Here is a 72,089-nt window from a genome sequence, read left to right as displayed (position 1 = left end):
GGTGGCAAGAAGCTAAAACAAATTAAAAAAATAAAGCTCAAAATAAATTAAATAATGTATTTGTAGGGTCGGGAAGAAAAAGAGTAGTTCATTTTGCATCAACGGGTTCTGGTGTGAAGCGGTTGAAAAAATCCAATACATATTGTCACGGACGCTCATCGATATCATCGTTAAACTTTGTCCGTGATTGTAATTTTAGTTCAATGTTCTTCAAAGGACATTCAACGAACAGCGAAAGGAAATTATAGATATTTCAAAATCAAATTCTGTTTAATTAATGAATTCTTTATCTGTAAAACTGCTATGTAATTCCGTCTTTGAAATCATTGCCAAGCACTGAAGTCAGCTAGCTTTCACAATTCAACACGTAAGATCCATGCATTGACAAATATGATGACAGAAGTGAATTTCAGAGGTTTACGTCTTTACGTATTCCACCACGAGTACAGGAAGTTCCATAACCTCGTCTCGAGTCGAGTAACAAAACTACTGGGCTCTTCCAAAGTCAGGGTAGTAGCTTCGAAAATCCATCAGGAGGAACACCTAGTCACTAGTGTGGATCATATTGCTTATCTAGACTACATCAATAAGAAAAGGTATGTACCTGTTAATATTTGTCAATGCCTAGTCATGAGTCAGTGCTTGGGAAGTTTCAAATAGACACTACTGATCAAAATTACACACATTAAAAACATTCCCCACAGATCCTATTCTTTTATTTCAACCCGAAATGAACAATGACGAATTTAATGGTGTACAACTTATCGATGTCTAGATTATTAAGAAAGTTTTGGTTATTGCTATGACACCTCTTGCGTACGTCCCGTTCTATGTAGATCATAGATAACTCATAGCATAACCGCATGGTGGAGGCGTTAAAAAATTTCTAATGAAAACTTAGCGATTTTAGTTTTCTTTTATTTAATTGTCTTAGTCAAGCATCGATCCCAACACCATTAGAATTAAAATAATGCATCTTCGTTTTTTTGTTTTCGATTCAAACAAAATTTATTAATGGCATGTCTTTTAGGAAAGTAATTCAAAAGCAATCACGTATAACTGATGAATTAGATTCGACGTTAGACCAGATACTTCAATGTGTAACACCGCCTAGGCAAAGGAAAGAAAGAAAAGCAGACGCACAGAAATTCACAGTCACTCAGGTCTCTGACACGAGAGTATGATTAATATCAGCTGGTAGTTCTCGAAGCGAAGGTGAGCAAAGTTCAACAAACATGCAGGCAAATCCAGTTAGTGTTAATGTCCAGACAGAACTATGTAAATTGCCGCGTTTTGATATTAAATCCGGAAAGGATATAGTTTCATTTTTTCAGGACTTTGATGATTGCTGTGAGATAAACAGATACGATGACAACAGAAAAAAAGCGTTGTTGCCAGTTGTATTTAAAGGTCAGAGTAGGCAGTGGATTAAGATTTTTCTTGACAGGAAAAATGTAGGGGAAACAACATACAATGAATTGAAAAAGGAACTGATAGATGAGTTTCGAAATTCCAGTTTCGTTTTAGACATAGAAGAAAGAATTAGAGATAGGTTACAAAAAGAGGGTGAACCTATAATAAATTTTGTTTATGACATGCTAGCATTAATAGAGAAGTTTGACAAGGACATGACAGACACTAAAAAGATAGGATTAATCGCGTCAGGTCTTTTGCCTTATTACATAGACAAGGTAGGGGCAAAATCCTATGATGATCTAGGTGGTTTTATAGAAGATTTATTAAAGGTGGAGAAGAATAAATGTAAAATAGAACGTAGACAACAACGTGCTAAAGGTAGAGAGAATTCAGAATCAACTTCAGTACAGGAATTGATAAGTAGAATAAGAAAACCAGTAAAAGTAGGTGATTCGTCAGATAGTGATTCAGACGATGGTGTAGTGGTAGCAAAGGAACCAAAGAAAAAATCACATGTTAATCAAAAACCCGAAGATAAAGAAATTAAAGTAGAACCGTCGACTAGTTCATACATGGCTAGGATAGAGAAAACTCTTGAGGAATTAAAACTTTCAATGACAACTCAAATGCAAGTCAATGACAAGTCAAGCAGCAATAATACTAATAGCCAAGAACAACAACAATCACAACCGCAACAAAATAGTGATCGTGGGGAAAAACGTAAGAATTTTCGAAATCAAAATGGCAAGAACGGACAATATTGGAATCAGGGTAGGAATTCCCATAACAAAGGTCAAAGTAGAGGAAATCATAATCCGAACAGAGGTAGAGGTAGGAAATATTATAATAATAATGGACGACAAGGTTGGAATAATTGGAATCCACAGGCTGTCCCAATGTATTACCAACAGAATCACGCGCAACCGCAACCTCAACCAAATTTAAATTACAATGCAGCGCCTTTTGTTCCGTATAATCAAGGTTCTTTTCCATGCCCAAATTGTCAAAACTGCCAAGGACAAGGCCAATCCCAGAATTTAAACTAGAAACGTCTGTAAATGAACGGGGCACATTTACAGCGTATAGGGCACAGAAACAAAAACAAATATTAGCCTCTATCCAGTGTGAAAATGACATGGTGTTTTTAACTGTAAATATAGAAAATAAACCAGTTAGAGCTATAATTGATTCTGCGAGTCAGTTATCGATTATTAACAAGAATTTAATTCGGCCAGGAGCTCTAGTCAGAAATATCGAAACGAGAATTAAAGGTATTACTCAGAATTCCATTTCAATAAATAAAATAGCTGTAATTAGGTTTTCTATAGCGGGGAAAACATTCCATCATACTTTTAGAGTTATTCCTGAGTTTTCACATGATTTATTGATTGGAAATGATTTCTTATTTCCACACGGAGTTAAATTAGATTACGAAGGTAAAACAATAGCCTTACATAGATTTGGAAAACCACCATCCAAGCTATCACAAGTGGATAATATCACATATCTGTATCAGAAACAGTGCATAATATATTAAAAGCGTGTTTAGTGCCTAAGTTTGTACTTAGTAGGAACGTCTATTTCCCACCTAGGACAAAAGTGTATGTACCAGTAAAATTAGAACATTCTTGGTCGGGAAATGAATACTTGTTGGAACCAAACAAGAAATTAGATCAGTATAAAATTTTAATTCCTAGATCATTACTCTCAAAAGATCAGAATTTGTTAGAAATAACAAACCCATTAGACAAGAAAGTAGTGCTAAAGCGAACACAGTTGTAGGCTATGGTGAGGATTATATCACTCAGAAACAATGTAATATAGCAGATATGTCAGAGTCGGAAGAAGAAGAATTAGCAAGAGAAAAATTAAAATTTGATGCAAACAAATTGATAATAGGAGAAAAGGCGGATCCCGAAGTTAGAAAGAAATTGATAGATCTTTGCTATGAATATAGTAATGTTTTTGCTTGGGAGTCTAAAACGATAGGAAGAGTGAAAAATTACGAACATCACATAGAATTAAGAACTAAAGTTCTCTTCCATCGTAGCCAGTATCCAATCCCCATAGCTCTGAAGCCGTTGGTTCGAGAACAGCTCAATATTCTGCTAGAACAAAAAATCATCGAGAGGGCCGCGTCGCCATACAATAGTCCTATGTTATTCATAAAGAAACCAGATAATTCTATTCGTGCAGTATTGGATATGCGCATTTTAAACAAGCACGCAGTTTTCCATAGCACGTCATTACCACCAATACATAATATTCTATCAACAATGGGAGGACATTTGTGGTACAGCATTTGCGATATAAAATCTGCGTACTATACAATCCCTCTTAGTGAAGAATCTAGGGATTATACTGGATTTAATATGCCAGGTGAGGGTAGTTTTAGACTTCGAGTTTTACCACAGGGATATCTATCAGCGCCCGCTGTTTACACAAGAATAATGTCTATTACTTTAGCGAATGTAGCACCAGCAAACGTTTCGTTCTACATGGATGATGTATTTATTTTTGGGAACGATCAACACCAAATGGTAGACATTCTGGGCATTGTATTTGAAAGATTGAGAAGTGCAGGTTTGAAACTGTCAGTAGAAAAGTGCAAATTTTTACAAGAACAAATACTTGCGATAGGACACATAGTTAGTTCCGTCGGTTACCAAGTAAGTGATAAAACAATAAATGCAATTAAGGCTTTTAAATCGCCTAAATCGCCTAAACATCTCAAATCTTTCCTTGGTCTCACAAATTACGTCCGGAGATTCTGCAAGGACTACGCTATTTTAGTCCAGCCGCTACAATTGATGACCCGGAAAGGCAAAAAGTTTCAGTGTACAGAAGAACATGAAGCTGCTTTTCAGAAGCTTAAGGACGCTTTGATGAAGGCACCCCTTTTATCACCCTACGTACCACATAGACCTCTAAGATTAGCGACAGACGCTTCGAGTCTTTCGATAGGCAGTTGTTTGTTACAAAAACAGGAAAATGGAGAATGGACGCCGTTAGGTTATTACAGTCGTTTGTTAAGACCGTCCGAAAGTTCGCGCTATATTGTAGAACTAGAATTATTATCAATTTTATCGGCGTGTAAAGCATTTAATTTCTATTTATATGGAAATGAATTCGAACTTTATACTGACTGTAAGGCTCTTACATATTTAAAGACAGCACCCAAACTATCGCTCAAATTACTACGTATGCGTTGGAATTACAGGAATACAATTACATTCCAATTCACGTAAAAGGAGAAAATAATCCCAGTGACATTCTTAGTAGAGACACGGATATTCAGCCAACAAAGGAAGACTACGACATGGAAGACCTAAGAGCGTTGCTTTCCTTTGAAGAGGGAGTAGATGTAGCCGAACTGCAGAGACGTGACGCCCATTTCGGTCCAATTATTAATGCATTAGAACATCCAGAAGAATGCAACGGGAAAATGGAGAGACAAGCTTCAGCCTTTGAAATAAAAGAGGGTAGGTTATATCGTAAACACCGGTTCGCAAATAAGACTAAATATTTACTTTGTATTCCATATTCGCTTCGTGAATATGTGTTTCAACAATTACATACTGAACAATATGGAGGTGGTCATTTTTCGTTTTCTAAGTGTTACAGCAATGCACTAAAGAAAATATACATGCCCAATATGAAGAAATTTTTACATGAGAAATGCAGCACATGTGTCACGTGTCAGGTCAATAAAAGACGTGTGGGGAAAACACCTTTACATCCGCAGACCTACCCACAATACGCACCCATGGAGTCGCTCGTTTTAGATCAATTTGGTCCTTTGCCTTTGTCTAGCACCTATAGACATAAATATGTATGCATTATTGTTGATATGTGTACTAGGTATGTAATAGCGAAATCTATACCGGACCTCAGTGCCGATTCAATAAGTCAAGTACTTTATGAAGAGGTGATTTTAAAGTACGGTGTGCCAAAGCAGATAGTGTCAGACCGCTTGGCATCGCATAAGGGAAAATTAATGGAGGAGATGGCAGAGAGGTTCGGCATTCATTTAAATTTTGCAAATACTGGAGCGCACTACACTCCGGGACTCGCTGAGAAAGTTAACGATATAGTTCAGAATTGTCTGAAACACTATGTAGACAATAAAATGACGAATTGGGATTCGATTCTTCAATCGATAGTATTTACGATTAACGCAAATATATATGAGGGGACAGGATACAGTTCTTTTTATTTGCTCCACGGATTCAACCCCAGGACAAATCTAGACGCATCGCTAGACTTACCTTGTGACTACGAAGAAAACGAATCACGTTTACAGCAGTTAAGAGAAGCACGTGATATAGCGTATAAAAATCTTCAGCGAAAATACAAATCTCAGAAGAAATATATGGAAAAGAAATTTAGGTCACAAACGTTTGAACCCGGTCAGCAAGTTTTGATACAAGATATAGCTCAAAAACCAGGAATTCCAGCTTGTTTTAGTCAAAAATTCAAAACGAAAGGAGAAATTTTGGAAAAAGTAAATGAGAATTCGTATCGCATTAAGTATGTCACGCACAAAAATGAAGAAAAGGTAGATACGTTTGACATCCGGAGGTTGAAACCCTTTAAAACAGTACAAAGTTTAAATTAGATTTAAAAAAAAGTCTAGGAACATTCTAAGTGAGTCTTTTTTCTTTCATTGCAGGATGCATTTCTATACAGCTTTGATTTTTCTGACAACTTTGGTAACGTACATTTATTCTATTTCTCAACAACTAACAATGGAGAAATTAGGAATAGCTATTTCTGAGAATTCGTTCGCCGTACATACGACTGCAGACATTTACACGACATTGAAAATCCACATTAATTTTCATGAGGCGATTCCTATAATTTCGGAATGTCCAGGACTTCGAAATATTCAGGAAGGAATCCGACGAAACGAATTATTGTTTAGGGAACGGATAGTGAATACCTTTCCTTGTGCTTTTCAATTTCAAAATGACAAGGCATTTTGCATCTCAGCAAATCGAAATAAACGTTTATTTTCTCTTGGATTTTAGGATTAGGTTCTATAGGTTTGTCAACTTATAGCTTAATTCAACAACAAAAACTTTCACATTCAATCAGAGCATTAGAGGAACATGATCAACTTTTGACTGCAGAACTGGAAAAACTCAAATCCCGTTTCAACCAGGAAATAAAAATAATAAACAATGTCGTTGTTACAGTAAAACATGTATTGGCTAACTTTCGAAGTCAATTAGATTACATATTTTGTAGAATAAGTTCAGTTGAACAACAACTTTTGTCTAATTTCTTGTTGCATTCAGCGCAACAACATATCTTAGAAATGCTTTCAAACATCATGGCAAACGAATTCACTTTTCATATACTGAATAATGATCAGGAAAGGAAATTTATCGAAGAACACGATATTTTGAAAACGACACTTTACGTTAATGATTTGGGACTTTTCTATAAATTATCAAATATTTATCTAATAAGGTTTGATTTAGAATCCAATAATGTCGACTTATTATTGCGAACACCGATAATTTATTCTCATAGTGTATCTAAAATGTATGAGGTCAAATCTCTAGGATTCTTGATTGGAGACAGGAAATATCGCTATGATTTACCGACAACAGTTTACATGGCAGATGGCAAATTTCATAATTTAGATAGAAATTCCTGTGAATGGAAATCATTTTTGTATTTTTGCCACACTACCACGATTACCATAACATCTCAGTCGGAATGTTTAAATAACATTGCCTTTAATAACACCTGAAAAGGTTGTACGCTACTTTCGGAAAAATATAAGGCGAGCTTAATCTTTGAATACACAAATGCAGGTATTCTGTATTCTTCGCATGTTCCAGGTGTTAGAACTATAACATCTCCAACTAACCTATTAATATCTAAACATTTAGAATTCGGAAACAATAGGTCATACTTTGTCGAGTATGTTAATTTTGATAGTCTGATTTTTGATACTACAGTATTGCCAACTCGTAAATTGGTAAAAGTGCAACATGACAAAATAGATTTAGTGGGAAACTGGACACTTTTTCACTTGAATTTGACGAATTCTACTTATTTATTGGATAACTTAGCTGATGATTTGTTAAATCTTCAGATTAACTCCACACTCACGGCATTACAAACCTCAAATTCGAATATTACGTTTACTATTGTTGCCATTCTAATCTTACTAATACTTATTATAGTGGGTTCTATTCTTACGTATGTCAAGGTAGTAAAATTATTGAATAAATACAAGTGTTCGACACGAAAACTAGGACGGAAATGCTTTTTAGTGGAGAATGACAAAAAAAACTGTTTTATCCGAGCGAATTCGATAGATTTTTTTCTTCATTCTGGTATTATATTTTGAACTGCGAGCAAGTCCGCAGGATAACAACCAAAGACTTCTAAGGAAGGAGGAAATGCCTTTCTTTTAGGTACCCTGAAAAATATAATGCCACAATGACCGCGATTTCGGTAGCATATATTGATCGCTTCAGTACATTGTCACTCTTGATTTAAAAAAAAATCCTCCACAATGATACCACGTCCTTTTCATCTAACACTGAATTTAATAATTTTTAAGTCGTCTGTATCATTATCTTTCTGTTCGAACTTCTATATTCAACCAACATCAATGTACGTTTATCGGTTTGTGTAAGAAATCGTCGCGATACGATTTATTTCTTTTATAGTGCACTATTCACTTTCATACAAGTAATAATGATATAAATAGGGAGAGTGGCGAGTATTTATATAAATTCGTTACCTTTAACTCGCTTCTCGATTCCTTCTTTCGATCTACATTCGAGACCAGTTCACATTTCATGTGGTACGAACACCGTGATTCAAAGAATCAGCATATGGATTGCCACATACAGTTGGAAATTTCAAGCAGATATGGATAAATGAATCGATTCAAATAATTGAAATGGTTACCCTTATCAAATTTGGTTCATAAGGCTATTTTCTTTGCATAAAGTCACTTCAAAAGCGACTATAGGTAGGCCTAATTTTGCTGATAAACTAGTGTTCCTTTATGTTATTCTACATGCTTATACGTTTTTCTCCATTTCTTTTCAGAATGGAGTTGGGTCCGTCTTTGGTTATTATTTCACTTACTCTCCTCAGCATTCTTATATTCTCACTCCTCATTTATTTTTATTGTATTTGCCACAAATACCGCTTCGCCGATACTGTTACAAAGGAGAGTATTTCATTAAATGAATTACGGAAAGAAGACAGATGATAAACCTTCGGATCTGTCAACCGACGCAATTAATTCGAGCATTTCCGCCCTCTCTGATATTCGAACCCTTGACCCACCAACAACCCCTGTATACGCCACTGTTACACGCACACTCCCACGTAACCCAAGTACTGACCTCCAGACTATTGGTCGTTGTTCAAATGGTAACAGGTATGTCCCATCCGCCGATGTTTTCCCACAACAACCACGTTGTGCTCTTCAGTATCCATCTTTTGAGGATTTGTCACAGCACGACCTTTCTAAGTTACAAGGACCTTTGACGGACAGTTTCAACTATAAGCAACATAGTTCTCAGGATGAGAATGTTTCCGAACACCATCCATTGGAACGTTCGTCTTCTCCTCTGCGCCCTGCTGAGCACCGCAGAAATTTGATTTGTGTAGCCGAGTTACCTTGCTACAGATGATATTTTCAGTGCTTCCATTATTTTTAAATTTACAAGTGGTGTCAGTGATTTTATTTTGGTGATGTGTTTTTTTATTTTAGTGCTTTAGTGCGGCATATATGTTATTTATTTATATATATAATATTTCGTTATCTTTTGACGTATGGTGATGGTGAATTATGGATTTTGTGCTTTATTTTGTGTTATTGTGTAGTGGTCATTATTCTTATCCTAACATTCTTCAGAATGGCAGATGGAAACGCTGTGATACATGAATGTATGTTGCGTAACCGCTCTCTTCAAGTCAACTACGAACTCAGCATCAGTCTGTTTGCGTTCTGTGGACTTTGCTCGGTTGCGACCAGACACTGCCTTCTGTTTTCATCTCGTCGATTACCAGAATTGATGAGCGAGCATTGCAAATAATTTTATATTTATTTCACTATATAATGGGACTTTATTTCGATTTTTCATATTTACTCATTTTATAATTTATTTCATTCTATATGTTATTCATTTTAATTATGTATCTTTGTATTTCAATTTTTTTTTCTGTCGCACGAGTGACGCCAGATTTCTGGCGGGGGGTGTCATGGACGCTCATCGATATCATCGTTAAACTTTGTCCGTGATTGTAATTTTAGTTCAATGTTCTTCAAAGGACATTCAACGAACAGCGAAAGGAAATTATAGATATTTCAAAATCAAATTCTGTTTAATTAATGAATTCTTTATCTGTAAAACTGCTATGTAATTTTGTCTTTGAAATCATTGCCAAGCACTGAAGTCAGCTAGCTTTCACAATTCAACACGTAAGATCCATGCATTGACAAATATGATGACAGAAGTGAATTTCAGAGGTTTACGTCTTTACGTATTCCACCACGAGTACAGGAAGTTCCATAACCTCGTCTCGAGTCGAGTAACAAAACTACTGGGCTCTTCCAAAGTCAGGGTAGTAGCTTCGAAAATCCATCAGGAGGAACACCTAGTCACTAGTGTGGATCATATTGCTTATCTAGACTACATCAATAAGAAAAGGTACGTACCTGTTAATATTTGTCAATGCCTAGTCATGAGTCAGTGCTTGGGAAGTTTCAAATAGACACTACTGATCAAAATTACACACATTAAAAACATTCCCCACAGATCCTATTCTTTTATTTCAACCCGAAATGAATAATGGCGAATTTAATGATGTACAACTTATCGATACCTAGATTATTAAGAAAGTTTTGGTTATTGCTATGACACCTCTTGCGTACGTCCCGTTCTATGTAGATCATAGATAACTCATAGCATAACCGCAATATTTTAGATATATTAGATTAAATATGGAAAAAAGTGATACTTTTTATCTCAAACTTCCTAGCAACAGTTTTATGGTATATTTTACTCAAAATATCCTTGCTTGCTATACTACTAAATTATACCATCCTATTGTACTGGAAAACGGAGTGTGGGAAACAGCTGTTGTTGAAGTACATTATACAAGTTCATTTCAGAATGTTTCCAAATATAATAATAGTATTTATTACCGTATCGTGTATGCAGAAAGCTGGAAAATAACTAAAATCTTACCAGAAAGCTATTATCATGTTGACGACATTCTATCTCAAATTAATCATAAAAGCGATACAATTAGTTTACAATTAAAAGTTAATGCATCAGTAAAAGGATTTTAGGTTGGTAGAATAAAAAAGATCAGGAGAGGCATATAGAAATATGTCTATCTCCCGAACTAGTCAGAATGCAAGGCTGTGGTCATATACAGCAAGAAGATATTGCAGTTGTGCATCATGCTTGTTATTCACCAGATTTACAAAAATCGCTATCCACACCTATGTATGTTTATAGTGATATTGTAGAACCACAACTGGTAGGTGATACTATAGCTCCATTGTTACGTATAATAAATACAAATATTACAGAGTATGGTATTAATAATGTACATATTTTTGAAAATCCTCATTATGTCCCCGTGCGAAGTAAAGAGTTTGATCAAATTATTATTGATTTAAGAGATAGTACAGGTAATCCACTTCCTTTCCAATATGGCAGTGTATGTGTAAAATTACATTTTCGCAAATGTAATACGGTATTGTAAATTTAACTTGTTTGAATATTAATAGTAAGAAAACAAAATGCAGTACGAGTGTATGAAATCAGAATTAGATTTATTTGCGGGTTTACCCACTCAAACAAGTATTATCTGCAATAAAATAGTTCCATATGCCTCTACCTTCAATATCTGGTAATGCACCAATAGTATTTGTAGTCCCTGGTCATGTGGACGACTATATTGGTTTACTTCATACAATGTTACATATTAAAGGTAAATTACTTAAACAGATGGTTCTAATTTTACTTCTGCCGATAAGAAAATTGGCCCTGTAAATGATTTTCTCAATGCAATGTTCTGCGAGGTGCAAATATATTTCAATAATCATCTTATTTTCTACTCCTCACATACATATCCATATCGACCATATATTGAGAAACTATTAAATTATAAAGGTAATGCTAAATCAACGCATCTTCCATCGTCATTGTGGTTTAAAGATACTGCAGGTAATATGGACAGTGTGGCCGATTGTAATTTAGGATTAAAACAACGTTTTCTTCTCACTACTTTAAGTCAGTCATTTGAATTATTGGGTTATATTCATGCTGATATTTTAATCAGGAGAAATTTCTACTGAGTTGTGTACAAATACGTATTAAACTAATTCCAGCTAAACCTGCATTTTGTCTAATGGGTGAAGCCGATGCAGATGGAAAAGTTGTAATTACAGATGCAACACTGCTTGTGAAAAAAGTTGATGTATCAGCCTCGGTTAATATAGCACAAAATAAAGTAATACAAAATTCTAAATTTAGAATAAAATTTTCTATAACAAATGTCCAGGTAAAGACAGAAACTTTACCACAAGAAATTATGAATTGTACACTTCCCGATCTGTTTTCTGGCGTAGTGCCTAAACCTATTATTATTGCGTTTGTTGCTAACACTGCTTTCAATGGTACTTATCAGACAAAACCGTTTTATTTTAAGCATTTTAGTATATTATTATTTACATTGTATGTTGATTGAACACCTCTAACATCCAAAACGCTACAACCTGATTTTGATAATAAGCTATATATACAAGCATATTCTACGCTATTTACAGGTTCAGGTATTTATTATTCTAATAAAGGTAATGATATTTCATTGTCGAATATCCTAATGGTTATACTCAACTGATGTTTAAGTCCAGATTCTAGTGCTAATGCTGCATTTCATACTAGTACACAACTTCAAGGAAGTGTACTTTGCATAAATAGCATTTTATAGTTGTATATGCTGCAGTTGGGCTATCTCTGATTATTCATACATTTCCGGCAGCCATAATTATAAATACACATTCTAGTGATAAGTCTGGTGAACATTGAGTTGCAGTATATATATATATAATATGCGTGTGGGTGAGTAGTTCGATAGCTATGGTATACCACCCTATATAAAATATCATAAAAGGTTTTTGAAACGGAACTGTTTGTATTATACATGGAATAGACCTATTCAATGTGATTTATCTCAATTTTTTGGACATTGTTGTTTCCAATATCTAGCATGTCGTGCATCTGGTTATTTACTACGCGATTTCTTAAACAAATTCTCACTCACCACTACATATGCTAATGATATTATGCTTTATTTGTTTATGAGAATGTGATGGTCACTGGCGCGAGATTAAGTTCTCCGTAGGCCATATGTGTGATGGTCACTGGCGAGAGATGAAGTTCTCCGTAAACCATGTGTGTATGGGGGGTATTTTTAAATGTATGCGATAGTCTGTGTTTTTAACTCAGCCATTGCCGGTCCCAAGCCCAGGATGCGAAAGGAGGAGGTTTGGGGTTCCCACCGCCGGAAAAGAAAAAAATAGCTCTGCTATGTTAACATAGGTGTTGAAAAAGCGAACGAGTACACCCCTATTATGTTAGTAGCCTTTCTGCTATGTTACATAGTTGTGTATTCGTAGTCTTATGTAAATTTCTGATATGTTAAAATAAGCCATACTCTTTTATTAGCTCTGCTATGTTACATAGTCTTATGTTAAATAGGCGTTTGGAAAATGTGTTCATTGTCTTTCATCAGCTCTGTTATGTTAAAATAGGGGTTAAAAAAGTGGCCGTAAAAGGGAACGAGTACACCCTCATAAAAGAGAACGAGTTTTCTAGGTCTTCGATTTTCCATGGATGGACCGCACATGAATCACGGCGTATCGTGCGACACTGGACTATCGAATACTTCGGCTCAGGCCTTCTGATATCTTTTCAGCATGCCAGACAGGGACAATATCATATTTACAGTCAAGTTTGCAAAAACAACATTGTCAAGCAAAACAACTTTAAGTTTTCAGAGTGTAGTAAGTGTTATAAAAATAATATAAACAGTGTTATAAAAATTCGCGAACAAATCTTTTTACATGAATACAGACGTAAAATGAAGCAAACAAATTCTAATTAACACAGGTCGGGAAACACCGGTACTAATGAAACATCCTGAGAAGCATCTCTAATATTGATATGTAAACCTTACATTTTAAAAGTATATGTATTTACGACTACAGAGATTTCTTCATTGAATATCTGATTCTTTCTCAGAGAGCGAAATTCGAGTCAGAGACAGCAGACAGACCGAGATTTATTACTGACGGTGGTTCGGGGTGTGTTGATAGTACTTCACCTCTGTATCTATTGATTTTCTAGATTACTTTACAAACTTCTTTCTTTCGGTCATTCATAAATTAGTACATTGCTACTTTCTAGTACGAATGGAAATGGAACTTTTAAAAAAATATTATTAATTAGTTATATAAAGTGCAGTCAACGAATTTCAATTTTTTTTAACCTCCAAATTATTCAAAACGTAGAAATAAAGGGAAATAAATGAAAATAAAGTAATTAGTCATATGGTTCTTATAATTTGGAAAATAAAATAAAGAAATGGAAATAAATTCCTTCCTGGGAATTTATATGCCAGGGTAAAGACCCGGGAATATTCCCACTTTTTATTTTCCTTCCCACCGGGAACATTCCCACTGCCCATCACTAGTTAGGACCCTTGAGTCGTTGGCTTGTCGCCTCAACAAACACGAACATGAGGTCGGCAATAAGACGAAGATTACAAATGTATAATAAAAATAATAATAATCCTATACCACTGGTTCTTAACCTAATTTTTACAATCACGACACCCATATTATCACATCCTCATGCCGGTGACACTTTATAATTCCTGGCTTGTATAAGCTTGTGTGGGACTTTTAATATACCTATTGCGGAGATCTCTCTATATGCTTCTATTTCTATAATAGTAGAATCCATTTCTTGTATATAGTGGACACAGTAAATTCCCTAAAAGCGAATGTTAAAATACCGAATTTGGTCCGTTCATTCGTATTTCAAATATCGAATCTCATCCGTCATACTACTTCAAAATGGAGACTGATTGAAGATTTTAAAACTTCGTAACTCTCAATTTTAAGCCATAGATTTTTTTTAATAAAGTGCATTAGCATTCTTCTAGTATTTCAATATTCAGTTTTCATTAGTTTCATATCGTACCTCTTTCATTTAAATTGATTTTTAACCAACTCTGCACCTGTTGAAAATGTTTAGTAGGACAATTTCTTGTTCTTGACAGTATGTATACAAATAAACATTGTCTATCAGAACAAAATTCAAAATAATAATTATTTAAAAATATCTTCAGATATAAGACTCTAATTATATTTAACACTTTTGCTTATCTTCGCGACCCCAAGGTTGAGAAGCTCTGGTCTATGCTATTTCATCTTCTTGCAGACGTCCTGTTCGTGAGGGTTGGGGCGTCAAGCAGCGACTCAAGGGTCCCGACTTCGAGTCCCTGTTCGGGTATGGTTGTGGATTCTAAAACTTCATAGCAGTGCTAGAGGACACTCAAGATGGCCCGAGGTCCTTTGTTACTGAACGGGGTAAACAATACATTTGTTAACTTCTTCCCATTATTATTATTTTTACTGACCATACTGCTCGTACTACTACTACTACTACTACTACTACTAATAATAATAATAATAATAATAATAATAATAATAATAACAATAATCATAGAAAGCCATTTTGAGTAGTGGTTTCAGCGTGTCGCCTTTCTCCACCGGGGAGAATATAATACAATATATACCATGGCGAATGGAAATACGAGTCTGGCGTCTAGCTAATTTAAGGATAACATATGTAGGCGTATGTATCAAATCCTAGGACAGAAGAAAAATTTCGAGCATCTGTCTAATATTCGTCAAAATAAAATGAGAAAAAATGGGTCTGGTTTGGGTATATTGAGATGAATCTTCATTCATCTTATATAGTTTAGTGTTAACTGCATCTGAGGTAGAAGTTCAACCCATTCTTAAACACACCCACTCACACCCACTCACACACACACACACACACACACACACACACATATATATATATATATATATATATATATATATATATATGAACATAATAGTTTGTCTTACCTATATTTCATTTGTCCCTCTCCCTGATGTTCAGCTGATGATGTGTATCAGTATCTTGACTCCTATTTCTGCATTTTTTTTAATTTTTAAGATCGAAATCCGCTATCTTTTAGTTTAGTTAACTCCCTGAACTTACTCCGTGCTGCTTGAACACTGAACACTTCTTTCCTTGAGAATCGAAACCGAAACAAAATGCACTTTGAGATCAGACTATCCGGTGACTACCTATCATCCTCGCAAGGCCCACATAACCGACTATTAGACTTTCATGGTTTATATACCAGGATGTAATTTGTAGGGATCTCCTCCTCTGCCTCGACTCATCCATTCTTAATCAGAGATAATATAATACTTTCATTATACGCAGATAGTTCATTGGTAAAGTAGCTCCACTAAAATAATCCTCTTTTGAAGAAATCACAAATAACACGAAGATTAGGCCTATATTGCAAATAAAGTCCAGGTATAAGAAAAATCAGCTTGTACAATCAGCTGCTAAACAATATTCCAAGAATTTGTCATTTAAACAATCTTTGATATTATGAAGTTAATGAATCACTGTATTTTCCTCCACGTCTCAAAAAAAAAAAAAAAAAAAACTGTATATTCAGTTCATTTTAATGTTATCGAGAAGTACATATTTTCAGCCAGTATATTGATTTGCAGCCAAGTGTATGCTGATACGTCAGATACTGGTAGCAATTACGCATGTCTATTCATGAAATAAAGAATGGGAAATGAGTGACTCATTACCTGAAGATCTGCTGTATAATCGAGTTAGGCTGTGCATTCTTCCTGTACAGTTCAGCTGCAGAAGGTGTAAATTACACAAGAAGAAATAGATTTATTCGTGTTAACAATGTCACTGTACACCACATTTGACTATTCCAGTATCGAATCAAATCACTCTGTAGAGTAGAGTTATTAAGAGAAAATTCCGGAAGTAATAATATAGGTAATATGTGCACAAAGTAATAAAAAAGTCCATTCCTACAATAAGTTGTTTCGCAGGGCTTTCAAGGCAGGCAGGCAAACATGTCCAATATTAAAAATGATAACCAACAGGTAGTTGTTGCAAAATTAAATTGTACGTTATACAAACGGTTGATTGACGTTCTCGAGTTATGTGCATGTCGGTTAGCAAGGAATGTCCTGATGTATTTTGTAATGAATTTAGAGGAAAAAATGAGATCTTGATGCATTTTGGTACTTTCTAATTTCCGTTAGACATTGAGTGTTTCGCAGGTACTACACCGACTAATAGGTTAGCATGCATCCCGCCTGTATTGCTTCTATATATATTTTTAAACATAATGTTGTTCAATTAGGTAGTAGTAAAGCAGTCAAATTAGCTGTGAGATAGTAGTCAGGCATGGACAAGTAACGTGTACTGAGCAGAAAGCTTTCTCTATACTCATTTGCACAGTTAATTCTAAATTTAGAAAGGAGCAAAATGGTTTTGAATTAGGTGATGATCTCTGTAACCACAGAAGAGCATTATAACTTGAAAAAAAAATAAAAGCTAGTAAAAAACCTTCAGTAAGATAAAGTACGTTTGCAGTAAAGTTGTGAATAAACTACTATCATTTACAAGCTCATAGCAAAAAAAAGGTAAGAAAAAGAAGCAAAAGTTACAAAAAGTTCGTACAAAGCTAAAGAAAATGTATCGCTTGTGGCGTTTCTTCCTAAATATTCGAAAAGCGTCCAGAAAATGTATTCAAAAGGTAAATTTGACGATCAACGTCGCAAAGTGATAGGGAAGCGTAAACGTAAATTATTTCGATAAATGTCAATGGTCATTTTGTTGAATGTTGCAAGAATGATGATAATAATTTTGAATCTGCAGTGCAATAGTACTGCACTGAGTAGAGAGTTAGTCAGTGAATCAGATGCTGAGCACGTATTATTAGTAAATAGTAAATATAAGTCTTTTCAGATAACGCTTAGTTGTTCGGTAAGCAAACTACACACACTTGTAAAATTCAAAAGCAAAAATGTTCGCAAAACTAATTGTATATCACGAATGCTTGTTAGTGTTAAACCATCTGGTAACCATATTGCTGTAAGAAAATTAATCCATACAGGTTTGTCGAAAACAGTTTATAGAAAGCTAATATAATAGACTATTTAAGTGTAAAAAAATAGCGAGCAGAGTAAACATTCACAAAGACAGAAAAAAAAGAATCGTAAAGACTGTGGTTTAAATCAATTTTCCAATTCGAAATTTTGTAAGCAGTTTAATTTTCGGTGAAATGTTTCCGTAGTCAATATAAAAAATCAAATTTTGCAAAATTCAAGTGTTATTCAGTTATATTGAATGAAAATAGGAAAAGGAGAATAACTTACAAAGTGTTACCAACTGCAGTACTAAGAAGCCAAGTGGATTTGTTGATACATTATTTTCTAAAACAAATACAATGAGTACGAAGCTCTTACTCACTTGTGAATTCACCTCTATCATGTTTTGTCAAATAAAACCATTCAAAATATAGAATAATCTGGTTGCTAAAATGCTTCCTTTCCGATTAGAGGCTGCCGAAATCATGAAAGAGGAAGAACTTTAAAGGTCTATAGTTCGAATCCTAATACGTGGACCTACCCTAGTCGCGCCGAGACTTCCCTTAGGAACTAGAACGTGCCCTATTCAAATATCCAGGAATATTAAGTACTTCAAATTATATGCCAGTTGCCAAACTCCCTCTATAAAATTTGTTGCATGAGTACCTTAAGATTGTGAAACATGTATTAGTTCCTAAGTGAAGTCTTGACGCGACTTCAGTAGATTTACAACTTTGAAAGTAATCGGCCTTCAGGACTCATTTTTTCATGTTTTCGACAACCTATAACTTCGAGAGAAAGCATTTGTGCACCGAGGTTGATCTATACTTTTTGTCTTATCTTGGTGTCAGGAATTACCTCCCAAACGTTGTCCATTTTGCTTTGAAGCACCCTGTATATTATTACTGGAAACGAATGATCGTAAAATAAATTCATATTATTAGAATATGGGAGGAAATGAGAGAATCCGGAGGAAAGAGACACCGGGTGAAGCATTTAAAACCGTTTTTAGAAATATCAGGAAAATTACAAATCGGATTTTTTAAAAAAGAAAAAGTAAGAGAAGTTGTTTAGGAGCAGTCAACGATACCACACTCGACCCCCTGCCCTATTCCCTGGGGTCTGGAGAGGGTGGACTTTGAAACCGTAAATAGGAATCCCCATTTTTCATTGCAAATTCGGATTCTGCGGAAAAACTACGTATCTTTTATGTTAGACACCTTCGTTGCCTGACAGAAGGCGCTGTTACTGAAAAAAAAAAATCAAAATGAGCTAGTCACGATTGTAAAATGAGGGATTGGAAGTTATTTTCGGGATTATCTGGAAAACTACAAATAAGATTTTAAATAGTTCTAACAAAAGTGGTATGTCTCGAAGAGGATCATCCAGCGGTATCACACTCGAAAACTTCCCCGTGGGAAGGAAATGGTCAATTAGGAAATCCTGAATAGCAACCCCATTTTTTTTATTACTGATTCGGATTCTCTGGGAAAAATACCTGACTTTTGTATTGAACATTTTTTTTTTTTTTGCCTGATAGATTTCTCTGCAGGGTGTCGAGTATGGTATCGTTGGATGTCCTCTTTTAAGACAAATAACTTTCGTTTCAACTTTTTTAAAATCTGATTTTTTTAGTTTTGCTTTTATTTCCCAAAAACAATTTTAAATGCCTCACTCCGTATATATACATACATACATATATATATATATAACTCAGTGCGTCATTGCTGCTTGGCCTACAATTGTTCAAAGGCCATTTTTTCAGTGTAACGAGACCTTCCAAACGGTAACTCTCTCATGTCCTTATCATACCTTTGGAAATTCCGGAAGAATCGGCCATTTAAAAAAAATCACTCCCTTGGAACTTTTGCGCCCCTCGGATCCGAGTTTATCTGGGAATCTCAAGAAGAAAGGGAAATACTCAAAGTTGCCGACAATCCGTGTGCAAAATTTCAATCTGATATCTTGCAAAGTAAGGTCGTGAAAATATTTTGAAATTTGCTTTAAGAATTCATGACCATCTGCCTCCAAATTGACCAATCTGTTCCAATATGTATCTCAGGTGTTTTTTTGTCCATGCTTGATTTGAGCAATAAAAGAAACCAGGCTTAAATACATGTTAAAAAATCTAAATAAGCGATCAAAAATAACACTACTCCATGGTAACAAAAGGTACCATAAATCCTTAGGATGTTAACTGAAGAACCTTGTGGTGTGCACTCCGTCAATCGTGTTTCAGTTTGGAGTCCTATTCCGAAACCCGGTAACTTATGATTAGAAATTGCTAGAAGATATATTGATGAAAAATAGATGATTCGTAAAACAAAGCAATGCTGTAGATTGGAGTAAACCTGATACTTCAGTTAGTCTTAAATTTCTAACGTAAATGGAGTAGGTCTGTGAACCTTCGAATATTCATTTGTTGTTATAAGAATTTTTGAAATGTAAAGCGTACTAGCTATATTTGAAAGACAAATTAAGCTCTGAGAGACGTGGTTTGTTATTACTTTGCATCTTTTGGTAAACCCAAAATTGAGAAGAGCTGACATGTGGACAAAGAAGATTCATATGTATTTATCTTTCAGGTATACGACCCTGCGTTATGAAACATGTATTTATTATTGAATTACCATGTATTACATAAATAAAAGTATAAGCCGAAAATGTTCAATTATTTAAGTAGCCTTCTCTCACCAGCACATATGCGACAGACTATCACAGCCAGCATTTAGACCTTGAACCAAACTCTGTACGAGGCGTGTTGCCAAGTGTTCTATGTAATAATATTGTTGAATATCATACGACGTTGTATTTAAATGTGACATTAAGTTTTCTGTGTGTTACTGGAAAACCGTTAAGTTCACGTACAGTTAAGAATGGTAAGCCACTCCGTCTTAATTTATAACCTTGGGATCAAATTTCCGTTTTTTTTTCTTTTTCACATCCTGCCTTACTGAAGTTCTAGTTCTCATCGGGAAGGAGTGGGATTAAACTGTATATGTAAGACGTAAGGATGACTTAAAACTTAAAGATACAGACACTTCGCTATAATAGTGTGGCAAAATGTCTACTTTCTGGTCCACCCTTTCTTTAACAGTACAGTAGTGATAGAAATCTAGGTTCATCCTAATACTAATGCATTTTTAATTCTTAGAATAAGAAAGTGAAAATAACTGTATAAAGTGCATCTTATCTAAGAAGTAGGATAATGGTAATCAATCAGTTTTATTCTTATACAATTTTAATGGTTATTAGTTTATGATGACGTAATTTGGAATGTCAGACCCAGTGAATACCTACGGAGGTGCTTCTAGTTGTGCCACAATTTTCTCGCAGTTTTGCGTAGTTAGAAGTCTTCGAATGACAATATGAGTCAAACCTTTTAATGGAGAAGACAAAGCATTTAAAGCAACTGATAAGAACACTCAAAACTGTATATAAGAACTGAAGAGTGATGGGCACCTCAAAAGTGGAAGTGAAAAACACGAATTACAACATTTTCCGCAATAACTGCTCGCGCTACAATGGAATTGCAGGGCGATTGGGGATATTCAAGGATTTTCGAAATTTATTGTTGCATTTAAAATTCTCGAGACGATTTGAGTATCAACACAGGTATATTACAGCTTTCTATTCAAAAGATATCGTTAAGGAAGAAATGTGTTTAATTTGAAACGTTTTATAAGAAATACCTTTCAGACTAGATTTGCAATATTAGTTGTAGTGTAAGCAGTGGTGCTATTTATCTGGTTCGCCCCTTTTTGCTAGAATCGGTTGTTAAATTGTTTCCAGTTCTCAGAAACATTTATTATGCCCAGACATAACAGTAAATTTTACCGACTTATACCCAGAAACAGTAACTTTTAGTGTATCATGGTCTTAAAAATTCTTATAGCTACTTGGTTAAATATGTGATCCGCTTTCGCCACGATTTTTCGCTGTCATTTCCTTTCTACACTTTTTGCAATTTGTTATTAGGTTCACAAATTCGTGCTCTTCCCAAAGTTTTAAAAGATTTTGATCGTTATCAACCTATTCCTTCACAAATATTAAAACTGTTAGTTCATTGCCCTTGCACATTCGCCATGTTTATAACATAAACGCTCCTGTCTTTCCCACAATGCAACTATTTGGTTACCTTGCGCAAGTAGTTCCCTCCGCTTGCCGTATAGTCCCATCTTTATAACCGCTTATATATAAACAAATAAACAGATTTTTCAATACTCTTATATATATTATCAAGCGCACATACGATCAAATCATCCATATCTTTCCTGTAAATTTTAAAAATTTTTCTGGAAACGCACGCCCAAATTTGGAATTTAACCCGTTATTTCCTGTGAACAAATTCCTTACAGATTCATGTCGTTTCTCCCATAATTATTTTCTGGCTCCGTCCTGGTTACTGCTGCTCAGCTTTGACAATAATCAAATTTGTGACTGCATCAATTCCTTGTTTTTATGGCGTGGACTTATATTACTTTAAATAATATTCTTTGCTTTTACATACGTTCAATAACTCCATGAAGATTTCACGTTGAAACAATTGCATTAATCATAATTTATATTTACATTACCAATTCGACAATACTTTGAACGATGGTCAAGAAATTTTAAGATTTTCTTAACAAACGCTGCATTTCTTGGTTTGTCTATGCAGCCATCGTCACGAAGCACACCTTCGCGCGTTCAGCATTCAGCGTCTGTATTTTTACGCCTGATACTAACTACGCCAAGGTGACCAGACGTCCCGTTTAAGCCGGGACAGTCCCTTATTTTCAACTGTTGTCCCGTTTTTTTCTGATTCTCAAACGGGACTCCTAAATTTTCCGTTTTTAAGCAAACAGGACCCAGGTGTCCCGTAATTATTATTCAAAATATAAATGGTCAATGCTAATTCTACACTCTTCCGTACCAACACTCATTGGGAAGGTTCAACCGTTCCTAGAACTTCTGAATATTCAAATGAGAATTGAGCGTTCTGTGGTTCAAGTGGGAAATCTAAGCTTTGAAGTAGTTAAAAGTATTTTTTGGTAGTACTTATTTTAGAAACGCTGTGTTATCATTCTTACTTGTGTATTTTGTAAATTGAAAACCCTGCTGAGACTCGAAATGCAATGTGGAAGCACCCCCCCCCCTGGTCGCCGATTCGTATCCGTCCCATTTTTTAAAATAAAAATTCTGGTCATCTTGAACTACGCTTATTATTGAAAAGCACCTTTTCATTGACAATATACATATTGTCGAATTTCATTGTTATTCACTATTAAAGTTACATAATCAAAGTACTAAAAGTGATAAGGATAAGCATCGATGATGCTGGAGATTATTGAACTATTTTATTTATGAAGTTACTGCCACTTTACGTTCCTTTGTGCCTTGAACAGGAAATGCAAGTCACCACTGCACAGCGTTGCCAACACGTTGAAAAAGATAAAACCATAACATAAAGTTTGCGTCAACGTTTCGTGCATGGAACCTTATTCCACTTCAGACAAGAGTAACTGGGAATTTAAAAGGGAACGGGAGTGAGGGAGAACACACGCTCACATATGGCGCGCGGGAGGGACGATAATCTTTTTTGAAGATTATTAGAATCCTGGAATCTTGAAATTTTCCTCTTCTTAAAAGTTTATTTTTCCGGTTATCACTCCTCTTCTTTCTTACACTATCAATATTAGACATATTATGGTTTACTAACACTTTACACAAACTTAGATGGGCTATTTGTTTTTATGGGCTATTCACTTTAAATGGACTTTGCTTTTTTATACGAGTACAAACTTATATCTTTGTTCATAACACGTTTTAATACAAATTGAGTAACATATTGATTATTTATTATATTTTCATTTTATATTACCTATATATATTTTTCATATTATATTTATTCATATTATATTTATTCATATTAAATAACCTTTATAGTTCGTACACCATTACATGGATCATAAGATTTCAACTCCCCCTTTTTTTCTTTTTTTTAAGTGTCTGACTCGTGTTATTACACTAAACATATGAAATTTTCAACATTTTAAAGAGAATTAAATACAAAATGCAAATGTAAATATTTTTATACGCATTTGTACTTACTTATAACTAATTTTTAAAATAACCTTTAATAATGTATTGTTGTCATTATTTAAACATTTAAAATACAACATTTAAACGATATTATATTAGCCTACTAGTTAACATACAATATAATGCAATAATATAGCAACATAAGAATATGAAATAAACTTTCTTATTCGTAGATAATTTCTCAAAACATACTACATATTAAAAACTTTATTTTCAACATAATGTTGAATAATATACATTTGTCGAGATTTAATAAAATTTATCGGCGCGTTTAAGATCCACAGCTAAATTTTTACAATGTAATAATTCAGTTATGATTCTCTCTGACCACTCGACAGGGTCTGCCTCGCTAAATTTCGAAGATACTTACCCACAATGAATTATTTGTTTCCCATCCCGAGACGAGGCCGGAATATAGAACACAAGGTTAAAATACAAAATAATAAAGAATGGGATTTACCAAAATTGCTTACTCAGAGCTTTAAAGAAATATTACATTACCCAACATATATGGGGGTAACCTCGTCTCCATGACTTGGCATACATCTTTGCTATTTTTTCCATTATTTTCGAAAAGAAAATATCAACGGACATCTGGAAGTCGCATCGCTGATCACAGATGCCTGCTTACATCATATCAAATAACTTTTTTTACATTCTTTGAACTCGCTCATTGAATAACACAAGGAATTTGTAGATTTACCAACGCAAATACTAGTACATCGGATGAACACAGATTTCTACAGTACAGAAAATTCAAATATTTATCAACATTTAATATTTTTTCTAAAATTTCGTGTATTCGTTTATTATTACTTCTTGACTGAACTCTTTGAGACAAACATACCGGTACTGTTGTTAGTGTGTTGCATGGAACAGTTTCTATACTACTTTCTAAATCTGAATTTTTAAACTCACTTGAGATTACATCGTGATATTTTTCAGAACTGTGTTTTACAGCTAAATCTAACCAAATCTTGCGAGTTTGTTTCGTAGGTTTCCACACCTTAAGTCGATCTACAGAATGCGAACCAATTGATTTACCAGTTAAAGCTGTTGCCTAGCAACGCGAGGAGACGGAGAGAAAAGTGGATTAGTCTGACAAGTGTTTTGGGTGCAACAACTGTTAACAACTACGATGGAAGAAATTACGAACAAGTGAATACGCAATATTACAAATAGTATATTTCTAATACGATGTAAGTGCGATACCATAGTACATTTTAAAAGGTGATCAGATAACAATAAAAATGTAATTGCAAGAAGAAGATTTAAAGTCCCAAATAATCTGTTCATAATTATAAATTCAAGGATCGTCCCAGCGACTAGGATCAGCAAAGCAGTAAAATACGTGCTATTCATTGCGAAGATGAAAGGAAAGCAACCCGCAATCCACAGGACATCCTCCCTGGACTCACCAAATGATTAACCTCTGCCCCTAAGTGAGTGAACAGTGCTAGTGAAATTGTGGAAATCAATAATGTAACCTAATACGACCAATAATTCGTGACGACCGCGTCATCCGTGTTCTTAATAATAAATGGGCCGAAAATTAAAATATCATCATAATCAGTTATCCAAATTAAAGTGCCTAAAATGATGTAATATATGTTCGTAAAGGTTTAGTGTTGCTAATTAAAGTGTAAAGCGAAATAGTGAGTATCCTTTACCAAAATAATTATCATGATTTAAATTTGCATTTATTAGTCTAAGAAATAACCTGAATATCTTTCCATTTCAGTTTGAATAACCAGTGCCTGTGCAACGTAATAATTTCTACATTATTAAATTGCATCAGCACTGAGAGTACAGTTAGAATCTGCTTTTGTGTCGGTTTACCAGAACGTCCTGACCAAACTCTGAACCGTGTTGTCCAGCGGCTATATGATCAGCTTAGGTGGTCGATCCGACCCGTTATTAAAATCTAAAGAAGACATACGAACGGTGAAGAATCGAATCCCAGACCATAGTAAAAGCTTGAGCCCACCTTGGGACCACAGGACACGAACCACATACACTAATATATGGCTTTCCCGCACAGGGACGTTTAAGGTTCGAACCTGGATACACTAATAGTCTGTTTCAAAAAACTAAATCATTCACCTGTATTCTGTGTTTACTGTTCCCCTGTTGTGAGTTGTACCTCTCATTTCGCTTTCGGATCACATCTTTTCTTTTAAAATCTGCCATTACCAATTTATTGTCTCAACTTTCATTATCATTTTCACTTATATCGTTCGTAAAAATACCAAAATGTTCGAAGATAGGTTTTTCAGCCGGAATGTTCAAATGTAAACTTCCTGGACTCGTGCCAAGACTACTTGATATCGAATAATTCAATAACACAGCAACTTGTGGTTTGAATTTCTCCCAGAAACCATGATCATCTTTACAATATAATCTGAATAACCTGTTCGTCTCCTGATGGATTCTCTCGACCGCGTTCGAAGCTGGGTGGTACGGCGTTGAATAAAATATTTTAACACAATATTCTTCCATTTTCTGCTTGAAGTTTTTAGAAATAAAACAACTGCCATTGTCCGCTAATATAGCCGAAGGTATTCCTAAGTGCACAAAGTACAATGATTCCAAGTATTTAACTACACACTTCGTAGTAGCGTTCCGGAGCGGATAAAGAACAAGGTAGCGAGTAAGAACGTCCAAAACAAAAAGTATAAATTTATATTTTGAAGGAGATGGCACGAAAGGTCCAATGATATCAATTGAAATCGATCTCCTAGGGCGTTTCACCTGTATGGTTTCTAAAGGTCTAGCTGGGGGTCGAGTATCAACTTTAGTTCGTTTACACTCGAGGCAGTCATTAATATAGTTCATCACATCTTGCCGCATAGATTTCCAACAACAAATTTCACTGATAAAACTTACTGTTCTTTCACATCCGAAGTGTCCACGGTTGTTAGGCATGTCTTCAATTACCAAATTTACTAAAGATGGTGGGATGCAGATCCTCCAACTGTTAGGGAAATGAAAGTTCTTATACAACAAAATCCCATTTTCCAATTTGTAGAATTTTTCTACATATCTATTTTGAATCTTACTGTAAGCATCGTTTGGTTTCTCCAAAATTTAATAATTGTATTGTATTCAGGATGTTCCTTTTGTTTTTCGGTTAACTCTCCTGGTGTGATATTTCTGAAAAATGATGGGAGGACTTCTAAATTGTTTATATCCAAAATTTCACTAGGAGGGGCCAAAACTATTCTTGACAATGCATCATTGGCAACATTTTCACTCCCCGAAATGTGCTTTATTTCTAAATTAAATTCCTGTAGTTGAAGACTCCACCAAGCCAAACGGGAGTTCCAATGGCGAATTTTATTTAAAAACACTAATGAATTATGGTATGTGTAAACTTTAACGTGGTGGCCATATAATAAATGTCCCCATTTACGTATTGCTGTAACAGTTGCATACGCCTCTAATTCCGTGATAGTGAAATTTCGCTGTGCGCTATTCAGAGTCTTACTGTAAAAACCAAGTATGTGTTTCTCACCATTGACTTCTTGAAATAATATACTTCCAACTGCTACCAGCGAATTGTCTGTCACTAAACAAAAATCGTGATCTAACACCGGATGATTTAACAACACCTCTTCAGATAATGATTCTTTCAACTTAACAAAACTTTGCTCACATTCGTCAGTCCAAATCCACTTTTTATTCTTTTTCAAAAGTTCAAACAACGGATTGGCTAGATGAGCGAAATGATATACGAATTTAGAACACCACTCAAACAAACCTAACACTCGCTTTAGTTCCTTTACATTTTTGGGACGAGGCAATGTTCGAATTGTTCCGACGTATGATGGATCCTTTTTCACGCCTTCAGGTGTGACTACGAAACCAAGAAATTGAAAACTCATATTGCAAAATGAAGATTTCTTTAATTTTGCAGTCATGTTAGCTTCTTCTAATTTCGTAAACAACAAATTCAAAATTTCTAACTGTTCATCAAAAGAAAAAGTTGGTACTGAAATATCATCAATATACGTAACTAATTTATCAAATAATGCATGACCTAACACAACCAAAAGACAAGCCATCAATCCTACGCCTCCATTTGCGTATCCGAAAGGTTTGGATGTAAATATATACATCTTCCCATTCCATGAGAACGCTATGTAATCTCTACAATTTTCAGAAACTGGGACTTGTGTATAGCTTACTACTAATTCAATATTTGATACATACTTTGCACCCTGAAACTTTAACAAGTGATCTATCTTATTCACTTTCAATTGTTTTATTTTTACATGGGCACTTAAAACCGTCAAATGTACTACTACACGCATCTTACTTGTATTTTTGTTTGGCACACAGAAAATTGGGTGTGAATGAATTGATACAAAAGGTTCTATTACACCACATCGTAACCATTAATCAATTTGTGATTCAATATTTTCTTTAAATTCATATGGTAATGTATATTGCCTTTTTACTAACGGTTGATAAGTATCTACCTCAATTTCATACTCAAACTTATTACAATGTCCGGGAATATTTTTAAAAATTTTCCTATGTTTCAACAACAATTTAAACAATCTTTCCTTCTCAAAATCAGACAACTGTGCTTCCTTAACCTTTTCCCGTATTTTTGAAATTGAAACAAATACACTTTCTTTTTGACTATCCATTGTATTACATACTGCAACTCTATTTAACGATTTATAATGCGATTTTTCGATCTCACAATCAATCTCTGAAATCTGTTGTGAATAGTAATCAAACAAAACTTTATCCTCATTGGCAATTTCTAAATTTAGCACCTGTTTCTTTTTCTTACCTGAAAAATCCACAAACAAAATATGTGGGGCTGGTCAGAAGTGTGGCTGAGAGATTATTGACGCTACTCGTTTCCATGTCTCTAAAGACAAAAGGCTAACTGATGCTCCAGAGTCACACAAGGCTACTACTGGTTGATTTGAAATCTGTACCTTTATCTCAGCTGACCTACATTGACTATTAAACCTTTGTTCTTCATCGCTACTCTCAGATGAATCGATGTCCCAGCTTACAACATTCACTATATTCTTTCCAATCACAACAAGCTCGCATTGCAAATCATTTTTGAGTGCATTTCGATTTTCAGTGCCTAAATTACCATTTACATTACCAACTCTGCCAACCGCACTCGCGTTGGAGAGTAACGTTAGTTTAAATTCTGATCTTTATTTTCTGGGAACATAACTCTTGGGCTATAATATGGAAATCGTTGTGCAGGTTGACTATATGTAGGCATTGACTGTGCTCGGTTTATACCTTCATCGTAATTACTGTTTACAAAATTAACTCTTTCGTTTTGATTCGAAGTTTCATAATCACGATCGTCTTCATAGTTATTACGATTATTACCTTGGCTCTCATTACGATCATTATTTCCAGCATGCCTATTCTTACCATTGTTCCAATGAAACCTTTTCTTGTTCGGATTTCCCTTCTTTTTCGATCCTTTAAATTTCCATTTAGTTGAATTTTCACGATTTTCATTACCATAATTTTCCCTTTTATTGGACTTCTCATAATTGCCCTGCACTTCATCTACCTGATTAACACGTACAGTTTTACCATGAAAATTGTTCCTATCATTAACATTTCTGCTACCATAATACAGCGCTTCGAGATTTTGTAGGCCAGTTAAAAATGAATTGAAATCTAAATTTGGGAACAATGCTAACTGTCGTCGGTAAGAAATAGGTATCAGCTGTTTAATCGTGTTCACAATAAAAGTTTCCGGTACACCAGATGACAAACCATGCATCTTGTTGAATCTTTTGCAAACAAAGTCAGTAACGGTACCGTCAGTTTTCGGATTGAACGCTTCAGATTGCAACACCGATAATTTACTTGCAATAACTTGTTCGGAAGCAAACTGAGCTTTAAATTCTTTAGTGAAATCTTCAAATGAACAAAATATACCTAATTTTGATTTGTACCACTCACGAGCATTACCGGTAAAAACAAATCCTAGTACATCTAAATATTGAGATTTAGGTAAATCTACAGCGTGCGCCGCGAGGTTAAACTGCTTTAAGAACAAAGTTGGTGACTCATAGTGATGTGAGGTGGAAAATTTTCCGCGGAAAATTTTTCATTTCGGAAAATTTTCCGGAAAATTTTCCGCTATATTTTTCCGGAAAATTTTCCGTTCTAAAAAAACTACAAAAATCAAGTAACAATTCCTCAGCAATCAGGAAATTGATTGAATTCATGTATAGAAATGTTAAAAAGTGAAAGATCGTTTAAAGAATCTGAAAATTTTCATGGCTCAGACAATTTTCAGTACTATGTAGGAACTAGTGGAACAATTTTTCATGAATCGAAAAATTGTCTGTCCTGTTACAGTGATGAAAATTTTCCGATTGATAAAAACATACTCCACTTATTCCTACATGGTTGTTTAGTCGAGATGTGAGGTGGAAAATTTTCTTCTATATTTTTCCGGAAAATTTTCCGTTCTTAACAAATATCAATGATTAAGTAACAATTCGTCAGTATTCATAAAATTGATTGAATTCATATATAGAAACGTTAAAAAGTGAAAGATCGTTTAAAGAATCTGAAAACTTTCATGGGTCAGACAATTTTCAGTACTATGAAGGAACAAGTTAAACAATTGTTCATGAATCGAAATATTTTCTGCCTTATATGGACAAATTGAAGAACTTTTTATGAGTCGAAAAGTTTTCATCATTTTGAAGCAAAAGTAAAACAGCTTTTTTGTGAATCGGAAAGTTATTTTGCTCTGTAGAAACAAGTGAAAGGAATCTTCATAGATCGGAAAATTCTCATCATGATGTAGAAACAAGTGGAAAACACTTTTCATACGCCGGACAATTTTGGATATTATGTATAGTGATGTTACGTGGAAAATTTTCCACTATATTTAACTGCACATAGAGCTACAAAGTTGAAGTTCAATATAGGAAAGTTAGTCAGCAACAAATTATAATTTTCCAATTAGCTTTCGGGAACCGGAAAATTTTCTATTTCAAGTTGTGAAATAAAATTTTACAGTGTTTCTCTCTCTCTCTTGCTCTGCGAGCTCCTTCGTTGCTTTGGTATGGAAAACCTGGCTTCGATTCCCAGCGGGAGCTCATGTAGTTCGGATTCCACGTTAATCAGTTGGTACCATTTTATATAGTCTCGCTGCTGAAAGGGACGTTAAACTCAAAATAAACTCAATTCAACTACTCTCTCTCTCTCTCTCTCTGTGTGTGTGTGTGTGTATGCAAAGTGCAGAGAATATACATCGAGTTCGTAGAGTACAAATATCCCATTCTATTATATAAAATTTCAATTTATTAAAAGTCATGAATATTTTCCGGTTCATAAAAACATACTCCACTTATTCATTCGAAAAATTATTCCACTTGTTCCTACATAGTACTGAAAATTGTCTAAGCCATGAAAATTTTCAGATTCTTTAAACCACCTTTCACTTTTTAACGTTTCTATATATAAATTCAATCAATTTTATGAATACTGACGAATTGTTACTTAATCACTGATATTGGTTAACGGAAAATTTTCCGGGAAAATATAGAAGAAAATTTTCCACCTCATATCTCAACTAAACAACGATGTAGGAATAAGTGGAGTATGTTTTTATGAATCGGAAAATTTTCATCACTGTAGGACAGACAATTTTTCGATTCATGAAAAATTGTTCCACTAGTTCCTACATCGTAATGACAATTGTCTGAGCCATGAAAATTTTCAGATTCTTTAAACGATCTTTCACTTTTTAACGTTTCTATATATGAATTCAATCAATTTTATGAATACTGACGAATTGTTACTTAAACACTGATATTTGTTAAGAACGGAAAATTTTCCGGAAAATATAGAAGAAAATTTTCCACCTCACATCTCGACAAAACAACGATGTAGGAGTAAGTGGAGTATGTTTTTATCAATCGGAAAATTTTCATCACTGTAACAGGACAGACAATTTTTCGATTCATGAAAAATTGTTCCACTAGTTCCTACATAGTACTGAAAATTGTCTGAGCCATGAAAATTTTCAGATTCTTTAAACGATCTTTCACTTTTTAACATTTCTATACATGAATTCAATCAATTTCATGATTGCTGAGGAATTGTTACTTAATCACTGATATTTGTTAAGAACGGAAAATTTTCCGGGAAAATATAGAAGAAAATTTTCCACCTCATATCTCGACTAAACAACGATGTAGGAATAAGTGGAGTATGTTTTTATGAATCGGAAAATTTTCCGGAAAATTTTCATCACTGGTGACTCATCATCTTCTAAACTGAAAATGTCGGAAACATTTCAATATCACCATGACGTAATATTCGACGTTTAGCACTTTTCACATCACCCCTGTCAGATTTGCTTACTTTAATTCGTTTCTTTAACTTTGTTATTTCGCTTGCTGTGGAGGAACTAGAATCTGTTTGGTTGGAACTACTAGTTTCTTCCTTGCTGTATTTTGACTTATGGCTACTCCTATCATCACCCGATATACTTAATCTACGCCATTTGTGTTCACTCCCCTCTCTGTTAGCACTCTCGGCTAATGAGGTTAACTTCGTTTGAGTTTCATCTACATTTATTTCTAAACCTGACAACCTATCGCTTATTAGAGCAATGTTCTGATTCATGTTGATAACGTCAATACCTTGAGGAATGGTGTTCTATGACAAACTATCGACCCTACGATGTTATATTGCGGCATTTCTATCTAACTTATGAGACGTGTCAATCAATTCCAATAACATCTTTTCTTTATTTTCTAAATTACTTTCAATATTGTTTATTGACTCCTCGATCGATTCAATTTTTTCGAATGCTCGATCCGCCTTTTCTTCACATTTACCCAAATCGACAATAATGTTCTCAAGTTCTTGACAATTAAGAACAGTTTTCCCCCATATTTTCTCACATTTATCATTTACCTTTTCGCATTTCTCATCTATTTCTTTAGATATTTATTCGTATCTACCTACGCATTCTTTTCTTATTATTTCTAATTGCACCTCAAGTTTATCGTCAATCTGCTTTTTTGTTATTTCACTAACTTCCACAATCTTTTCAATTTTGCTTTCTAAAAATTCACGTACATTATTAGTTTGTTCACTCACCTTTTCTATTTTGCTTTCTAGTGACTCATGCAAAGTTTGCATTTCAGCTTTATTTGCATTAATTGCGTCCAAAAGTAACAACATTATTTTCATCCATTTTGCACAACTATGTAAAAATTCTAAACACGAGTCAGAAACTTACCTTTTACTTTTATGTTTCTAAACATGAATCACTACTTTTGCTTTACGGTACAGGAGTTATGTGCCTGTTTGCTGCGCCATTTTGTAACCCGCCTGAGTTCGATTCTCTTATTCGGGCACTAAAGATTTTTATTTATGGTAGACTTAGTGGTTAGAGGGAACAAGCATTTTACCCCGCAGCTAGTAATGCTAGAATAAAGGACAAGCAAATCTCCAAGTTGGATCACGGACCAATTTGAACTCAGACTAAGGTTATAGTCGCGCGTACCCACCGTCTTCGGTAAGCCCATTAATACCTACAGAGTGCACACAAGTACCTGGATATAATACCCACCATTTCGATAGTGATTCATGTAATGAATACGGTAACTATAATGGGAAACAAAACATATACATGAAGTAAATTATATTTGATTAAAAACAAGTCATATATTAGATTTACTTACGTGTACAACTTTTACTATATTTTATTGATAAACCTATTTGAATATGTACTCAAAACCTATTAGCCCATTTCAAATTTTATTTAAGATTTATATGAAAAAAAAATTATGAAAGATTGATTTAAAAAAATTGCACACCGTAGTTGCCGGCTAGAATTTAATTTGAACGATATATTAACACTTAGCACACGTTATTTATTTACACTCCACTTCACTGAACTGCAAATTGATGAAATTTTTCTGGGGGGTGGACCTTATAGTTATTTCCTGTGAAGAAATACCTTACAGATTCATGTCCTTTCTCCCATAATTATTTTCTGGCTCCGTCCTGGTTACTGCTGCTCAGCTTTGACAATAATCAAATTTGTGACTGCATCAATTCCTTGTTTTTATGGCGTGGACTTATATTACTTTAAATAATATTTTTTTGCTTTTACATATGTTCAATAACTCCATGAAGATTTCACGTTGAAACAATTGCATTAATCATAATTCATATTTACATTACCAATTGGACAACATTTTGAACGATGGTCCAGAAATTTTAAGATTTTCTTAACAAACGCTGCATTTCTTGGTTTGTCTATGCAGCCATCGTCACAAAGCACACCTTCGCGCGTTCAACAACCAGCGTCTGTATTTTTACGCCTGATACTAACTACGCTTATTATTGAAAAGCACCTTTTCATAGACAATATACATATTATCGAATTTCATTGTTATTCACTATTAATGTTACATAATCAAAGTACGAAAAGTGATAAGGATAAGCATCGATGATGCTGGAGTTTATTGAACTTTTTTTTTATGAAGTTACTGCCACTTTACGTTCCTTTGTGTCTTGAACAGGAAATGCAAGCCACCACTGCACAGCGTTGCCAACACGTTGAAAAAGATAAAACCATAACATAAACTTTGCGTCAGCGTATAGTGCATGGAGCCTTATTCCACTTCAGACAAGAGTAACTGGGAATTTAAAAGGGAATGGGAGTGAAGGACAACACACGCTCACAATAAGTGCAGTCTAGTTCAGCAGTGTGTTTATTTTTCAAAACTTACTCAAATACCTTAAAATACAGGAGCAAACAAAGATATTTAATTAAGTTCTACGTGGAAGCAAATAAGCTTTTATTTTATTTCGTTCTATTTTTTAGAAAACGAAGAAAAAGATTGAAACATTATTTTTCTTAAATATGGGGCGAATTTCATTTAAGTACATATAATTAATTAAATATTTTATTAATACTTAATTTTAGTCTTCACAAACTTCAACCCGGAAATATGGTTGTCAGTTAAGTATTTCTCATGACAGTCAAAAAATCTTACCTTTTGTAATACCAGATCTAAATCGGTTAATAGTCTTTTTGTCCAACATCCTGCGCCACAAATATCTTGTCTGGTTCAAAAAAGGGAATGGAAGATTTCCGCGCCTATTTATATCGGCTATCCTAAAGGAGACGATGATAGTGAGAAATGAATGAAAGGGTTGAATGAGGAAAGTCAAAGGAAGCGGGAGAACCCCGAGAAACCCATGCAACCGGTGTTTGTCCACCTCTAAGTTCACTTGGCGCAGGTAGTGATGGGTAAATTCCCGGGAAGATACTTTCCGCGAATATTCCCGGGAAGTTTTAGAAAATGGGGAAATTTTTCCGCGAATTTATGTACAATCACAAAGAAGATTACATTCTATTATTATATTATGATTTCAAAGTTAAATTCGTTTTTTTTTATCACAGTATATTATTAGTTTTCTCCAGAGGATTCTTTAAAATGTATATTCTGAACGGTACTATGTTACTTTATTATGTTTAGAGAATACGAATAAATGTATATTTATTTACAATATGTTATATGAAGGTAAATATGTGGAAAAACGGTATCGTAAATCCACATATTTTTAAACCGCTAAACATTTTAAATTTATAAGTGGATTTTCTACATTCTACTCCTCTACTACTGGCGACTGTAAATTCTACTCCTGATATTATAACCCATTAAATTTTTAAACGTGATAAACAAATAGATGGGGTAACTACCAGAAGATACATGTCTCACCAATTTATCAACATTTGTGTATATATATTTATGTTCACGAAATTTGCAAGATAATGATTTATCTTAAAATTTAGCAGGGAACATTGCCACACACGACCATTCTTCTTCAGAATCGAGAATCTTCAGAAATTCGAGTCAGAGACACGAAAACACCGACGTCTGCTAACGGTACTTTGGGGATGTACTAATAGTACTTGATCTCTATTTCTACATAATTTCTACAAAACTTTACAAACTCGTTCCTTTTTATCATTTCTAAATTTGTATATTGTTACTTTTTAGTCCAAATAGAAATGGAACTAATCAATCATATGTTTATTTATTATTTATTTTTTAACCTCCAAATTATATACTATCTATAAGTAAACCATAATAAATGAAAATAAAGTAATTAGTCATACGGTTCTTATAATTTGGAAGAGAAAAGAAAGAAATCGAAAAATTCCTTTCGGGAATTTATGATAGGGGAAAAAACGCGAATAATCCCATTTTTTATTTTCCTTTCCACAGTGAATACTTCCACTACCATCAGTAGGCGCAGGCTGGAATCGTACGAGCCAAAATATCAAAATCTAGGTCTGCATACGTAATGTTTATTATCCATTAACCCCCATTATCATTTATACTATGTGAATTTCCGAACATAATTTTCTAATAAGTACTTTCCACAATACTCATACGTAACAGTGCTCTCTTCTGAGTGTCTTATTATGTGGCTCTTTTTATAAATTTTGAAGAAATTATTGTCCAGACTTCCAGCTTAAATGTGTATTTATTTTCTATATTTTAAACTCTGTTCTCAAAATTGAACGTTCACTAAATTTCTCTCTGCAACATAATAACGTATCAAGTTTTTCATCTTTAAATATAAATACATCTGTTGCCAAGGTAATCTTTCTCTAAGTAACTCCGCACTCTTGGCATGTCTAAGACTTTTCGTGTATGTAATAAATCTGACTTTCTAATTTATTTTTTTCCACACTCTTAGAACGTCGGAGAATTATAACACTTATGTGCTCGCCAAATTTGACTTCTGAATAAAGCTTCTGCAACGCTCTTCACACACTGTAGGTTTTCTTTGTGTAAGTAAGACGTGCCCTGTCAAATCTGAGTAATGACTAAGGCCCATTTTACCTTCTTCGCACGTATTAGGATATTACCTGTATGTATTAGTATCAGAGTAGGAAAATGTGAGGTTTGTCTAAACCCCTTTTGGCACTCATGCTACGTATGAGGTTGTACACGTGAGTACTAGCGTGTGGACCTCAAAACGTGACCCTCGCCTAATCCTCTTTCGACAGTTTGACGCGAGTGAGATTTGTCACCTGAATGTATTAACATGTATGTTGGTCATTCTGAGCCACAGATAAAGCCCTATCCATACTCGTGGCACGTGTGAGTTTTGAACCTGTATGTACTGACATGTGTGTTGCCAAATGTGACCTTTGCCTGAAACCCTTTCCACACCTAAGGCATTTGTGAGGTTTATCTCCTGTATGTATTAATATGTGTGCTACTAAATCTGACTTATAGCTAAAGCTCTTTCCACACTCTTGGCACATGTGAGGCTTTACACCAGTATGTACTAGCATAATAGTTGTTGTATGTGACTTTTGCCTAAATCCCTTTCCACACTTTGGGCAGGCGTGAGGTTTTGCACCTGCATGTATTAACATGTGCGTTGCTAAATCGGACCTATAGTTAAAGCTTTTTCGACACTCTTGGCATATGTGAGGTTTTGAACCTGTATGCATTTTCAAGTGATTTACAAAGTGTGCCTTATGCCTAAATTCCTTTCCGCACCGTTTGCACGTGTGAGGTTTTTCTCCTGTATGTATTAACAAATGTCTCGTCAGATCTGACTTGTTGATAAAGCACTTTCCACACTCTTTGCATGTGTGAGATTTTTTACGGGTGATTTTTTGATTTAACATGTGTCCTACCAAATTTGACGTTTTTCTAAATCCTATTCCACACTCTTGGTACGTGTGAGGTTTATCTCCTGTATGTACTAACATGTGCCTCTTTAAATTAGACCTTTGATTAAAGCTTTTTCCACACTGTTGGCAAATGTGAGGTTTATCACCTGTATGTATTAAGATGTGTGCTGCGATGTGTGATTTATGACTAAATCGCTTTCCACACTCCAGGCAAGTGTAATATTTTGAACGTGTGGGTATTAACATGTGTTTGTGAAAATGTGATCTATGAATAAATCCCTCTCCACACTCTTCGGACGTGTCAGCTTTTCCACTTCTATGTGTTAACGTATGTCCTCCCAAACTTGATGGATTGAATTCTTTGCAAAAGTTTTTGGAAATACGAGATTTCTCATATGAATGAGAGAATATTCCCTTTCGTGGAATAAACTTATTCGCTTTTCTGGAAACAGTATCCTTAATGAACCTGCAAAAAATTCAATAAGCAAGATAACCAAAATTGGGATATATAATATGAAACAAGAAAGAAATGTGAAGTTTTGTGTGGAAAAACGGGAAGAAAGGCAAGCTGTATCTCATAATATTTGTTATTGCATATTAAATGTTCTCCGTACCTAGGCTCTCATACTCTATTTTCATGATAAATGGAACCAAAAACTATGGAAAAATTCTTTGTAATTTCTATCCTCCAATGAAGAAAATATCTTTTCTGTTATTATTTTAAGTATTATCCACATTTATATATATATATATATATATATATATATATATATATATATATATATATATATATATATATATATACTATCGTTAATTTTAGTGCCAGAAAATTTAGTAATTGCCAGAAGATGTTGCAATTACGTCAACCAAAAATTGTTAATATAATGAGAAAGAAACAAAGGAAGGCTGAAACAATTTTTAAAATTTCAGAAAAAATGTCATAATTTGAAGCAGTACACCAATTTTCACTAGTGTTTTAATATCCTTGAAATGCTTTGAGGTATTAAAGTTCAGTCAACGTTCTTTACGTCTATTGAAATATATCTGGGAGGTTGATATGATATATATATGTAAGAACTTTTTTTAAAACAAAGATTTTCAGACATATCGAGTTTTTAGTTCCTTGCAATTTTTCACGTATGTGTAATAAATACTTGATATTATGGTTGTAGAACTTGACACTAAGTTAATAAGGATATTCATTGCCACGTTCGACTCCCGTGGTTATTAATCTTACAAGCTTCTAGAATATGCAGGGTTATTATGCTGTATCATTCTTAGTATGTCACTCAAACAAATGTGTGCTATTATACGTTTTCCCTTCACCTGATGAAATGAAATTACATGAAAACTTAATTCTAGAATGGCTTTGTAACACTGCTGTTACAGGTATGTCAAACAACGTCTCCAGGGTGCTATTTGCACCGTAAAATACTACAGCGTTTATTCTTTGTTACTTTAAAATTGTGGGGCAAGACAAATGCTCCACTCTGTGCATTACAAAATGAAAAAAGATGTTAGAGTTACATTATAAAACTAATACAGCTGAACTGTTTGAAATTAATTTCGTAATATGCTGAGTATAAATTTCCTTATGTGTGCTCTTATTATGTTATTTTCATCGTAATGGGTATCGTATGTAGAGGAGGAGGACTGACATATCTATGTCAAAAATTATCTCAAGAGTCTTACTTGCTAGACAGAAAGTAAATAGCACATAAGCTTATCATTTAAAATAAACTTGCAATGTACCATTACAGTTAAAAGTAATGGCAACTTTTTTTTTTACGCACCCTGTACCTAGTAAATTTAAAAGAAAAATTGATTTCGCTTTAACTATACGATTTATTTATTCTCTTTACTTCAAATTAAATGTAATGAATCGAAAGGTTTCATTAGTACCCATATTCCCATTGAATAATATATTTATTTATATTTTGATTAAGTGTAAATCCCATTTTCGCATATACAAGTTGAATAGTTACAAGGTTTACCGTCTGACGTCATACCGAAACATAGTTCCGTCATTGGATATAAATTTTCTTAATTTCAGAACCAATGTAGAATCTAGTCAGGTACCTAATTTTTCCCTCACCCCCTCTCACTAGTCCATAGTCACTTTCAGATCCGGTTATATCTAGATTTTACCAAATTCCCATTCGCTTTGTAATTTCCGCGGCTGGTAGATTTCGTTCTCATTCGTGGAATTTTCCAATCTCTGTCGTTTTCGGCGCAATGTTATCATAATAATCGAAGACGCATTAAGAGGAGCAACTTACATTCTCTTACGGCCACAAATGTACAAAAAAGGACTAGGATTTTAATACAATTCAGGTAAAAATCTGATTTAATTTCATAGTTGAAACATTGAAGACTGTTTGGGAGCACAAAAATAAGAATTTTCATTAAAGAAACAGTGGATAGTTAAGTGAAATTCAGGATTTCGGTTTGCAGGAAGCCATGTTTGCTGCCCAGATAGAATAGACAGTATAGGAAAGTGATTTTTTTTGGATCTTTTCAAATTCAGTTAGGGATTAGGGACAATACGACCTGGTTTCGTACATATATTATAGTGTGTATAGTAAATGTGATTTTTTTTATTATTCAGTAAGTGCACGTACATGGTGGGTTTCATAGCGGTAATACTAATTAACAAAATGGCAGCTTAAGCTAACAAAAAGGGGCTCCTATTCATTTCCAAATTGAACCATTTCTAGCGGGGGAATGGGTTAGTTATTGTTTGTTTTAGGGCCTTTTCCCCTCTCAGGGGAAGGGTCCCTCAATAAACCTCGTTAAGGTGCCCCCACGGCATCAATCTTTAGCAAGCATTATGTAAACAATTGGTCAGGTCAATTGGACCTAGGGTTAACTCTTGTTTGTCCACCACAAAGTTCACTTGGCGGGGGCTGGGATCGAACCCGGGACCCCAAGCACCAGAGGTGAACGCTCTACCACTGAGCCACCGCGGCCGCTGCTCAAATTTAAATATGATCACAGATTTTGTTCTATATTGAAATGATTCACTTCAGACAATAGTTGTCAAGTTGCAGTTAAATCGCCACAAACGTTTTATATGCAAGTTTTCTGCACGTTAGGGATGTCAATTGGTCTCTAAGCACGACTGTGAAGCATCAAGAATTAGCGTTACTCATAGGCTGAGACGTTTCCCATTTATATGTCATAAGGATTAATTAATTCAACTAAGTTTGCTTAAGAATGTGAATTCAGTTAACGACAAAGATAATTCGAAAAGAGTTACCTGCAGTTTAGGAAAAAAAATTTAGAAACGGCCCTCCTCTAGTTTAAGGAAATTAGCTTATCGAGATTAAACACGTAAATAGAAATTGAAGAGTATAAATCATAGGATATTAAGCATTAGCTAGTTCATATAACGGATTCAGTTTCTGGTGCAATTAAAAGTCATTTAACACTTGTTCCATCGGTTGCATTTTTTTATTTTGTTTCCTTGAATTGTGATTTCTAGAAGGAAATTAAGATATAAGACTGGCCACCCTGTAAAAAATCTTCACACCCGGAAGTAGCTGGAGAAACTCATCTGGAAGAGTCGCAAGGTCGGAATTCCGTTGCCTTGCAAACTTCTTCGATGCCACCAGAAGTAGCACTGTTTTAACCGGTTCTTATATACTTATTTTTAGAAATTACTTTCTTTAGAATGAAGATCCTATGAGTAACAGAACGGGATAAATTGTACACTAGAGCCTTTACAGGACCAAACTTTCTGGACACTCTGCACTAAATACATCTACGTAGTTTTAAGGGTAGTATGAATGAAGACCGAATAAAATTATATATTTGCAACTGACCTGACATTCATTTGAAGTTTAGAGAGCCACCTACACTGCGTAATGGTAAAAGAACATGTTAAACACTGAAGAAATTGAATAAGTAATTTACTGTTAAATATTAGTACACGTTCGGTAATACACGAAATTCATTCACCACGTGATTAAACGAACCCGAAGGTTGGTAAGATCAAAAATAAAACTTTTTTAGTATACATCCTTTAGGATTAAAATCAAGCTACCTTGAATTCCTATCATCCACTTTCAAACAATTCAAATGTATAATACTCTTTTATCGTTCATTGACGTACCAAACCGACAAAAAGCTCTTTAAACAACAATTTTACGATGATCATGCGTGTTACTGACGCAAAAGGCGTGATCCACCTATCTTAGATATTTCAGTTTCGCTATGTGTAATATTAAGTGATCTCTTCCTATTGAAAAGATCAACTATAGCTAGAACGATGTAAATTTTCGTTTAGTTTAGTTCACATTATCTCACTTAAAATTTTGTTTTAAAATTCATCAACTTTCTTTCCTACCTGTTAATAACCAACTATATAATACGATAGACTGGACTTGTGACAATGTATCCAGCTTAATAATAGACTTACGTAATCCAGCTTATTAGAAGGAGACATAAGGGAAGAAATATTATCTTTTCTTATTTCCTCAACGTCGTGTTGCATGTGAATTGTCTCTTTGAGAAAATATCACGTGAACTACTTAAGAGACATTTTCTCTTTCCTAATAGATTGCCAGTAAGCTTTACGACTTTACAAAATAGTAAACTTTTGTGACACATTTGAATAAAAGTTTACTGAATGGGACGCAAAGACCACAGACGCATCTGGAATTGCTTCCTCGTTCACACATGACCTTTTCTGAGAAGGAAAAGCTAGTCTTATTCAGCTACCAGGAAAGATCTATCTCAGAAAAATTAAAGAGAACCTGTTTTATATTTTCTTTATTTATGTTGCATTACTACGCTTCAGGCCATGCAAGTTTCAACATTGAAGGAAAAGTAGCCAAAAACTAGGAGAAATAATTCTTTCTTTATCAATCTCAATAGTCACATAAAAGTCTGCAACATGAAATGCCCCTTTGGAATTGTAATCTGAACGACATGAGTGCCACTGCAAATTGCATATTGAATAGTAATCCGTAAAGATAAAATCCCGTTAGCCCAGACATACAATATCTAAACAACTGAAAGCCACGACAATCTTTCACTAAAAGCACAAATTTTCAATTTTAAAAAAAGGCCAACTTCATTAGCTTTTAAAAAGAGCTTCTTTTTTCTACCTTAGAATTGTGTTGACGATACAGAAGCTGTCTCGCCTTAAATGTAAAAATCCTTTCTTCAGCCTCTGTTCAAGCTGTCTTTCGTTCCAAAACAGGGTGGCACCAAACGCAAGGTTAGATTTATTACATTAAGAACTTACATGAGATCGTCAAATGGCTATGGTATTGATGCCAGCATAGCTTCTCTGTTCAGTTATCTTGTTTTGCCAATAAAAGTAAAAGTCAGTCTTGCTAAGAGCAAGAAATATGATTGAGGGCAGTATTATGTGAAAATAGAAAAATTCACGTTTCAAAGAAGACTGAATTACACACACACACACACACACATTCGTTGTACAAAAGAAGAGGGGTGATCCCTGAGGGTAAAGCAAACAAAAAGGTTCTAATAAACATAGGGCGAAAACCGCGTCATTTACGTGTTATAGGCTGGCGAAAGCGTGGGAAAACGAACTTTAGACTTAAATATTTCACTATTGAACGCAGACGTGATGCGGCATGATATCGTCAAAGGATCCTAACCTGCTCTATCCAAATGTGCAGCTTTCAGATCTGTGCAGTGGCGGCTAAAGGGATTCCCCAAAGGACGTTAGGGATTCCCGGACATTTTATGACGTAAATTGATAGGACAAGAGCATGTAAAAGACGCCTTATTGACTAGAAATAATACTATGTGGAAGATCAGTATTCATACACGCAGATTAAAAGATGGCGGATGAGGTAATAATCACTGCACGTGGTTGCATATCTCTTCAAAAAGTACTAGTAAAAACGTTGTACAAGAATTCACTGCAAACGTCACGTGGCTACAATGTATAAATACGTACAACACAAGCCGATAGGTAACAGAAGATAAAGAAGTTCCGATTGCTGATGTGCTCATATTAATGATATCGCAACGCTTTGAAAAACGCTTCCAATTTTACTACTACAGGAATTGAACAAGAACTACTATTAAAAGACAACTAAAGAACTCGTAATAATAATAATAATAATAATAATAATAATATACACATAACTGTTTGAGCACATTTGTTTTGATCAGTATATCACATAAATGGGACTACAACACGTTCTTTTATTTCAATAAATGTTCTAAAGTGACTGACGTGAAACAAAACATTAATTCCACTTGCGATATTTGTTGTAACAGAGGCTGATGTTTCTTGTCCCAAATCGTATAACGGGACTGCATGCCGAAGAGAATTGTAAGGAACAAGGTACAGAGAAGAGTCTTTGTTAAAATTAAAAGAGGATAGTTGTCAGAACTGTCACTACAAAGCTTATTCAAAGTTTCGACCCGCCACTTCAATGCAAAGGTTACAGCAGCGGTGAAGGGACCGGCGGGCAGGTTGATACATCCTGGCGTTTCCCTAATGCTCCAGGCAGCACCAAAAATTCGGAAAAGCAAATCCTACTCATATTGCACAGGCGTCGTATAGACTAGTTGTTTCATATGACCCCAAAAAAAGAAATCAAAGGAGTTACGATCTGGTGAGCGAAGCGGCCAAGAGGTACGCCGACCCATTTGTTCGGAAAGAATGCGTTGAGAAAATTTTGCATCTCCCCAGCGAAATGTGTTTTAGCACCGTCGTGCATTATAAGCATGTTTCGACGAACAGCCAGTGGCGCAATCTCTAAGAGTACAGGCAGAACCTCTTTCAAAAATATGTGATACTCCCACCTGGTCAAGCCTTGTGGTAGTAGGTACGGTCCAATGAGATAATTATCAACGATTCCTGCCCAAACATGCACAGAACACCGTTTCTGAAGGGCAAGAGTTGACGTTCCGTGTGGGTTTCTCTCACATCACAAATGTTGATTCTGAGTATTGAACACTCCACCACGGGAAACATAGCTTCATCTGTGAAGAGAACACGAGACATGAAGCGAGGTCTATTAGCATGCCATTGGCGTAGCTACTGGACAAACTGATCAGCGTGGAATCCGAATCACATGACCTCCCGCCGGGAATCGAACCCGGGTCTTTCATGCAAAAGTCGCATACGCTTACGTCGCTTAGCCACGAAGGGGTTGGAAAAGATGCTGGGGAGAATGACAGACGAGTATAGAATGTACATTACGAAACACAAATAAGCTAAACGACTTTAGCATTAGTAACAGATCGTCATTAAAAGCGATGTGCTGTCATTAATATGAGCACATCAGCAATCGGAATTTCTTTATCTTCTGTTACCTATCGGCTTGTGTTGTACGTATTTTTACATTGTAGCCACGTATCGTTTCCAGGGAATTGTTGTACAACGTTTTACTAGTACTTTTTGATAGCATCTTCGCACAGTAATTATTACCTCATCCGCCATCTTTTAATCTGCGTGTAGAAATACTGATCTTCCACATAGTATTATTTCCAGTCAATGAGGCGTCTTTTACATGCTCTTGTCCACGCAATTTACGTTATAAAATGTCCGGGAATCCCTAACGTCCTTTGGGGAATTCTTTGCGCCACCACTGCACAAATTTGAAACCTGCAAATTTGGATAGAGCAGCTTAGGATCCTTTCACGATATCATGCCGCATCACGTCTATGCTTAATAGTTAGTGAAATAGTTAAGTATAAAGTTCGTTTTCACACCCTTTCGACAGCCTATAACACGTAAATGACGCGGTTTTTGCCCTATATTTATTAGAACTTTTTTGTTTGTTTTACTTTCAGGAATCACCCCTCTGTTTTTGTATAACGAACTTAGCGCCATACTGTATATATATATTCAATACTGTATGTTGAAATACGTGCTAGGTTCTTTCTTTTCATACAACACACTTTAAAACTTGCTACAACTTTGCTTAAAGAACTAAGTTCTCCTTTAAGGGAGAAGGATTAATACGTACACCCAATATTCCCTGGTTCAATTCCTGGCAAAGCGAAGCCTTGTAAAAATGTTAGCAAAACCTTAGGTAATATTTCGATATTACATTTGCTTTCTTATATTTCCGAAGTTGTGTGAATACTGATGATTTGAAAGGGTGGCCTGGAGAAGAAATCGTCTGCTACTACAAAAACCGAGAAATTTTCCTTGGTACAGATTTCCGAACATGTACTCGTATATTATCAGTACTTTCTTAGTACTATTTCAACCCATCCCCATATAAAATGATAGTGTAAACTATGAGATTTTACAACTCCTGACAGAGTGGATCTGTACATTTGTGCAAGCCTAGTGTGTAAGTCAGGTGTTCGGTAAAGTGAATAGCAGTTTCTCAAGAAACTTTCGCAATTGTACACGCTAATTACGTAAATTCCAGTGAGGTTCGGAACCCTCGAAAACACCAGCTCGTACCCTTTAAAACCTAGTTGTTGCATTAGCAGAAGTAACAAATTCAATCATAAAAAACAACTGGCTTAATGCTTTGATGAACGATATATGTATAAAGCGAAGTCAGCACGAAAGTTATAATAAGTATAAAATAAATTAAAGTATGATCAATAAGCGGACAAAGAAAAGATAGAAATAACAAAATATGTGATTACATTTATGTAATTAGACAAGGGAATTGTTGTTGAGCACTACAGTAACGAATAATACAAAACAATCAGAGTTATATCTGAAAAAGGTGCGTGGCTCTACCCCAATATTTTCCATAATTTGGGTCACGGAATGTATAGACCAACACAGAGATCAAATGTTGCATTGCTTGCAATGACAAAGTACCATTAATAAAACAGAAATAGGAAAGAGTGTGAAATTAGACAAGCAAAGATAACCTCGGACAACTCGTCCGTACATACCATATATTACTATTATTATTATTATTTTTGCAAGGAGATCATCAAGCACTACCAACTAAGACATTGAAAAAACGGACAAGTGTTCCATTGAGATATCAAAGTGATCTACTCATAAAATTGGCGTTAGTATTCCGGAATGTATGAAGAATTTATTCCATTAAACGGTATGAATATATCTCGTTTGAAGTTGGGTGTATAGTTAACACAAAACGAACAACACTAATATCTGTCAAAAAAAATGTACATTTATTTTTTCCGTCTGGCATTCCTGCGCTCCACCTATGGACAATATGAGAATTAAATCAATCAAATGTTTAGTGAAGGGGCCAGAAGAAAATCCTAATCTGAATAAACATTGAAGAGGGGCACAAGCTATAAATACGAATAGTGCATAGTGTAAATAAAGGACGCTAACGAAAGAGAAATCCAGAAACAGGTGGGAAAAACAGAAAAAAATGAGAAATTGTCGAAGTGGGAACATAAAATACAAATGCGAACAAATATGTATATAACCAAGCACTTACCAGTAACTACCTTGGTGTAGTAGATAAGGCGCTAGATTACAACTCCAAAGGATGCCAGTTCGAATCGGCTCCAAGGAGAATTTTTTTTTAATATTGTTGTTACTAATGCAAAGAGCACATGAAAGGTGGTAAAAAAGGTTGTATTACCCTTTAATATGTTAAGTGATAACGAGGTAAAACTTCCAGTGACATTTATTAGAGAAGAGAAACAATGGAAACGAAGAAGCAAGTACATTTAATGACCAGTATGTGCGAGAGGTCGGTGATCGGAAAAACTGGAAATTTTCGCGAATTTCGCACATGCGAGTTTACAATATTTATTAAGAAATGTGTCCATTGCAGAGACCATCATGTCAGGAAAATTTCTATGTACCTTTGCCGATCATGACCTTGTGAGACTAAAACCACCCTACGTTTCTGTATCTCCCTCTCTATCTATCCATCTACCTACATTAGTATCTAGCTCTTTCTCTCTCTCTCTCTCTCTCTCTCTATATATATATATATATATATATATATATATATATATATAACGCTTTTTGTGTACGCCATAACTTTCAGCGGATTGAGAATAAACTTGGCACAAACGCTAATTGCTGAAATATCTTTAATCGGTTTGTTAGCCAGAATAATCAGATGTAAATGTCAAAATGGCGGTGGTTGAAACGCTCAAAAAGTTGTAAAGGAATGAAATCGTGGCCAGTTCACACTATTTAAGTGCCTTTTCTAATGCATAAATGTTTGCGTGCAGGAACTTATCCTCTTTTATTGAAGTATTGGATCCGAATAGTCACTTAAAGAATTTTCACGACCACGAGCTACGGCCAGGCTCGTGTTTTAGAAGGGGAATATTTTCTTTTGAAACAAGACGATTGTTTGCTGATGTAAAGATACACATTGAAAGTGAAGTAACTTGTGAAACGTTATATTTGAAAGAATAGTATAACAAATATGCTTTCCCCTAACACAGAGAACTATAAATTAAGTATTTCGAGTTCGAGAGCGGGAATGGTGAGAAGCGTTATTTGGTTTGTTTTTTAGTAACACATTGCACTGGTAATAGTAATAGGCAACATTAATGATACGTAAGACAATAATAATCATAACGTACTAATAGGAGTTGTTTGTGGCAACGCCACGCCTTTCTCAATTCTTCATTAAACGTATTTATTGAAACGCCATATCTCCCTTAGAGGCAAATTATTAATAATTTATATCGAGAGAACGGGAGGTGGTACAGAGATGGGAACAACGTTTGACTATATGCACATATAAGACCTATGGAAAAAATATGTGGGAGTGGCAAGCCTCAAAAACTGGATTAAAAAGAAAAGAAGAATTGGAGGTTTATACAAATTTATGGTTACATTTGAATACTGATTTCACTGCCGAACTCTCTCACCTCTTACAAAGCTAAGCGTTGTGTGTTATTGTGTGTGTTCAAATGTTAACAACTCTATTAACTCTATTTAAGGTAAACGAATATTTTACTAAGTATTGCAAGTGTTGAAAAGAAATATTTACACATATGTACTGTAGATCTGATGGAATAAATTCATTTAAATGTACCTGAGTGCCTGAGCATTGTTACTTTCTTCTCGATTATCATTTTCTTCAATGTCATCTTTGTGATTGTTCATATCTCCATTAGTGGGTGAGATGTGACTGCATGACTCTTTCGTGTTGTGTGTAAAATCGGAGGATTTTGGCTTGATGTTACTGTCAAAACTTTTGTCATATACTAGTACTTCATTTGTTGACAAACACTTGGGTAAACATATTGCTTTCGAAGTTAGTTTTCCATCTGATATTGTTCCATCCTCATTACTTTCTGAAGCGATATTCTCTCCTACCATTGCACTTTCTCCTTTCTTGTATTCCGAACATATAGCAAGAGGATCTTTTTGATCATTAGTGTTACTAATACATAGTTCATAATTACATTCTTCAAATGATTCGTTTTCTGTTTTCATTTCAAGTTTAATTGGAACGTATTCTGTTTTCATTTCAGGTTTAACTGTGACCTCTTCTGTTTTCATTTCCATTTTATTACAAGCAAACTTGAAATAATCTAAAGGCTTGTCGCAAAATAAGAACTGTTCAAGTTGGAGATTTAAATATTCCGAAATTCCATGATTAATGATAGATGAATCCAAACAAATCTGAAAATAATAGGAATATATGTTATTAGTTTTAACATTTAAGAACAGGCCGGGAGAAGAAGGTCAGTACCATTTCAGGTGAAACTGAATTAGTGGGTGGAATGGCCGAGACCAGAAAAGGATGTAAAATTTACTAAAAGAAGTATTTTAAATTTTCCGAAATTTTGCTACAATTCATGCCAAAATATCGATGAACACTCATGTCCAAAACTGCTGTCGCATGTCTATAATTGTCTTCTCGTAAAAATATAATTTGAAAATGATTTTGTAGGCTACTTTTAATATTGATACTATGGGTATAATCGGAAAATGTATATTTGTAGTAAATTAGATAGGAAAATAATTATAAATAAGAAAATTAGAATGAGTAAAATAAAATGTTGCTAAACGGATAAGAAAGTTTTGTTTTCGTATTATGGTTCTTATACCACATACATGTCTTTACCCTTGTACACCTAATAACATTATAAGAAATACTGGGCGAATTCGTTACCAAATTATATTCCAACGAGAACAAATTTATAGACACGCGACACTAATTTTGGACATGAGTGTCCAAAATTCGGAAAATACAGAACCGTACCGATATATCGAAATATAGTATTCAATATCCGATTTTTTTCTTTAGTTTCTCTCTTGCTAATGCAAAATCTAACATATTTTTCTTCTACTTCATATACAAAAATTAAGGGCTCATTATGTTTTATTTACATTTCTGTTAAACATAGAAAAATTTTACTAAAGTACGATTCTTGCTTTTCTCCTATTTCTTTTTAAATGAAACTGCGAATTCTCAACGCACGATCGATGTTGCATGAGGACAGAAAACGCCAAAATTAAAATATTCTCTGCTATACATTTTCAAGAAGTACTTCAATATTTTTAAGACGGGTTTATTTCTTATCCCCAGCTTTTCATCTTTACTCAAATACATGTATCGCTAACAATTTCTAGTTACATTTATTTTTGACTCGTTGTTGTATGTTTATCTCGCAGATATTGTCATTTCCTTCGTAATATTTTCCATAGGTAGAAGCTTTGGTTGGTATACATTTAGACAAAAAAAAAAAAAAAAACTATTTGGTTAGTGAAACAACATACTCACATTTAAAAACTTCATACGTGTAACGGTTTCACCAACTAATACCTTGGCTTCATCAGACACTATCTTCGTCTGATGAAGCCAAAGTGTTAATTCGCGAAATTGCCACATGTATGCAGTTTTTAAATTTTAATATATTATTTTGCTCAGCAAATAGTTCCTTTTTCTTCCGTATTTTCGGTTTTGAACTATTTAATTTCCACTCAACTTTTTCCAGTAACATATACTATTTCTTCGTTGCATTGGTGTATAGGGTTTATCTTAGTACCAAAGTTATATTAAACATTGCCCTACTGGTTAATATTCGGTCCTAACAACATGAGTTCCTACCAGAAATAAACAGATCTTTCGCACAAGAGGCGCTCAAAGTAAGAAAAAATATCTCTAGAGCTCTTATATAGTGTTATAATGTGGAATATACCCAGTTAATCTTTTCATAGTCCAGGCCATAAATCCTTAAATTAATGAAAGAACAGACATCTTACGAGCGTAGGTATGAGGTATATTTCACTGAAATAAAACACCTCATAAAACGATATCCCCCCTCATGGTACTTTAGTTTTGCTATGTGATGACGTTTCAGGTTATTTAAAAATCAAAGTCAATATCCTCAAACCTTAACACGGAACAGTTGTATCGGCATATGAGCTAGCGTAAAATTTCTTATTTGAATGCAGAAAGTAGTTACTTTTTCAACCTTACAAATAAACAATATTATATTACTCTTCTTCTGTTTCATAAATATTGGTTTGAGCCACAGGTAACTTTTGGTACATTATACAGTGTGTCCTCCAAGTCATTGGGCAATTTTGACCGGTCAAAGGAAAACGAGAAAAGATAGAAATCTAAAAATTTCAGCAAATAAAACTCTCCATCTTTCCGTAGTATGACGTGCAAGTATTTGCGCACACATTTCATGACGCAACACACGATCTACGCTGCAGCGGAGCAGCCAACACCGACGCAAGTCTAGGTGCGGACGGTACAGAGGAAGGTTCAGTGTGTTCTGTTGCTTTCAGATTGGAATCTGTGACCAGAGTGGAACGTGAATATCGTCGTGTGTATAATGTAGTGGAACCTGATAGGAATAACATTACTTGGAGGGCTAACTAGTTGAAGAATACATGGACTTTGTTAGACAAACAATCTTTTGGTAGTCTATCGATAAGCGACGAGTCTGTAGAGGCTATATGGGAGAGCTACCTAAGGAGACTTTAAAAAATCTGTGCGTGCATGTGCTCGACAATTACAACTAAGCAAGACTAGGAATGTTCCGATAATCAAGTAATCAATAAAAGTTCGATAAAATTTCAAAACTGTTTCCTTGATAAAGAATGTTAATTTTATCGAATTATTCACCTGTAAATGTACCCATGAGTTCAACAACATGCTTCGACGCTGAGAAATAATTTCTAAATATATACCTTGTAGAGTTTTATCAACGCATATATGCACCCCAATAGAATATGCCGTTTGGCAATTAGAAATGAACTTATTGAAAAAATTGGAGACTGCTGCTGGAGGATTCTTTCTTTTCCTTCGATCACGAATAGATGAAAACTTAAGACCCGCCAGTAAAACTTCACACCATTAAAGAGACATGGTTGAATAAAAAGCATGAAGTCCAGTGGAGTCAGTTGACAAAAGTTACACCAAGCTCTCACGCCCCGACTTGAAAATGGATCACAAAGTCACTAAACCAATAAGCGCTTCAATTTTGGTCTTATCAGTATTCCTACAACTTGAAAAGGAATTATGTAAATTTCTTCCCATCACTTCCGTTGCACACTAACGCAGCTCACATATTCATTCAAAGTATCATCAGTAAGGAATAAATGTCACATGTCCTCTGGATTTTGAAAATTCTATAACTAATTCGCGGGTCCTAACCATGATGACAATTTAATTATCGCCTTTTTCTTAGGTGTTTCAGTACCCAAATTTGGCTTCTTGCAACTCTGTCTGATTGAACTTTATTTTGCAATAAACAATATCAGTTTCTGTTGTACTTTCGTATTATTCTGATTACTTTTCTGATCATTGCTGTATCCCTTATCAGATATGTTATTGGCATCATTAAAATCTATTTCTGGATCGCTTTCATTAACTTTTGGATAAATGATCTTGTTCAGGAACATACGAGTCACCGGATCCGTAATCACAATCAGTTTCTGATCTATAGCCATCTCTAACTATTCTATAGCCACTTGTAGTATACCCCTACTCCTTTGTGGTATACCTTTCCTGTTTGATAGCTTGAAATATTCAGATTTTCGAAACGAAAGAAACTAACAAATATTAATAGTTGTGAGTATAAATTAATATCCGTCCCTTAGACGAATAAAATATATTTCCTTTACAGTAATATCCGCTTGTGAGACGGGTTGGAATAACTTTATACACTTTGAAGTTTGCAACAATGAGCTAAACACGCGACCACCTGCTGAAAACAGCACAGTCAACCCACAACTCAAGCATAGGTGAAGTATCATATCATACCTCGAATGTGAGTACCAACTCTGAAGAAAAAAGTATCGCACAACCGCTTTGGAGACGGATATTACCGACTAAGGGTTAACGTATCAAAACATAAAACAACATCGGAATAGAATATCGCAAAAAAGTAGGTGCAAAATCTGACCCGACAAAGCTAAACAATCCTCAAAAGTAGGAAAGTACTAATTTACAAATGATGGAAAGAAACCATTTTGTAAAGTAATGTAGAATTATGTAGAAATAGAAATGAATTACTATTAATAAACCCTGAACCACCGTTAGTAATAGACGTCAATCTTAGCCGTGTGCACCAACGAAGTTTAAACGTGCGTTCACTTAAACGCGTTCAACATTAAACTTTCAAGTTTAAGCGTGGTTCCCAAACTTTTGTTGCACCATTGAAAATCGAAGTTCAGTAAACCTCGTTTAAGTAAACTTCGGTCAATTTGTAAAATCGACTCTGATTGGTTGTCGTCTTTTATCTCTAACCTTCGTTTAACAAAGTAACTAATGAAGAAAGCATACCGCGTGCTGGAGTTTTCGACTTTTGAGATTGTGTGCATTCTCGATTGAATACAAAATCAAAGAATAGTCTAATAAATTCTACCTGTAATAAAATACACGAGTGATACTTGTTGTTGCAATATTGGTAGTAAATTTTAGAGTAGATTGTAGCGTGTAGTTTTACTATACGGATCCATAGTATAAGTAGAAGTAGGAAAGAGTTAGAAATCAGGCAGGGGTTTGTTGGATTTTGTTCTCGGTGCAGTTTTACTATACGGATATAGACTGTTAAATATACAGAAAAGTATGGGTAAGCCTTTAATTTGCTTATTTTATGTCCAGAACAGAACCCAACTGACCCCTGCGGGGCTTCAAACCCGTTCCTGCTGCTACTACTACTACTTATACTATGGCTACGTAGAGTAAAACTGCACGCTGTTCTCGACATAAAATGGGCAAATTAAAAATTTCTGCAATTTTTTACGTATATTTCACAATCTATGGATCCATTTAGTAAAACAGCACCATTAAGATTACACTAAACTTATAACAAAGACAAATATAATGTGGATCTATGTGGACCATTGGTGATATCAGGAATTGGCCGGGGCAACTCCCCGAGAACCATGAAATTTACTCGGGGCCATATATCCTATGCTCAATGTGGATTCCCAGCATTTTCGTTACTAATACATTTTATCCCCAGTATACAAATTCGACACCACTAGAATATATATATATATATATATATATAACTTATGGAATCCACTGACGGGGAAAATTTATTCATCGTGAAAATGTTATTCTAATGTCTTTTACATCCTTTCCTTGTTGGCGTTTGCCTACAATTTCCAGTTAGCATAGGCAAAGTTGCGGAGCGCTACCAATTATTCTTTCCACTTATGATCTAACGTCTTCCGCATTCTTAGTTTCTCACCTGTTCACCAGCTGCGTACACATTTATAATATGCTTGCAAACTTGTTATAAATACAATAAGTGCAAAAACGACGCACGAATGTGTGCTGAGTGGCCAACACAACCTGACTTTGTATCTATTCCGATTCCAAGCAGAGCACAATTTGAGGGATCGCTCGTGATTTTGTCCGACAAAGCAGACACATTAGCGATGGTGGTGTGTGCAGAAAGAAAGAAGTGTGGAAAATATCAACCTCCTGTTTTACGGTGCAATATCTCAAAATACAGTCGTTACACATGTAAGTAACGTGTGTTTATAGAAACAGCATCAAAATGTATGGTTCATAATTATACAATTATAATCCAAAACTAGCTTGTAGTGATCACCTACTACAGATCGGTACGTATTTTTTGTTCTGATTTGTTCATTACTCGAGGAGACGGTTCTAACAAATTCTGACATGTTCTTAAGTTTTCAGGTTAGATTAGAGCTTTTATTTTTGCAGAGCATGCACTAAATGAAGAGCACCATTACTACTTGCAGATTGACTTCAGGATGGCTTAGTATCGTATAAATAAAGTGTGGACGTACAGCATAAAAACTACTGTGTATAAAAAACGAACCAATTTGTGCTACGTGACCACCAAAAAGCACGAATGGTATCTAACCGAGTAGGAGTGCAGTAGGGAGGCCCGAGCGGTTGCGTCCATAGGGAGCAGGAGCGTCAACGACGGGGTATACGCATAAACAAAGACAGTGGAAGAGCACACTTACACATACAATAATTTCTTTATCACTAATAATTCATTTTAATATGCTGTGATACATGGTAATTAATTATATTCACACTTTCATTTCTTCATGAAAAATATTTCACATCGTATTTTAACTACGAATTTTATATTTGGTAGAACCGTCTGCTCGAGTGAATCCTTAATTTGCTTACACGTATACTCATCATCGCAAATTCGCCTGTTTCTTACGGATGCACCTCGACTATAGCCCTCCAGCTTCACCTTGGTGTAAACTGTAATAGGTTCAAAAATAACTTGTAACGAGCAGTTTGCAAAGTTTGGTGCGTGGTCTTGAGACGTGTGGCTTTCACTATATGTAGCTAGGTTTGTATGTGTCTTATATAATCGTACACAATTGGTTGATACCACTCGAGGAGTAACTAGATATTAAGTTTTACGATGAATAAGTGGTTAATAAGTCTTACGCTGTTTGCATGGAATTTTGACAAGAAAATACTGTATTTACAGACATAACTTTAATGCCCTCCTAAGGTTAACCTTTACTGGAATATTGTTTAGAAAATCCATTGTCGAAAATGCTATGAGCTAATTTTGTCACAAAAAAAAAAAAAAAAAGGTTCTCTATTTCAAAGCTACAGCCACGCAGGTTTTCTACCTACGTATCCTTCTTATTTCTTTTTGCGAGTTAACAAACTTTACCTGAAAATTACAAATGAACTGTACTCCTAATCTACACCGTTTATTTTATTTTTGCTTTTGTATTTCAAGAACGAACTTCAGAACATTTATTTCACTTTATTGATACGACATACATTGTATCTAGGAAAAAATAATGAAACCACGAGCAAAAAATTTTTCCGAACACGAGAAATGTATTGTAATTTCATTAGTTGGAAAAATGCAAAGACACTATTGGATGTAAACGGACTGACTTGGATCGAAGAGGTTAAACCCCCAAATTCGGCCGTTCAAGCTAAAACCAAGTTTATCCACCATTTGACCGAGACTTAACCATGAACGTTGTTGGTGCAACAGACATTTACACCGATCTTGGTTATGACCCTCGTTCGACAGTTGAACTTCGTTGGTGCCCACGGCCGTCTGTCTCCTCTCTCTCACTCGAATTTCTAAAGAGGTACTCGAACTTCTTTTACACGTGAATTAACGCATGGAGTTTCTAGAAATGGGCAGGAAGAAAACTCGTGTGTGGCAATGTTACATGCAAAATGATAAAGACGGAAAAGTATCTTGCACATATTGTGAACATACATATTTAAGCGCAAATGTTGACAAAATGGTGGGACACGTGTGTTCTAGCAGTTACAAAACCTAATTTGTTTTATAACATTTAGAAATTTAATACATTTATAATAGGCCTATCAGTAGTAGAAGTTTAGAAAATCCAACATGTAAATTTAAACTGTTTAGCGGTTTAAAAGTGCGGACTTACTATACCATTTTTGAAACATATTTAATTTCATAGGACATATTGTAATTAAATATCCATTTTGCGTACTCTCTCAATATAATAAAATATTAATAAAATAACATAACGTCGTTCGGAATATACATTCTAAAGACTCCCCTGGGGACAACAGTAATAATATACTGTGGTATAAAAACTAATTTAGCTTTGAAATAATGTTGTAATAGAATGCAATTTTCTTTGTGATTGTACATAAATCCCCGGAAAATTCCTATTTTGGGGAAACTTCCCGGGAATTTACCCACCACTACCGGTACTTCTAACCCGTTCCTACTCCTACTGTAGTGATGGGCAGTGGGAACATTCCCGGTGGGAAGGAATTTAAAAATGGGAATATTCCCGGGTTTTTTCCCTGGCCTATAAATTCCCGGGAAGGAATTTATTTCCATTTCTCTACTTTATCTTCCAATTAATAAGAACCATATGACTAATTGCTTTGTTTTAATATATTATGATTTACTTCTGGTTATTAAAGAATTTGGAGGTTAAAAAATTTAATATTATTTGACGGTACTTTATATAACTAATAATATGAGTTTTTAAGTTCCACTTCCATTTGAACTAAAAAGTAAGGTAATTGTTTAGTATTGAGGAGCCAAAACTAGCAAAAAGTAGGATGATTTACGGAAGAAATGAGTTGATAGTGATGTTCAAGTAGTCGAGAAAGTATCGAACACATTTTTTTTAGTGCAGTAGAGGATTTATAGGTAACGGAAAGGTAATTGGAAATGATTTCTGTGAGAAAAGAAAGTGAATTGTTGGTATCAAAGATAAAAAAACAACGTGCTATGCGGGGCTCTAACCCGCCTTCATTCGCTAACGCTCGCTCTGCAATGTTCTCTGAATTTAATTTTGGTAACGTAATTTAACGTATGAAACCATAAAACAACCGCATCGGAATAGAATATCGCAAAATAGTAGGTGCAAAAGCTGGCCCCCAATGCTAAAGAACACCCAAAATTAGCAAAGTACTAATTTACAAATGATGAAAAGGAACCATTTTGTAAAGTAATTTAGAATTATGTAGAAATAGAGATGAAGTACTATTAATAAACCCTGAAGCACCATTAGTAATAGACGTCGGTCTGTCTCCTCTCTCTGACTAATTTCTGAAGAGGTACTCGGAATTCTTTTACATGTGAATTAACATATGTATGCGCAAAATGTTGAAAAAATTGGTGAGCCATGTATCTTCTAGCATTTACCCAATCTAATTGGTTTATAACATTTATAAATTTAATGTGTTTATAATATCAGTAATAGAGTCAAATTGAGCAAATGCACTTACATATAAATTTAAACTGTTAAGTGGTTTAAAAGTATTAGGTCTTACTATATATTTGGCCTATGTTTAGCAGAAGGGGTCCAGCTGTTTTCTCTAAAAAATGTTAATATTTTGGTAATTTGTGTTCACATTCGGTTAGTTTAGGGTAGGGTTGGTTAGTTTAAGTTAGGTTAGGCTAGTTTAGGTTACGATAGGTTAGTTTAGTTTATGTTATATTAGTGTAGGAGTCCCGCATAATTTTCCAAAAAATGATAGAATTTCGCTTATTTCTACTAATATTACGTTAGTTTAGGTTAGTTCAGGTTAGCTTACGTTAGTTTATGTTAGGTTAGGTTAGATTTGGTTACGTTATGTTATGTCTAAGTACTTGCATCACTCATTTCTCCTGTAAATTTTGCGTTTTTTACATGCTTCTGGACCCCTTGTACTAAACATACTCCATATATTTTTCACACATATTTAATTGATAGAACATATTGTAAATAAATATACATTTATGCGTACTCTGTAAAAATAATAAAGTGTTAATAAAGTAACATAGTACCGTTCAGAATATACTTTTTAAAGAGTCCTCTGCGGACAACAGTAATAATATGCTGTGATATAAAAATTAATTCTACTTTTAAATCATAATATAGTAATAGAATGCAATAATCTTTCTGATTAAACATAAATTCCCGGATAAATTCCCATTTTGGGAATCTTCCCGGGAATATTCCCTGGGAATATTCCCAAAAAATATCTTCCCGGGAATTTACCCATCACTATCCTACTGCTGCTCCTACTATTACTTACAGTATGGATCCGTCTAGTAAAACTGAAGGGTGAAATGTTCTAGAGGACAATGGAAAGGACTGTTGGAAATAAGAGATCTTAGTATGAGACACGAAACCGATTTATAAATATAAATAAATTCACATTGCCACAATATAAATTTTTAATTTATGTGAACTCACCTTGTAAATTCAAGTTGGCATGTTTTCTTTTGTTCTTTCTGAGAACACTCTAACGGTTAAAGAAATAAGTACCCCAAACATTCATCCTATAGGCAACAAAAGTAAAAATGTTTTTCGTATATTTTATAACTTTTTTTTTTTTTTTTTTTTTTTTTTTTTTTTTTTTTTGTAATGAAAGCTAAATTGTCACATCATAACGATTCCAATGACTGAGATTCTACAGGCCAACGGGAATTAAAATGCAAACAAGCTCACTGGGAGAGGGTGTCCTAGACTCAGAGTGCCAGTACCGTGTAAATTATTTGGAAATGCAATGAATTGGGCACAATCAGAAATGGTTTGCGTCAAGGCAACGCTAATTAACGATAATCTTCTACGTCGTTGTATGTCGCTACCATCCACATATAACGCGACTCAGCTAGTCTTACACAGTCCCATATCTAGTTAACCTACTTTTCATTAGATGTCGCCATGGTGTCTATTCCATAATTGTTGCATTGAGTGTTGCTACTTCAGTGTTTGAAACACGTTCAGGTGTTTAGTTCATCACACTAGCGGATCCAGAAGGATCGTTTGGGAGGGGCGGTTCACTTCCTGGAAGATAAGCGTAGCTTCAAGGTGACCAGAATTTTAATTTGTAAGAATGGGACGCAATTGAATCCGGGTTGAAGCGGGACGGGTGTAAACCTGATTCCACTTTAGGACCCGATTTTTTTTTTTTTTAAATATAATGAGAGTACAATATAGCAATATAGCAATATAGCAATTAACAATATAGCAAATGCTCTTACGTGCTACTGTGGCACAATATTTCGCGTTCTTCCTTCTATCTTGCATATAGAATTGGATTGAGCTAAAACTCTGTCACGAAATTCAAACATCTCGTAAGGCACTTCAATGAACCACCCCCATCTCTTTTCCCTATTTTCTACGTTAAGTGAAAAAAAAAAACGCTCAGATACATGTTGAATTAAAATGAAAAATGAAACTACCAACTTTCATGTTTCTAATCGCAAGGATATGGGCATCTAATAATAATAATAATAATAATAATAATAATAATAATAATAATAATAATAATAATAATAATAATAATTCCACCCTTTTCTTCTTTCTAGGAAAAATATCAAAAACGCTGGAACAAGTATTGAATTATTTTAACTGAAAAGTCCATATACTAAATTCCATGTTTCTAACCTTCAAAGATTCTTAGATATTGATATCTTATTATAATATTTGCAATCCCCGCCCCTTTTTCTTTCCCTCTCTTTTTTCTCCGTTTTACTAAAATTAAAAAAAAAAACGTTGAAAAGCGAGTCTTTTTTTTTTTTGTAAATTAGAAATTCAAATGCCAAATTTCAAGTCTCTAGTCTTAACGGATTAGAAGAGATGGCCATCTTATTAAAACAATTTCCACTCCATTCTCCCTTCCTTTTCTCGAATTTCCCAAAATCCTTCCTTAGTGATACCCTACGTAACAAATCTTATCTACTGTCCGAATTTCAAGTTTTTAACTTAAGCGATTTGGCCTGTGTGAAGTTTTTCACTCAGGATTTCGTCTTTTATATATAAATTACAATAACAGCTTTCTCAATAAAAGATGATTTGCCATTAGAAGTCACAATGAATGCCTGGTCCCTTTTTAATGTTTCCATGTTGAACACCAAAAGTCACGGCTCTCTTTGTTGATCTGGTAGCAAGCGAACGTACCTATGATCTTGGATGCATGAGGTTCTGTGGTTTAATTCCCGGTGAGTGAGCATTGAACGCACTACAGTGGTTCAGATTCAACTTTAAACTCTAGTTCTAGTTGTGTAAAGCATCGATTTTGACAAACGACGTAAGTACATATTAATCAATCAACCAACCGAAACGTCTCCTTTCAGATTCAGAGAGCTTTTCGATAAGGAGCGCTGAAGATTCTATATTTCTCTTTATTCAAGGTCGTAAAGATAATTGAGGTTATAATCCGGAGTTCCGAATTTCATTTCATATCCTTTCTCTAGAACACAATAACACATTTTTAGTTCAAAGAGTGAGCCGCCTTACCCTCCTTCCTACAGCTGTTCGTCAGACGAATGAATCATATTCTCTCTCCATTGGGGCTTATGGTGATCGCCCAAGGAAGTAGGGAAAGAAGTATTCACAATTCAAATATGTCTGCATTAAGTACTATTAAGTACCACACATTTTGATTAGACTCTGTTAGGCTTGTCACATAGATTGGATCGGTCGGGAAAGGACCATATTAATATTTCCCAATAACAAATTATGGAAGTTCAAAAAACTCTTTGGAGGGGGCGGTCGCCCCCTCCGCCCTACCCGTGGATCCGCCAGTGGTTCATCAGCATACGCGTGTGTGCAATTGAACTAGATAGATATGTGTAGTGATTGTTTCCGTAATATTTCCAAAGGTCGACCTAAACCCTTTCTAAACGCATATAAAATTGCTTAATTATTAGTAAACTATAATAACAAATCAAGTAAATGCTTATGCGAAATTCTTGTTTGTACCCAAATAGTTTCGATGCCAGTGCCAACAGAAAATTGCTTTCTTCGAAATCGTAGCAACCACCATCATATTCGATTAAACCATAAATTGCCCCATCGTTTCTTTAATTTATTTTTGTATATAAATAACAATTTCATTTCTAATTTGGAAATGTTTCAATGGTTTCCACAGACTTCGATTAAAAAAAGAAAAGTTAATTGTAAAATATGCTAGATTGGTTTCCTTTTTCCCTCTACTTTTATAAAGCTTAATAATTTATAATATTGACACGGAATAGATAGTCATAATGTGCATTTTAGAAAAGTGTCTGATTTCAAATAATCAGCAAACTTATTTTAATATATTAATAGTTCTGTAAAGGATAATGAAATGAAATCTTTAAGTTTTACATCCCACGAATATATGCGCTAGGGTGATTAAAGGAAACGGTCATGGTGAAAAATGAAGGAAATGGTAGAATGAAGAAAGTGTGACAAAATGGGAGAACCCCGAGAAAACCCCCGCGGTCCACAAAAATAAGCTCACATGGCGCAATCTGGGATCGAACCATTTACTCCTTGCACCAGAGATAAACACTCTACCACTGATCATTTTTTTAAAGGACTTAAAATATGGAGGAGGTTCATTAAAATGAGGGATGACAATGTATACATAGGGTGAATTTTGTTATTCCATATTGCAAAATATATATATAAAAAAAGCATCAGACGAAAAAAATGTACGAAATAAAATTTATATTTTGCACGCAGAAATTTCTCTATGCTAAATTTTCCTTCCCCCTTACAAGTGTACGGAAAACCTGAAAAACGTATTACAAACCCCGTCATTTTAATTGAATATTCGATACGTAAATTTTATTGGAAACATTTTTCGAATCCTGATAGGGTGGTGTAATCGGTTAAATCTAAGTTCACTGAGGTATCTTCAATTAGGTTACTTAGATAGGTCTTTCTCAGCACCGAAGCTATATAAAATAGAGAGAAACCATTTAACTTGGAATTCGAAGCACTATAGTGTTTTCAAATGTCAATATTTTCCACCGGGAATCGAATATTTCGTATGTAGACGTTACTTTATTTGTTAGTTGCAAATTTTACTTTAAATTTATATATATATATATATATATATATATATATATATATATATATATATATATATATATATATACATATATATATAGGGTGGCCCATTTTAATCTTTCCATGGAATATCTTGAAACCTTTTGAAGATAAATGAACCGAACAATAACTCAAATTGGAAATCCCATAAGGTACGTCGAATGGTATTGTCGCTGTGCAGCCCAGGGCCGCTCTTCATGGGGGCTCAGGGCCCAACTTTAAAAATTTAAATGTAAATATATATCGAGTGATATCTCGTTCGTTAGATCTTTAAAAACTAAATAGCACTGTTGCAAAAGAATTTTCATATCACTCACCGTTTTCAAAATAACCACCAAGGCATGGTGCCGGTATCAGATAAAACGTCAAGTACCACTACACTCTGTAAAGAAAAAATAGCGACACTTGCTCGGATATGTTTTTTACAATATACATTAACCAATAGGTGTTTTTACAAGAATTGCTGATAATATTACAAAGCATATTCCTAACCAGCAGTTCATTCTTAATACTTGCGCCGCAGTTTCAGGTTTGTTTATATGCATATAATGAATTTATATGCATATATTAGTAGCTATGTGTGTTTTCAGCAAAACCGGCTATGGGAAGAACTATACATGAAAGTATGAAAGATCAACAATAATAGCACAAAACAAAAAATGTAATTTCTTAAGAGTAAGATATATTGTGTACGAACATTAAGAGGTACAATACTTCAAAATAAATTTCGTATGTAGACCATGGGCTTTAGGTAGTGCAGGGAATCCTCGAGGCCTTTTGGTGACAAGGCTATTGCAAAATACAACCTTGATTTCATGGAATCACTCCCGGATTATCTGTTCCGTGAGTTCCATTCTATCCGAGGTAGTTGTCTATTGAGTTTTCTGCTCATATTGACCCAAACTTTACAATTGGATTCATATCAGGTGAGTTTGGAGGCCAAATGAGTCTTTGAATAGTCATATTCTTGCATCACGTTTTAACGATTTTCGCTCGGTGACATGAAGCATTAACGTCCTGGAAAACGAAGTAGTCCAATTTTTCTTCAGAAAAGTTATCTTTAGCTTTGTAAGAATTTTACGTACCAGAATTTGAAGACGTTTTTGTGCATCAAATGACTTTTTACTTATATCCATTGTTCTGACGTCTTTGGCGGTGAAGCAAGCCCATACCATCACTCAGTAACTGAATATTTGCATCTCTTAAACAAAATCCGTATCAAGTTCCTCGTTCATTCGTATCCACAACTTCACATCACTATCGTTTCCTTCTATTCTAAACTTTCTTCAACGGAGAAAACAAAATGCTTCCAGTTGTCATAAGTCCAAGTAGCATATCGCCTCAAAAACCTACGTGTTGAAGTCTTCTGTGTTTTTGTCAGTTTCGACTTTTCAGGCAGCTTTTTCTTCGTAATATCCTCTTGATACAGTTAAGATAATACAGTCGTACGAGTGGCTGCAGTTCCAAGATCATCTCAAATTATTGAAATGATTTTTGGGGAAGTCATTCCTTAATTCTGCAGTGCTATTGATTTTATTTGGCGATCTGCTCTGGGTGATGCATTCTTTTTTCTATTACTGCTGACGAAGGGATGATTTCTTATACTGTTTTTGCTTGTGGATTACTCTTTCTGCCGTCGAATGGTGGATTTTGAGTATTCCAACCATCTCCCTTAGAGATGTAACTTAGCTGTGCAAAGCAAGAATTATGTCTTGTTCACGTGGCGACAAGTCACATTTCTTACCCATCATACTTGTTTACAGTCCACATGTAGCAACAATTTCATACAAAAACAACGCTGCACAACAGCAATATTGCCACTTAACACTGTTCAAACAATGACAAAGCAGAGAACAAGCACAAAATGCTAATTACCTGGGCCTACACATCACGAATACAATGCAGAATTCTCACTCCAATAACTTACGAGACGTTCTCAGGTGCCATCTGGTGAGAATATTACTGATACATAAATAATTAATAAGCGCCGTTGTACACCATAGGTGTCACAGATAATGCAAATGAAATATCACACTTATAATTTCCTTCTATTCCTCTTCTAGCCGGCTGCAACTATGGTTTTCTGTGTAAGTTACCTTGAGAATTGAGGTGTCGCTATTTTTTCTTTACAAAGTGTAATATGAAAACTAGGGATGGACACGAGTCGAGCTAAAACTCGACTCTACTCGAAACTCGACTCGAATAAACATAAAATTACTGTAGTTCTTACCATCTTTGGCTGAAACCTGCTCGGTCGAATTTTTGAATTGAGTTGATTTTGAGTTTAATGTCCCTTTCAGCAGCGAGGCTGTATGAAACGGGACCTACTGATTAACGTGGAGTCCAAACCACAAGAGTTCCTGCAGAGAATCGAACCCGAGTCTCCCATGCCAAAGGCGCGTGCGCTAACCGCTTAGCCACGAAGGAACTCTGGTTGAATTTTTTAGCCCAATTAGAAGAAGAACCCGGATAGTGATGTCAACCGGCTCGACTCGGTGCAAGTGAGTGAACAGCTCGAACCGGCTCGGTTAGGATTAGCACTGGCTCGGTACCAGCGAGTCAATCGGCTCGGTTCAACCCGGCTCAACTCGGCAGCCAATGGCTCTAGCCGGCTCTGTTGGGATGAATCATTAGCTCGGTTCGGTTCTGCTCAAGTGAGCCATCGGCTCGATCCGGCCAACTCGGTAGACGTGATTTGTGAGCCGTCTTTCTTAGCTCGGCTCTGTGGTGAACAAGCCGTGAGTAGACCCATTTAAACCAATTGCACCATTAGAGTAAGTAAAGTAGGCTCAGGTCATTTAACATGATCAAATGTTCGAGTTGGTTCGCTAGAGTTCAGATATGGCTTTTATGGAAGTGACTGTATATCCGGCTCAATGGGTCTTCTTGTATCTGGGATCTAGTTTAAAGAAATCCTTGATTCGGCTGTGAAGAAGACTATTACGAATCTAAGTTCTTGTACAGTCAGGTATAAATTTCCAACTTTATAAATTTCCTGTATATTTATCTTGATGAATTAATGGATTGAAGTTGTGTTTAGTAGCTTCCGTTTGTTTAGGTGGGTGGGACCGTGGGTCTCTTGCGCCTCCTTTGGGTATGACATTGGTGCTCTAAATGGTCTCTTTCTGCGCATACAGAAAATTAACTTTTTTAAAAAATAATAAATTTGCTCCTACCGTTTGTTGGAACCAAAGCAATAAACTTGAAGAGAATAGACAAACTTCATGCAAGGTAACGCTTTGGAATTTAAAGTAACTTAATCAATATTGAACTCTCTATAGACAAGACATTTTATGTTTCTGTCAAATTATCTTTTGATATCAATAAAATATTTTTTTCATTTTGCTTTTAATGTGCCCATATTATTCAAACTTACCCTATTTCTAGTCAACAGGTTGGCCTACCTTTTAATAAAATTCATTTCTGATAACTTATGAATCTTCGCTCGTACACTTTGAAGGCTGAGAGAACCTCAGCATGTCACTGGTGCCCAAATTGATACTGATTAAAAACTTTTACTGATATCTCCAACAGCAAAATCCAATAACAATAAAGAAAATGTGAGTTGAGTTGAGTTGATTTTAACGTCCCGTTCAGCAGCGAGAATATATGAGACGTGGATCTGCTGATTAACGTGGAATTCGAACCACAGCAGCCTCCACCGACATCGAACCCAGTTCTCCCACGCCATAGGCGCGTATGCTAACTGCTTATAATGAAAATGTGGGTTAATTTTCATTGGAATACCTTATCTATACTGAAAATATTAACAAATCAAGACACTCTAAGAATTTAACGACTAGAATTATGAAACAGTTATTTTGCCTGTAGTGCTGTATGGGTGTGAAACATTATCTTTTACTTTAATATATGAACGCACATTAAAACCTTTTGAGAGAAATTTTGAGGTCTCTAGTCGGGTCGGATAAGTGAGCTGTTGGCTCAGATCACTTCTCTGTTCGGCTCGATAGTGAATGAGCTGTGAGCTGAGCCATTGACAACCCTAAACCCGGGCCGAGCAGTTTTGAACATATTTAGCCCGCGCCATATGACTAACAATTTTTGGCTTGATCCTGAATACTTGCTCGTTCGGAACTCAAACCATAACCTCGTGAACGATGTCCTTGTTTTTTGAAGACTTCTAGACGCCCGAGGTCGACAGTCAATCAATAAACAAATTGTATAATTTTTAGTATTCAGATATGTTTATACATGGTGTTCTATTATTATTAGTAGTAGTAGTAGTATTATTTGTATCATTGATAATAATATTATGTAACTAAAAACAGTTTCATATAACAAGATGTGCGGTATCATATGATCATGTGTGCACAACACGATCGACAATATTTAGTGTTGCCATGTTGAGGAATATCGCGGTGTAAGGATTCTTGACGTGGTGAGGGATTATGGGAAGATTCTGGTAAAGCGTCTGAAATATAAGTTGAGTTGAAATTATTTTGAGTTTAACGTCCCGTTCAGCAGCGAGGCTATATGGGACGTGCACCTACTGATTAACGTGGAATCCAAACTACACGATCTGTCGCCGCGAATCGAACCCTTGTCCCCCATGTCAAAGGCGCGTACGCTAACCCCTTAGCCACGAAGAAGCTCTCTGAAATATAGAAATTTTCTGGTTACCTTACGCTTGAAGCATGTATATTACTTCAAGAAATTTTTAAATCGACTTGATTTTTGATTTCGGTTTCTGATTGAATGTCAGTTTTCACAATTTCCTCTCCCTGGCCTTTTGTGAAGCCTGTATACCTCCCATTGGAGTCACTTGCCCTCCTCCCCACTACAAAAGAAGAAGCGATCGGTGGTCATGTGTAATAAACCAGCATCCCCAAATACCATTGACCTTGCCAAACCCGACCATGCTCACCTTCCATTGAAAGAAACTAAACTATCTTTCCTTCCGCCACTTCCGTTAGAATAATTCAAACAAAAATACTGCATAAATAAATGAAAGTTTATGGGGCCAAGGCAAACGAAAAAAAAAAAAAAAGAAATGACGTATTTATTCCCTGTTTTGGCGGGACAAGTAGGCCCTGGTTCGATCCCAGGCATGCGAATTTGTGGCGGACTACACCGTGATTCTTGAGTTTACTCGGGGCGCTCCCACACTCCGTTCCCAGTAACTCTTCATAATCATTCACTTTCTTCATTCAGTAGTTCCCTTTAGTCTAAAGGGCATTATCATGAGATGTAAAACTAGAAAATTATTATTTATTTATTTCTACCTTGAGAACTCTGAGTTCATGGTTTCGTCAGACATAAACAATGTTGATAGTAACAACACTTTACATATAGTATTCTTTGTATATTACACTATGCTATAGAACAGTTGCTTATGTATCACTAATATTTTAACCTTTTTTAATTGGGAAATTGTCCTTTTTAACAGAAATTAGAAGTTTATTGTAAAATTTTATTCCTATGTGGAGTGTATCGAATTTTGACTTTTTTTTTTTTGTTAGCCTTATATTTTGTATATAACTATGGCATTGGTGTTTTCTGGGAGGAGGGGAGAGAAATTAATTTCACATTAGTTTAAAATGATGTCGTTTTCATCTTTATTTTAATACGAAGTACATATATGATTGAATTATTGCTTTATTTACAATAACTTCTAAAACAAATTTAGCATAACCCACTTTTCCGTTTGTCAATTATTTGTCTATTTCTAATTACTTGCGTGATAGACTCTGCACGCTAAATATACCATCTCAAGTCTAGAGAGAGGTTACATTTTTTACGCTAAACGTAATGCAGGGAAAGAATTAGATACAATCGTTTGGCCTGCTGTAAAGGTACTACCGGTATTCCACATGTACTTGCTTCAGAGGGAAAAAAACTTGAGCGGAATTTTAGCCGCCAATCAACGTTCCTGCAAATACTGCTGGGTCAGTCTCCTAGACTTGACATGACAAACGTGATCTTACATGATGTAATAAGTCAATGCTCATTAAGTACAAACTTCGGAAACCCCTTTACCTGGCAGTTCGAGGGAGGGTTGGGACCTCTTGAGTCCCCGCACTTCAAATAATATGCTTGTAGCCTTCACAAATATTCCTATTGTACAGTATATTAGTTTAATATAGCTTTCAATAGTTTTATTTGGGATGCTATCGCACGCTTAGATTTGATTCTCTGGTGAACGGATAAAAGACAAAAATACAATGGTGTATTTAAGGACATTTTTATTCGCGCTTCAAACACAATAGTCTATTGTAAAATTGCTGAAAAATTGCACTATCAACATTAATGTATTTTGTTGCCACAACGGATCATTGAAGTCATGTCCTATATTTTTCTTTTAAGCGATTTGTTGAGATATATGAGAGAAAGGACCGGCGAGTAAAACATGAGCTAGTTTATGGGATCGAGTCCTGTTTAGAGCATGATTTATGATTTTACTGTCTCATGTTTGCATTATTTTTACCTTACACGGCAGAACCGTGGAGTATAATTTTAAAGGATCACATTTAATCCTCCTATTTTTCATGTTAATATGCTGTTGCGTATGGTATACAACCAGGCACGCACTAAATTTTTCTTGGAAGGATCCAAAGTCAAGAGATTTGAGTTGATCCAGATCGGTTGGACCCCGTGAATGCATCCCTGGTGCAGGCAAAACACAAGTAGACCTATATCATGCAAAAAGAGTTGCGAACTTTTGATCTGGAGGGTCCGGGCACAGTGACTCCCCCCGCCGTGGATGCTATGTATGTGAAATCTTTCCATACTAAGTGTAGGGATATTTTTTCCAATATGAGGAATATTTGACATTAATTAGAAAGTTTTTTTTTTTCATCATCAGTAAGACCCTGGGAACACACTTAGAACATATAGTACAATTGCCGCATTTACGGAATGTTTCAACTAGTAGGTGACTTGTACTGCACTTACAAGGTTCGGTTTGGTACCGCATCTTTTTATGAGCGTTGCATACTTTATCCTGATACCATTCATTTGACATAAGAAAAGAAGATGGTACACTGTTTTCATCTAGAGGCGATGTCGGAATGGTATCTGTATTAAAATAGCCCTCACCAGTCTTCTTCCATCTTTTTCCAACAGCATAAGCCAAGATGCCAGTTTGCTGTAATTAAATTTAATTCCTTTTTCTATGTATCCCCTCGTCCTTAAGGATGACGTCAGCTCTGTGGAGGGTGGACATTGATTTTGCATGTGTTCCTTAATTTTCATTTGCTCGTTCCTTCCATTCTTCTAGGCTCAGAGTACTTAAAACTACATACATACACGATTTGCCTCGTTTTCGATACATGACGTAAAGTTATCATGAAAACAAAATTCATGTTTTAAATAAAAACTCAAACACAAGTTATCACAACTCACAGTTGTAGGGAGGTCAATTAACCTTGAGGGAGGGATCACTCCCCTGATCCCGTCTGGTAACGGGTCTGATGCTCCTCCGGAATATGAACCCGGAACCTCGTGAACAATGTCCTTGTCTCCTATACTTCACGACTACCGAGGTCGACAGCTAACCAGTTTTTAGTATTCAGATACAAAGCGCCTATCTTTCATGTTTATACACGGTGTTGTTTTAGTTATAATAATAATAATAATAATAATAATAATAATAATAATAATAATAATAATAATAATAATAATAATAATAATAAGTAGTAGTAGTAGTAGCAGTAGTATCGTTGATACTAATTATATTGTCTATGTAGGATACTTGAAGAGAGTACTTGAAACTACACACAGGATTTGGCTCAATTTGACTCGTTTTGGCTCGACTCGACTTCAAATTCAAACCAAATTCGAGTCGAGTTGGAGGAAATTTTTCGAGCCAAGTTCTCGAGTCGAGCTCTTCGAGTCGAGTGAAAGAAAACTTTCTCAAACTCGCTCGTGCCCATCTCTAATGAAAACGGTTGGAGATAAATGAAAAGATTCAATGGTTCCTGTATATTTCGCCGATTCATGTTTCGCCGAATGCCTTAAGCAAAGAAATTATCGCACACGTTGCGGTCGGCCGAAAATAGTTAAAAGTGAATTTCTATACAGAAAGGAATTTCTCCCGTCGAAGTGTTCATTTGCTTATGGTTAATTTGTACAATGTTGCCAATTTTCATGGGAAACTATGCGTATCGTCTTCGAGCTTTACGCTCCACTTAGGTGTTGTTGGGTACAGATTTTTTTTTTTTTTTTTTTAAAAGAAACTACTAAATTAAATGTGCAAATGATTTTGAAGGATGGCATTCGAAGATGAGGAGAAAGTCAATTAATGATCAAATATATTTAGACTTTTTACCTTGATGCAAAATAAACAAGCAGTAAACAAAACATTAACGTACATGTTGGAAGTTGGATATTATTCTAAGCCACAAAAGATGAAAGGGAATCGTATAAACGAACGCCTAGACTAGACTCAAGACTCAAGACTAGACTTCGTATGGTCACACTGACTTAAACCACTATGTTGTTGCTGTGGCACACTGCGTTCATTTAGATGATTAGGTGATTAGTAACTGTCATTAGTAACAAACAAATTTTACATTTCTCAATTTATTCTCTCTGTATGCACATTTATTTTACTGCCTTGAGTTTGATTGCATTTCATAATTTAAAAATAACTTATTTGCATATAACTTGTTCATAGTTGTAGAACTTTTTGTTTGTTTGTTTGTTTTTATAACGATTTCTTGACTATTGTAACGGACAAGGTTCCTTTTTAGAAGCCGCACCTTGTTAAAGTTTCATTTTGTTAATTTAAAAACCAGTTTTATTTCCATATAGGTGACGTATTGTTTGCCACGACTTCATTTTGATGTTGTTTGATTTTGCTACAGTATTTGCATTCCGATTTTATCAGATCTCATTATCGTGAAAATTCATTCACACTTGAAGTAAAAGGAAGGATTACCAGGCACCTCTTTGAATTTTATTATTTCTTTGTTCATTTTAGGGGGTTGGACCCTTGAGACCCCTCCATGGCTACGTCCCTGATAGTTAATAAACACAGTTGTTGTATGAGGTTAGTACAGCATTGAAGAACTAAAAATATATTTATTCTGTTATTGATTGGAAATTCTAAAATGTGATGCTAACCGGTTATTATCAAGTGGTGTCAAAATAAGCAGACAATTGCAGTATTGCAGTTATTGTGGTATTGCTTGAGCATTTCTTTTACGGAACAAGAATAAAGAAATGTTATGGAATTCTACTGAAGTTTCTTCAGTTTGTACCAAACTGTCATACGGGTAGGAAGTAAGTAATAGCAGATCTTAGCCAGTTTTCCAAGATAAAATCTCTTCTTAAATAGGGATGGAGAGAGTTCCCGTTAAATAACCGTAGACGATGTTTACATTACCCGTAATTTTACTTAGACGTGGCATGATCATTATTGAAATATCTGAATAACCACTATTTTTTTAAAAAAATCATTTACCGACATAATCTGAATTCCCTGAATTTTGTTGATTTGTCGTCTCGGCGCCAAACGTGGTCGCCCCGCCCACGCCACGGCCCTGCCTGTTGCATCATGTTCTGTTTTCCTTTATGCTATATGCAACTAAAGAACTGGATTATATATACTTAAGAAAAATGAAATGTTTCAGTTTTACTCCCTACGGTATGCCGTGTAAGCTAAAGGTGATGATAAGAATAAACGAAAAAATGTATAATGAAGAACGTGGGAGGAAACAATAAACTCGGAGAAAACTTACGCACACGGTGTTTGCCTACCACAAGCCCACTTCGTGCGAGCTGGAATCTAACAAGAGACCCCAAGCATTATAAGTGAATGCTTTACCACTGAGCCACCTTTGCTCCTATATACTTAAGAAATCCATGTTATAAAATTGAAAGTGCCTATGTTTGCGACTCTTAATCTTTTGAACCGTTCGACCAATCTCGACCAAATTTGTGACGTACATGTGGTTCTGGCCTGGCAGTGTTTCTAGCTATTC

The 72,089-nt window shown here is 35.0% G+C and overlaps 1 protein-coding gene across 2 annotated transcripts; it reads right to left on the bottom strand.

Annotated features, from left to right (window-relative positions):
* Nucleotides 1-36,043: 36,043 nt before the first annotated feature.
* LOC145676087 (uncharacterized) lies at nt 36,044-58,994 on the bottom strand. Of its 2 annotated transcripts, none has more exons than XM_081746964.1 (3): nt 58,516-58,994; nt 48,422-49,014; nt 36,044-37,935 (listed from the first exon to the last, which is right to left on the bottom strand). In XM_081746964.1, exons 2-3 carry the CDS (start codon nt 48,895-48,897, stop codon nt 36,864-36,866), a joined length of 1,548 nt encoding a protein of 515 aa, XP_081603090.1. In that variant the 5' UTR covers nt 48,898-49,014; nt 58,516-58,994; the 3' UTR covers nt 36,044-36,863. The 2 variants fall into 2 exon arrangements, with proteins under 2 accessions (XP_081603090.1, XP_081603091.1); XM_081746965.1 differs by lacking the exon at nt 58,516-58,994 and adding an exon at nt 58,104-58,494.
* Between the last annotated feature and the right edge of the window lie 13,095 nt (nt 58,995-72,089).

Source organism: Thermobia domestica, chromosome 18, assembly GCF_964235325.1.
Source record: "Thermobia domestica chromosome 18, izTheDome1.hap1.1, whole genome shotgun sequence".
Classification (NCBI taxonomy): domain Eukaryota; kingdom Metazoa; phylum Arthropoda; class Insecta; order Zygentoma; family Lepismatidae; genus Thermobia; species Thermobia domestica.
The sequence above is the reverse complement of the archived record's forward strand: the minus strand, read 5'-3'. Positions and strand labels throughout refer to the sequence as shown.

Bases quoted from the DNA above. Each gene is read 5' to 3' on its own strand.
- LOC145676087 (XM_081746964.1), bottom strand. From the start codon at position 48,897: ATGGAAATGAAAACAGAAGAGGTCACAGTTAAACCTGAAATGAAAACA. The intron at 37,936-48,421 runs GTACATTTAAAT...AATTTTTTGCAG, and splicing joins AACAATGCTCAGGCACTCAG to GTTCATTAAGGATACTGTTT.